This window comes from Canis lupus, chromosome 36 (assembly GCF_048164855.1).
Source record: "Canis lupus baileyi chromosome 36, mCanLup2.hap1, whole genome shotgun sequence".
NCBI lineage: Eukaryota > Metazoa > Chordata > Mammalia > Carnivora > Canidae > Canis > Canis lupus.
The window spans coordinates 11,979,387-12,051,475 of NC_132873.1; the positions used below are offsets into that span (position 1 = coordinate 11,979,387).

Genomic DNA, 72,089 nt, shown 5'->3' on the forward strand with positions numbered 1-72,089 from the left:
GACTACTGAGCATTATTTCAGGTAAACTGGAAAATCTAAAGTGGATATTACCCCTTAGTACTGTTTATTTTTGGTTTCTATATTTTAAGTTTATGTTAGCTGTACATAATTTTAGAATTATTACACATTTAGAATTATTACACATTACACATTATTACACATTTCTATTGAATTACCTTTTATAATTTTGAGAAGTTCTCCTGTATCTTTAATATGATTCTTGCCTTCAATGATATTTATCTGTAAGTAGAATATTTTTTCCTGGTGTATCTTTTTTATTCTTCTACTTTTAGCCTTTATATTTACATTTTTCAGATTGTATTTTGTAAAAAACTTATAGTTAGGTATTATTTTATTATCAATCTTTTAACTGGGATCTTTAGTCCATTTAATGTAATTATGGGCTTATTTAAGTCTAACTATAGAATCTTGTTTTCTTTTTGTCCTATATTATTCTTTTTTTCTTTTTAATTGATCAAATGTTTTATTATTATTATTATTATTATCCTCTTATGAACTCTAGTTAAAATTACTGCATTTTCCTGTTAAAATTTCCTTAGATTACATTTTTGTGCCCTTAATTTATAATCTCTCTGAAATTAGTACTTTTATCACTTATTTAATTATGTGGAAATTTGTAACAGTTTAACTCCTTTAATCCCTCTTGACCTTTGTGCTGTTGTCATATTTTTATTATTACACAGGTGACAAATCCCACAAGATATTTTTATTATTGTTTTTGTTTTGAACAGTCAGTAAGTGTTTATATTCTATGACTGTATTTACCATTTCTGATGTTCTTATAACTTCTTGAAGCTCTGTGCTTCCATCTAGGATCATTTTCCTATGACTTTTACTGTTTATGGAAGGACAGGTCTGTTGATGATGAATCCTCTCCTTCATTTTCTCTGAAAACATCCTTACTTGCTCTTCATTTTTGAAGGACATGTTGCTGGATATAGCATTATTCCACTTCCTTTCCAAGGGAACTCTGTCAGTACCACTGTGGCTTTCAATGTCATTTATCACAATCTCTTCATTCACTCAACTTAAAATCAAACAAATAAAAATAAAGGCAACTTCTCCTTTTAGCCTCCTAACTGAAATCACTCATAAAACAAAACACTATAAAAGGCCTGGTTGTCTTTGATAGAACAAGATTAGAAAATAAATAGGAAAAGAACAAATTTATTATCTCGAAACATGACAATATCACATTTGTGAATAGGATATGTGAAGTTAGGATATAATAAACAAATGGCCTGAAAATTTCTCTGTGAAGTAAGAGGCAAGTTATCTTCTTGAAAATGAGGAAAATAAAAAAAAAAGAAAATAAAAATAGTTGTGCAATAAGAAGTATAACGTTATTAGTTTTGCTCGGAAATAGCATATATGAGAACTGGAGAGACAACAGAACCAAGGACTTGAAAAAGAATTGCTGAGCTCTGCTGAAAACCCATCTGGAGACCAAATAGTTGGCACTAATTCACACAATGGTTTATTTTCTCTAACAGTGTTCAGAAGTCTGGGAACAGCAAATGACAAGATGGATGGTTGCACACATGCAAGATAGATGATCTGAAAATTTTCATGATTGTGAAGTGAAGGAATGGCAGTGTTAAGATACTAGCATAGATGTTGATGAAACAAACTACAAAGGTGTCAAGCAGAGAGATACTCTGAAGTGGTGACAAACTGTGTGTAAGCAGAGGGAAAGAGAATTCATCGTTCTTCATGAATAAGAACAGGCATGACAAACCAAAAAGGGCAAGAGACTTGGTAAGATGATGACACTTTGGATTTTAAGATTTTATGCAAGACTTTGAATGATGAGGTCCACAGTATTGTAGTGGTGGAATTGGGAGTGGCGTAGGGGTAGGAATGCTGATATCAAAGTCAAGGTACTTTGAAACTATTTGTTGGGAAGATTACATGCTGTAGAAATTAAACAAATGATGATGGTTGATTTTACTGTGGAAATAAAGAAGTCCGAGAGCTAGGTTCCAAAGCCCACAGAGAATGAATAAGGTAGTCAAGATGGCAAAGGATGACGTCAATAATGAGAAGTTAATAATGGTGTGTAGAGTTATCATGATCCTTAAAGAGTAATTTTTGCTTTAAGATAAAAAAAAATATTTGGGAGTTAGGAAATTACTAGTACTAACTCTAGGTCATCATGTACCTTGGGCTTGAAAATATAAAAAGCTTTCACCCAATTGGGAAGAGGGAAAGAGGTAATTTTCAGGGGAGATCCAGGTTCCAAATCAATAACTAGGTAGTAGGATTTTTCTGTGAAGAGATTAAGGCTACAGAGTGGTATGGTAAAAGTATGCAGGTTCCAGCAGCCACTGTTAAAAAGGAGAAGTGAACTGTGCTTGAATTTGGGTTGGTGGAAAACCGTAAGAGGGAAGAGAGGCATAATTGAAATGATTATCTTCAAAGTTACTGCTTTGATAAAAATAGTAGGCAGCAGTCTTTGTTGAATATTCAAAAAGATTGACACTGGATTTATGTTTCAAGAAAATTCTCCCTGTAAGGAAGAACTATAGCAACAATTTAATCCAGAAGCATTCCTAAAGAGATAATGTCAGGTTTATGAAATGGCTCTTCAACAAACTATCTCTAAGATCTTTAGAAAGAATATATCTTAGATCTTATGAAGCTCATACTCTAATTCAGTTTGGAACTCATTATTTCTAATAAGTCTGCTTTTTTGGATTTGAAGCATGTTGGTGAAGACAGCCTCTGAGTTTAGTAGTTTAATACTCTGCTAGCAACGTGCAAGAGTGAATGTAATGTCATCTCCACATTAATACACGCTGCTTAATGGAATCATAGTGATTCAAGGTGACTGGAAGTCTTTGAAATGGGTTGAGGAGCTTGTAAATATTCACTCAATCCCTAGAGGAAAGAGAGAACCCTAGGGAATTATCATTGCCCTGCAAAAAGTGTCTAACACCATGCATGAGTCATGTCCAATATGTAATTTCCTTGGAGAAAAAAAAAAGAATGATATATGTTGCATCATTTTATTAATTTTTAAAATGTGATGTATCATGTTAAAAATTGGAGACATGGGACCCCTGGGTGGCTCAGTTGTTGAGCATCTGCCTTCAGCTCAGGGCATGATCCCGGGGTCCTGGAATCGAGTTCCATATTGGGCTCCCAGTGGGAGCCTGCTTATCCCTCTGCCTATGTCTCTGCCTCTCTCTCTGTGTCTTTCATGAATAAATAAATAAAATATTTTTTAAATTTTTTAAAAAAAATTTGGAGGCAAAGATAAAATTCTTACCCTCTTAACCCCTTTTATCGGCATGCCTATCTAATCAATGTATCCCAAAGCAAAAGAATGACAGCACAGTATATATAGTAGTTTTTTTCCCAATATGACTTTGTCATCTAACCCAGAATCAAGTTAAATCAGTAAACAATATCATAACTTCAAACAAGAATAGAACTTTCCTAATCTTTGAAATAATCAGACAATTCCTCCAAAACTGAGGTATGTAATAGGGTACAAAGGCATATTATTTGAATCTATGAATGAAAATAAAAGTAGATCCCAGATATACATTCTAGTGATAAATATAAAGCCCATATTTGATACTAACTAAAAACCAAGAAGAAAAAATTCTTGAGGACTATTTTTGGATTACCAAAGTCCTGGCAGATTAAGAATCATTATTTTTCTTTACACATTGCTTACATATTTTCATCAATCTGCATCTTTAATTATTTGCCCTATTTTCTTAGAACAGTGAAACTATATTTATTATTTTAAGCTGGAAATATAATTTTTAAATAATATGAGGGAAAATGAATACAATCAGATTAGCGATGATGGTTGAGGTAGCAAGCTATGACTAAATATACTGTGGGTTGTTTTAATTATGTCTTGTGTGAAACATGTCTAACTGATTTTTGCTTCATTTAAAAGAGAAAAATACAAACAATATTTGTTATTTAAACAAAATCAAATAACTTTCTCTTTTTCTCTTCTGTTGACAAAACAAAGAATTGTATATATCTCAAAACCTTTCTTAGAATTCAAAGTAAAGGACAGAAGGAGAGTCACATGTTTTAAGCCCAAGAAATAATCTGATCACTAACGGAGAAACAAAACAGGTTGGGAAGAGGAAGAGACTCCAAAATAAAGTAGAACATCAGAAAGAGATCATGAGTTATGACTACTTAATTTATAGCTAAGTGGAATCCTATGGCAATGCAAAGAATTTCCAATAATTATTAGGAAATACTACCGGCATATGGAAATTACTATTTCAGTATTATAACTAGACCTATAAAGATACATTATAAAGAATAAATAACATACTTTCTTGTTTAGAGACTTCTTTTTCAGTGTATATTTAGATAAGAGTTAGGACAATAATATTAAAGGAGTAATACAGTGTAAAAATAGCAAGTATGTACAGAGTAAAGCAAGTGGCTATATATATATGTATAATTCATATACATATATATGAATTAAAGCTTAACATTGCAATATCTTTAAGAAATCATTTTCATTTTCTTTCCATTTAATTAAGTTTCTAGGTTATTACTATTTCTCTGCTAACGGAAAGTTTTCTCACCTTTTAAAAAAATTAACTTGCAACACAGACCAATGGAAAAGGAAGAATGCCTCATACTACCTATGAATTGAGAAATAAAAATAAGGCATGGGGAGGTGAGAGAGAGGATGGGGTAATTGGGTGATGGGCAATTATGGGCCATGTGATGTGAGGAACATTGGGTGTTATATGCAACTGAGGAATTATTAAAAACTACATCAGAAAATAATGATGTACTATATGTTGGCAAATTGAATTCAGATTAAAAAAAAGAAAAATAACTCATGGCATTGAGGATGTGGAGAGGAAAAAGACTGCACAGATATTTGATTTCTAACAATTCATTTCATCTTTCTAAGTCATATTTACTTATAAAATGGAGAGAATAATGCTGACCTTCCAGAGTGAAATGAGGTAACACAGGCAAATTTCTTAGTCAATGGCTGTTGGTCACAGTGCTAACTCTTAACCCTACACCTTGCCTCTCTATGCCCCAATCCTCATCTTCCTTTAGGAAAGTAGGGAAAAAAAAGAGAGAGGTGTCTTCTCCAAAATCCTACAGAGGATCAGTTGAAGACCATCCATAGATTTACAAAGGTGAGAAAGGGAAGACAGCATTACCCTGGAAGCAGCTCAGGGCATAGAACAAATCAGTTCGTGAGTCACTGTAGAGGGTCTAACCAACGACAAAAAGAATTTCTGAAAGATCAACATACGTAGGCAGGGATATGGAAATACCATTCCTGAAAGATGGGGGCCAGGTTATAGAGAATCCAAGCCCCAATAGATGTTCCTCTATTGCAACAAGAGTGGGCCTTGCCCGGCTTGGGCAGACCCTTAGAAAAGATGAATCTTACCATACTTGATCTAGATCTTCCTCCATGCGTGATGTGTTAAGTCCTGACAAATGTGATGCTAAGTTGAAAATATCATCAAGCAAAATGCATTCAATATACTTAACCTACTGAACATCATAGCTTAACCTAGACTACTTTAAATGTGCTTAAAACACTTACATTAACCTACAGCTGGGAAATATCATCTAACACAAAGCCTATTTTGTAATAAAGTGTTGAATATCTCATGCAACTCATCTAATACTATGCTGGAAGTGGAAAAAAGGAATGATTGTATGGGTCCAGAGTGGTTGTAAGTGTATTGTTGTTTACCCTCATGGTTGCATGGCTGCCTGGGAGTTGTGGCTTGCTATCACTGCCCAGCATTTTAAGAGAGTATCGTGGGGGCATATCGCTAGTCTGGGAAAGGATGCAAAATCAAAACTCCAAGTACAATTTCTACTGAATGCGTATTGGTTTTGCACCATCATAAAGTTAAAAATTCAGAAGGTAAACCAGAAATCACCTGTGCCAAGGACTCTCTAGTTCACAATGAGAACAGAGTCTTAAAGGACTCTGCATGAGGTAGAGGGACACTCTGCTGTCATCAGTGGAGGGAGGCATGATTTTCTCCTATTGCATCTCTTGGGAGATCTCAATGATTCTAGATTCCAGCTTTGGGCATTTCAAGCAGCTCACTTTCAACAATGTTCAAATGCCATTAAAAATCTTTTTATTTTTTTAAGACTGTGGAAATTTTCAGTAAAATGGAAACAAATTGCTATAAGTAAACCATTTGTCACAGTCTGATTACTTTGCAGCCACTCTGGGAACACCAATTTGTCATGCTAGATCAAGATAACCACAGCCTGACTAGAGGAAATGGCTTTTTGCCTACTAGTTGTGATTTTTTTTTAAACGTTCACCCAGAGAGACGTGCTCCACAGAGTCTTCATGTTCCACTCCAGCTGTGTGACCGAGGAGGAAAGCTAAGGCATTAGGCACAAATTGCACCATCTAAAAGGCATTAAAAGGCAAAATAATTAACTATTGTTAAATGTAAAAATCAGAGTTGGAAGTAAATATACATTTAGAGTAATACTTCATTGTATATGTTTCAGTTATCTAAGTGGAAAAAAAAAGTTTAAAAATTATTACTCATTTGGAAAAAGAAGGATGGAGAAAAATCAAATAAATGTTTTCAGCTACATTAATTCCTCAGCAGAAAGTAGCCACTTAAGAGATGCTTGGTGATTTGTTAGTTGCTTGCTATGAAAGAGACCACTAATTTGTCCTCTTATTGTCACTGGATTTTAAAGCTGAGGTTTTAAAAATTAGATTGCTTAATCATCTGATCTGAGACAGTTTAAGTCTAATTTGGGCTCAAAGAGAAGACAATTATTCAATATTCTTTCCATTTTTTTCTTAGAATATAATAAAAATGACATTAGGTGAGTGAGATCTACAACTTACTGAGATGGCACAGGTCAGGAGCTCTTATCACATCAGGTCCTACAGTGAATTTTGTAAATTAAGAATGCTTTTGGATTCCTTTTTGCATCTCTGATAATCCTCACCATGACAACAGTCACTTTTTCCCAAGAATAATGCTAATTCACCAATGGTGTTATTGATCAGTTAAGTTTAGAATAGTAAATGCACTCATTGCTTTATTAAGCTCATAAAAGATGAAACAAGTCAGTAAAGATAGTCATGTCTTTTGCAAAATGCCATTTGTCCAGTGATCCTTTAACATGGATATCCAGTAGGATATCACTACTGCATTTTGCCCGCAAGTGTACCTTTCAATATATATTTTGAAAGCAATTTTTTAATAGACACAAATTGAATGAGCGGTTTTTAAGTAAATATTAATTTTTAATTCATTTATTCTCATTCCAAAATTTTTTCATAATGCTTTCCTTACAATTTCGTGCAAGCACATGCCTGTTTGACATGGGGTGTTATTTTCAAATTGTTTAATCTTGCACTATTAAGCACACTCAGATATTATCATATTCTAAGCAAACATACATCTTATCCCATCAAATCTTAACGATAAATCTTTCTGCGAATCATTGCAGAAGTTAATTTTGAAACCCAAATGTCTTCCAAATCTTATCAGTTTATTTACCTCTTGGTCTTGAGTTTGGGACTCTGTAGGATTCCAGTGGATGGAGACTGGTAATGGAAGGAGATGAAGAAATTATTTCACATGAAAGTCACCAATGTTTGCTTTGTAAACCCTCCTCTCTATTGTCTACTGCATCATTTTACATATCATGGAAATATTGTCCTTTGTGCAAACATTTTCTATTTTCTATAGCTAGAGACTCTTTGTTATCATGACTATTGCTCTAGAAAAAAATCTATCATTTGATATAATTTACATGATTGTCTATCTTCAAATAACTGCAATATCAAGCTATGTAATATCTATATGTATATCTACTAATCTATCACTATCATCTATATAGTTTCAGTTGAAAATATTTTTAAGAATAGCATCTGCAAAATGGTCATATAAGAGAACCCACAGGGTTTGTGTGGGTTTGTGTGTGTGTGTGTGTGTGTGTGTGTGTGTGTGATTTTATTTTTAAAAAGTTTTTAAGGCAGTTTTAGGTTCACAACAAAATTGAGAAGAAGGTGACCTTCTTCCATATTATCAGAGACCTTCCATATCTCCTCTGCCACCACACATGCTTGCTTTCCTCATTATCAACATCGCTCACCAGAATGGTACTTGTGTTATCAAGGACGAATAGATACTGACACATCATAACCACCCTAAATCCATAGCTTATATTGTGGTTCACTCTTGGTGTTGTGAGTTCTGTACATTTGGAAAAATGTGTGATGACATATATCCTTCGTTATAATATGATTTAGACTATTTTTATTATTTAAAAATCCTCTGTGCTTTGGCTATTCATTCTCCCACCCAAACTCCTTTTTGCACCATGTCCATAGTTTTGCCTTTTCAAGAAATGTCACACAGTTAGACATACAGCATGTAACATCTTCAGATGGGCTTCTTTCACTTAGTAATATGCATTTAAGCTTCCTCCATGTCTTTTCACGGCTTGATACTCATTTCTTTTTAGTGCTGAATAACATTCCATTCTCTAGATGTACCACAGTTTATATATTTATTCACCTACTGAAAGACATCTCAGTTGCTTCTAAGTTTTGACAATTATGAGTGAAATTGTTAAAAACATCGATGTGCAGACTTTTGTGTGGACAACAAGCTTTTAATTCCTTTGGATAAATACCAAGGAGCATAATGGATGGTAAAATTATGTTTAGTTTTGTAAGAAACTAAACTGTTAGTGTCTGCCTAAACCGCTTAACTGTCTAAATAACTGCCAAACTGTCTTCCAAAGTAGCTATACCACTTTTGCATTCCTGCCAGCAACGTATGAGACTTCTTGTTGCTCCACATCCTCATCAGCATTTGATGTTATTAGAGTTCTGAATTTTGGCCATTCCAATAGGTATGAATTGCTTTAATTTGCATTTCCCTTATAATATATAATGAGGAGCATATGTTCGCTTGTTTGCTTCTTAAGTGAGGTGTCTATTAAGGTTTTTGGCTAATTTTTAAAAGATTGAGTTGTCTGTTTACTTACTGTGAAGTGTTAAGAGTTATTTACGTGTTTAGATAAGAGTCCTTTATCTAATGTGCCTTTTGCAAATACTTGCTCCCAGTTTGCATCCAGTTTTCTAATTCTCTTGATATTGTCTTTCATATGGCAGAAATTTTTAATTATGATGAAGTCTACCTTATCAATTATTTCTTTTCTGGACTGTGTCTTTGGTGTTGTATCTAAAAACCATCACCATACCTAAGGTCATCCAGGTTTTTCTCCTATGTTATCTTATAAGTGTTTTAAAGTTTGCATTTTACATTTATATCTGTAGTCTGTTTTGGATTAACTTTTTTGAAAAGGATAAATTCTGTGTCTAATTTTATTTTGCATGTGGATGTCTAGTTGTTCGAGCATTTTTTGATAAAAAGACTATTTTGACCTCATTGTATGCCTTTGCTCCTTGTCCAAGATCAGTTGACTTTGTTCACGAATTTCTATTTCTGTCCTCACTTTTTGTTCCATTGATCTTTTTTTTCTGTTCTTTCACCGATACCACACTGCCTTGATTACTGAAACTTTATAGAGCAAGTCTTGAAGTCAGGAAGTGTCAGTCCTTCAACTTCAACTTCAATATTGTGTTAGCTATTCTGGATATTTTGCTTCTCCACATATACATTATTATTTTTTTAATTTTTTAATTTATTTTTTAAAGAATTTATTTATTTATTTATTTATTTATTTATTTATTTATTTATGAGACACATTGAGAGAGAGAGAGAGAGAGAGAGGCAGGAACATAGGCAGAGAGAGAAGCAGGCTCCATGCAGGGAGCTCGATGTGGGACTCGATCCTGGGACTCCAGGATCATGCCCTGGGTCGAGGGCAGGTGCTCAACCGCTGAGCCACTCAGGCATCCCTATTTTGTTTTTTAGATTTTATTTTTAAGTAATCTCTAAACTCAATGTGGGACTTGAATTCACAACCCCAAAGTTAAGAGTCACATGCTCTACCAACTGAACCAGCCAGGCACACCTACCTATATACTTTAAAAGCAGTTTGTCAATACTCATAAAATAATTTGCTGGGATTTAATTTGAATAGCATTGAATTTAGAGATTAAACTGGAAAGAGCTGACATCTTGACAATTACCAAGTGTTCCTATCCATCAACATAAAGTATCTCTCTATTTAATTCTTTGATTTCATTCATTGGAGTTTTGTTGTTTTCCTCATATAGATCTTACACATATTTTGTTAGATTTATACCTAATATTTCATTTTTGAGAGTGCTAATGGTATTGTGTTTTTAAAGTCTAATTCCACTTGTTCATTGTTGGTGTATCAGGAAGTGATTGACATTTATTTAATAATATTTTATCCTTGTAACCTGCAACCTTGCTATAACTGCTTACTGTTCCTGGAGTTTTGGGTTGATTCTTCTGAATTTTTCACATAGACAATCATGTCATTGGCCAACAAAGACAGTTCTATATCTTCCTTCCCAATTTGCATACCTTTTATTTCCTTTTCTTGCCTTATTGCATTAACAAAGACTTTCTGTAAGATGTTGAAAAGAGAGATGAGAAGGGCTATCTTGGTCTTGAACCTAATTTAGTAGAATAGCTTATTGTTTCCCATTATTAAGTACCATGTTAACTGGAGGCTTTTAAAAATCCTCTTTATGAAGTTAAAAAACCTCATAAGGTTTTTGAAAGTTAAAAGGTAATGAATATAAAATACTTACTACTCTGTACTTAGTATGTAATAATCCTCAATAAATGTTAGATATGATGATGATGATGATGATGATGATATAGTACCTGACACTGTAATAGGCACTTTAGATATGAATTCATACTGTTTATTAAAGTTCAATAAAGAACTTTACCATATCAGCAGAATCAGATGTATTCTTCACTTGGTCTTTCTAGGAATCAGTGATCAGTAGGCTTTCATAGGTTTTTGCAAATTCTCTAGAAGCTCTTGGACATAGTCTCTCTGCATACTGGACATCTTTCCAGCAAATGTGCTAAACTGCTTGCTGTCTTTTTTACCTTAACAAAGAGTTGACTAGAAAGACTAAATTTATCTTTTTTCTGGGAACTACTCCAACATACTTGTACTTGTTAATACTCATTGATCTGTGTAGCCTTATATATCTAGAGTGCAGGCTTAGGAGATTAGGTAAAAACAGTAGGGGCAGACTTTCCAGATCATCCCAATACAATAGAACCTGTGTGCAGGAGGCTCCTTAGGTAAACTCTTCAAGCATGGTCTTTTCTTTCTCTCCCAACCTCAATAAACAACAACAAAACAAAAACAAAAAAATGTGTCTTCTAAGCACATACCACAGAAGGAAACCAAGGTCAGCTCGTCACTGTTTTAGTCACTGAGGGATGTACCAGAGGCCTTGTTAATGAAGATACTTTTTTTAGCAGTGAAAGAAGGATATACATGAAAATTGCTGTCAGGCAGAATATTTTGATAATAATAATAATTAATAATAATAGTAATAATAGTAATAATAACTACTAGGATGTTTATAAGTTTAGAAAATATGTTTGGAAGATAGTCATAATGATTCACTTAGAATACTATGGGCATTTTAAAGCGCATTTGTGAATTTTTAGTTTAGCATTAGGAAAAACCAAACTCCAAATTCTCTGATGTCTTCCACAGTTTGAATACCAGACTGGAAAATGGCACTTATTCATTTTTCTATTCTTATGTCATTTAAAATATTTTATTTTCTTTGATATCCTATCTTAGCATTTTTAATTTTTTAGCAATCTGATATTATTTGGATAATACACTTAAATAAAAACAAAGCACAGAAAATATATGTATATTTTAGAAATAATATTACTTCAGCACTTTGAAAATTAAATTGTGCCTTGTTGTCCTTGAAGGAGAAAACATTGAATCTTCCAAATTAATGAAGCTACTGTTAGGTAGGAACATCCAAAAAGAAAAGACATATATCAAAAAAATATAAGAAATTTCTCAGACTATATTTCTATCAAGCATTAGCCATTCTCCTAAAAAAAATTTCTGTGATAGGTTTTAGTCTCTCAAAATTGCTGACATATATTCAACGTTTTGAAAGTTTTTATTTTAAGTTAAATATCAACTTCAAAAAAAAAAAACCCTTTTGGTTGTTGAAAGTCAGATAGAAAGCCATAATGGAGGAAAAAAAGCTAATGGTGAGACAAGTATAATTCAAATTATATTCTAATGTAAGAAAACTGAATTGTATCCCACACAATATATGTTGGCTTTCATTGTTGTGATTAAAATACAGCAGCTAGAAAAGGTTTCACTTTTCATTTTAATAATAGATCTATTTGGTCATAGACATGATATATTTTGACTACAAATGGCTTACCAAATGTAATTTAAGGACTGTATTCAAAATGCCAATGATTAATCTACGAAGTTTACTACAAAAAGGTTTTTAACTTGGGGCTGTTTTACTGCATTACTATGTGATCATTCCTTTAAAACTAACCAAAAGATTAAAATATCTGACCCCTGGTTTAACTTCTATCTTCCTGGGAATAAGGAAACAATTATACATGAGAATGTAGATAATTATTTTTGTCTTTTATAATGCCAAATTTGGGATCAATTTCCCAGACTTTTCACTTTTTCAGGAATTCACAGTTATACTTGATTGAAGCCCAAGAACTTTGCTACATCTGAGATCATATGAAACATTTCCCATTTTGAGCACTGCACAGGCTGGCAAAAATGATGAACTATTCTGAAATAGTATTTGACTTAGTCTACTACATTTGGTTCTGCACAATATTGATCAGTGTACTTGCTGGGTTAGCAACAAAACCTAGCATCATTATTCAGCACTATTTAAATGTAGCCAAAGGAGCTCTTTTTATTTCTTTTCTGTTTTCTCTTTTCTCTCCTGATAAATTGCACTGGGCTCTTTTTAAATTAGACAGGACACTAGGTGGGGCATTGGGGAACATCCATCTGCATTTTTGAACTACATCTCTTGGATCACAGGTACCTTTTGGAAAGAAAATAAACAATGAATGTGATTCTTTCACTTTACCTGTTGAAAGCTGAATTTGCAGAATATAACTGTAAGATTTTCTTTTCAAAGTTACAGCCTTCTATCTCACTCCAAGCACTCCTGATATTAATTTAATAGACTCAGCCTCTGAATGCTCTTGTTTTAAGATAAGATCTACTCTGTTCACCTGGAGTCTGATTGCCAACCATGCAGAAATAATTACTGTTAAGCCTATTCAAATCTTTCCTGTAAAACACTATCTTCTGTAATATTTTCCTTAATTAACTTAATACTACCACTGCCCTCTGCTTCTTCCACAACCAAAATAACTGCAATTTAAGAATGTGTCTCCAACAAAAGGTAATCTGTTGCCAATCTCTTTTGCAAAGGTTATTTTAGACTAAACAAGATTTAAAAATATGTTCTGTCTCAAGGTAAAGGTTTTTTTAAGCTTAAAATCTGAACATGTCTATTGATATTTTGGCCTTTGACCAAAATCAATCATCACATTTTTTGTAACTTGCAATTGGTCTGTAAACTCAATTTTTAAAGTCCTGCATTTGTATTGAATACCTCTTGTGTGCTGCCTCACATCCTCTCAGTTCACATTTTTTCGCCTGGACTGCTGTGGCTACCTGCTTGGTGTGGGTGTAAGTAGAATATTCCTCTTTTCAATTGTACAAAGACTCTCAAGCATCCCACCTGGATCTTTTCCTGTGTGTGATCTTCTCCTTGCAGGACCTTGCCCAGAGCTCACACAGGTACCACGTGAAGTGGGATGGAATTTACAATCCTTCACTCATAGGACAGGAGCCCATAGTTTGATCCCTTCTGTGGATGATCCTATAATGTGCCTGGGAAGGTCTTGGAAGGATTAAACTGATAACCAATTTGACACCCTTAGACAACAAAAAGAGGCTAAGTATTTCCTGACTATGCCTTAGTCCTTCTTCCTGTACATATTGGTGTCTTGGGCAGATCAAATATTTTTATCTTTAGAATCCTCATGCCTTGGCTAGCTATAAAATAGCATATAAGTGAACTAAACAGGCTTGTAGGTCTTCCCCATTTTGTCAGTAGCTATGCTATTTATAAGTGATGAAACTAGCACATTTGCTTTAATTACTTCACAGAATTTCATTGTATCTACATGTGCAATATCTATATATGCCAACATGAATAAATCTTGAAAATATAAAATTGAATGAGAACTAAAATGTAAAAAGATACAGAGAGAGAGAGAGAAAGATGTTATTTATGTAAAAACATGAAACACCGAGAGCTCAACACCACATGCTGTCATAGGTACAAATATATATAGTCAAGATATAAAGTAAAGACATATTCAGAATGAATATCTTCCATCTTTAGGTTATTGGTTACCTGTTCCTGAGCATATGGGGACCATTTGAGGATGGGGCAAGAGGATGCTATCAATGTAATTACAGCATCATAAAATAAATAAAACCAAAAAGCCTGAGAAAGAACTATATCTGAAACAAATATGACTAAATACTGTTAAATTTGAGTAGGTGTTTCATGTATATTATATATTTTCTTTTTAAATTTAGTACATGTTTAAAGAATTTAATATTGAGTTATTTTAGGAAATATTAAACTAAATGAAATACTGTGATAAAATATTATAGGCATAAGGCTACAATTTTTTTTAATTCACTTTCACTATTGGACCTCACAGTTATACTTACCATGGATACCATTAGAAAACTATCAATTGAGATGCATTGTATCTCTTCAAAAATCTACTTCTCCAATTTTGTTCTTTGTCCCATTTGTCTCTCGTTTGTACTTCGGTGGAATGGAAAACCAGTTCACAGTAGCTTCTATGATAAGAACCCACTAAAATCCAGTTTCTCCTCTTATTTTCCAAATCCTTGTTCAAGCTCTTTAGATCTTAGAAAGTGATCATGGTGTTCGAACAAGAATCTGGCCTGCCCTTTGGAAGAAAATTCCTCTTGTCTCCTCCTTTCTTATTCATCTTCCTATGCTGGCTGTATTTTCAAAGTTGCCTTGGTGGGTTGTTTGCTTGTGTTCAACTGAACATCAGTGTGGCCCTGGACTTAAAGCCATTTATCTTATATCTGATATGATTTACTTGTCAACTTTTATTATCCTACCAAATAATAAATAAGATTCCCTCATTAACCTTTTACTTTCAGATCTTTTAAAATCTAAGTCATAATATTAAGTCTCCATTTACTTGTTCTATTTTTTTAAACATCACCAACCTGTTAAGGCATTCTAAATTCTATATTGTAATTGCAAAATTTGTTATTTGTAGTTAGCCTTTTTTTAAGTAACAACAATTGTGTTATACTGTAATAAGGAGGAAATAAAGTATATGTTTGTTTCCACAGAAGTGTTTGCTAGCCACTAGGGTCCTTTGGCTACTTTCATTGAGATGGAAGACAGCTACTAAGTTTCTGAAGTAAAGCATCTGATTCAGAAGAGGCTTACTCAGAGGATGTTTACTTTCCACAGCATCTTAGAAAAAAGTTGGAGGATACACAAAATATTGGCACTGAGGAAAAGGCCATGGATACTTATAGAGAAATACTTTGTGTTTGATGCTTATATGCGTGGTGTGCAACATGTAGCATGCATGCATGTGCATATGTGCAACTCCATTTTCTATTATATGAAAGATGAAATGGAATCATTTTTAAAAGGATTTTTATGCAAATCATAACTGCATCCATAGAGGTATCACCAAATTTTGTATATAACCTTCGATGCTAAAAAATATTTAATGACATAATATATATTGGACTGGAACAAAGGTTGCTCATAGAGCAAAGGTTAAAGGAAGTGTATCCCCATGTGAAACAAACAACAGATTCTGGTTTGATCATTTTGGGGAATAGGGAATTCAATCTTATATGAAATAACAAAAAAAAATGAAATATCCCCTGTGAGCCTTGGCATAAGGCAGTACTTGCAGCAACAGTGCCAAAAATAATAACAAGCCTGAACTTTATGTAAGTTCAGAATACACAGTTACCTGTACATCTACTCTGCTGAAGTAGTACTTCATATTTTTTAACTTTTAACAATACCATAGAACTTAAAAAAACAATGTGTAAAAAACCCTAAGATTTACTCTATGTGATGAGTGTGTGTGTGTGTGTGTGTGTGTGTTGAGTGGAAGGCAAGAAATGGGTGTGGCAGACAGGGAAAGGGAATAGTTTGACAAACATTGTCCGTACTTTAAAACAATTCTTAAATTTAAAAAAAAAAAAAAAAGCTAGTTGTGTGACCTTGGGTAAATTACTTAGGCTCTTTGCACTTCATTTTTTCTTCTAAATAAAAATAAGAATGGCATTTACTCACAAGGTTGTGAAGGTGATGCCAGCTGCTGTTAGCAAGACAGACGTGGTTGTTGCCAATGAACCTGAACAGTGGAGGCCTTGAGAAGATAAATATGTTGCTGCACTGGGGTGGAGGTAGGTTGGAGAGGGGAAATACAAAATCAAGAAAGTCTTCTCTGAGGATAATAAAATGGAGAAATAAATAAGGTAAATGCAAAGAACCATGCTACAATCAATTTCCAAAATACTGGAGTCTGATCCTCAGAATCCCAAATAAGAAAAGAATTTTACTGATCTTTTTCTTTTCTTAATTCTAGAATAATGACATTTTTTCACTTATGAGGTGACACTTAGCTTCCAGGTGTCATCTACTTCCACAGATGACAGAGGTGTGGTTTTCCTGGCTTTACCACTTACTAGCTAAGCAAATTTGCACAAGTTACTTAAACTTTCTGTGTCACTACTTCGTTTTCTCAAAGATAACAGTCATAATTAAAACCCTTTGCATAGAGTTAAATGAAATAATTTATATAAAGTTATTTGCATGGTCCCTGGCCACCACTTCATAAAGGCTCAGCAAATTTTAGCTGTAATGATTACCTTTCTATCTTGTCAATACCAAGACAGATTTCAATCCCTAAAATCTTTCCATTCACATTGTCCTGAGATCCTCTCTCAAAGCTCTTAGCTAAGAGATAGACATTTTCCAGATTGACATGGAATTAACTCTAGACTCAACAAACAGCAGGAAAATCTTATTTGTTTCATTGAAAAGAATGAATGGTGGGATTTTAAATTGTTAAGTGTATAATTAGAAATGTTAATTGGCCAGAAATACCACTTGAGGCCCTATTATAACAACTCTACCAATTGTGCCATAATAGGAAACTCTTAATTATCTGAAAATTACCACCTTATCTGCCCCACCTCATTTGCACAGATGGGCCTCTCACAGCAACATTTTACACTGTGATCACCACCCTTAGCCACCAGTGATCGAATTGAGGCCACCTAGTCCATTCTGAACCTATGTAATACTCCCTCCCAGCAATTTGGAATTAAATATAAATTGTTTTGTTTTGTTTTCTTTTCTTTTTGGTGTCATAAGTCATCCACATTCTTATTGTAAGTTTCCTGTTTCTGCTTAAGTTGGTCTGTGTTATTTTCTGTAACTCCTGTTTAAAATAAAAAATAAATTAAAAATAAAAAAAATAAAATAAAATAAAATAAATCATAAAAAAATAAAATAAAATAAAATAAAATATTCTAATTAACATCCATATATATTATACATTTTATCTCAAATTCAATCCAAACCTAAGATTATGTCAACAAATAGATGGATGATTAAGGTTTTATTAATATTATCTTAAAAAATCAACATTTACACTATAATTATCTAAACACAAAACAGTGAATGATTAACAATAATTATCTTCATCTTTAAGATAGGAAAATAAAAATATCAAATGTCCTTGAAACCAAGTATATGATTTTCTCACTAGACTGTCAGTTACTCATGTCTGGCAGTTATAGGCATCATGGCCAGTTCACATCCTTGGAGAGTATAAAACATTCATTTTTATTGGTGATCACACATATATAGGCCACATGTATAAGACAAAGCTCGTGAAAATAGGTGAGAACAAAGGAATCTGCTAGACATGCCTAGCAAAACGAGAATGACATTTATAAAAAACCTAAGTCTAAAGTCTTGCGCAGAATAAATACATAATTCCAAGATATCTAACGCTTTTCTCAGACCTGACCTTTTTGTTAAGATAGAGAACTACTAACTATTATGATTGCTTAAAGGACTTACATTTAAGTGAGAAGTGTTGCTAAAATGTTAAATCTTACAACTGGCATACAAAGACAGAGAAAGAAGTGAACTGTGGAAAGTGCGTCACTACCTTTAGTAGTTTTGATATTAATCTGATGGGGAAAAAAAACACATGGGAAATGAAATCAACCCTATAACATACACAAAAGGGAGCATTAGAAATAACAAAATTAGTATAAGTAACTCTACTTACTTGATCTTACAAATTTGGTTTTCTTACAATGAAAGTACTTATATTTGTATATTAATAAAAACAATTTTCATCGTAGATTATTATCAGCTAAGTACATTTAGAACTTACACCCAAATCTTGTCCATTTATTTCAACATCTTTTTTTCTTCCATAGTTGGTGAAAGTAATTGAAATTCATTTTCACTAACCCAGAGGAGGACAATATTAATATTAATTTTCATTCTGAATACCGTTTAAAAAGAGATTTTTCTCATTATTAAAAAAGAAAAAACTGCTTAGCATATCTAAATGAAGGATATACAGTTTATAACAGAGTACAATAGCAATCATAGAAAGCTACAAAACGGTATTATTCTCGTCAGACTTCCATCAAATCAGCCATAGAAAGTGAAATATGAAATCTAAGCAAAAACGTTCAGACAGTCATGCATAGATGCATATTGTAAATACTTCTATTCAGCTTATTAGAGGCTTCCATGTTGTGTCTCTGTAATTTGTAGTTGTTTCATCAGCAGAGACCATTGTCTTTAAGCTACAGCATGCATTGCTTTTAAGAGTTAAATGGATCGGAGAGCATGAAAAAGCTATGAAAGCAAGCTGACTAATTTGTGATAATATTGAATTGAATAAAGGGCTGATTTCATCAAAAGCAGATGGAAGGATATTTCTGGTTTTTCAAATGTTAATGAATAAATACCATTTAATTTCATAAATTTTCAAAGTATTCTGAAGATAATTATTTCATAAAAATTTCTCATTTCCACTGCATGCATGCAGCTGCACTGAAGACCATGGGAGACGCGTGTGTGCAATTCCGGGCAGGCAGTAATAAGTCATTATCATAATTCAGAGGTGACTTCTATATACTATGAAAGTTAACACAGAAGAAGGCTACTGATGAGAGCATTTCTCTGAAATCCATGTCCATGGATAACTGAACAAGATGAGAATTTATGCCAACAAAACTTGGCCTGTTTTGCCAAAGAAATTTGTCCCCCTGAAGCAACACCCTAACTTTCCCTGTTCTAGAATTAACCAATTCATGTTATCTGATTTTGGGATATGCATCCTGTGTCAGGAAATCTTCTCCATGTGACCTCCTGGCTCCTAAATATAGAAACAACTTGGGAAAGGAGTATCAGAATATCAACAACTTGTGAGAACTTGTAAGAAGCCACAGAATGCACTTGTTCAGATGATGCATTTAATCTTAGCTGATAAAAAATAAAGGGTCTCTCCTTTTTCCTCTCTCATTTAGTTCCCAAGTCTCTGCTTGGTCCTTCATTATTTTAATTCTACTATGTTTATGTGAAACATCCTTTTGCATTCAATGTATGTTGGATGACTAGCTTTTTATGCATTCATAGACTAAACAGTTGGAATGGACATGAAAAATCAATCAGATGTGAGACTAAGAACCAAAGAAGCCCAATGACTTTTCCAATATCATGTGACTAGCTTATGATAGAGGCCAGATAAAACATACATGCCTGAATTCTTTGGACTACATTTGTTCTTATAGAGAGAGATCTAAGACTATGTGAATTAGAATATACTGGGGTGATACTGAAAATATGAATTCATAGTTCCCATCTTATAACTATTGAATTGAAATATCTCAGATACAGCCTACAATTTGTGCTATTAAGAAGATCCCAGTGATTCTCATGTGTTAAAATTTTGAGTAACTATGATGCACCATAGTAACCCTTTTAGATTGCATGGAATAATACTGAATTTTTTGGGAGGGGATCTTAGAATATCATAATTCTAGTTTTTGTCAGTGCAGTTTGGCATGAACAGATCTAAAGTTATAAAAAATGAGACAGGGTAAATTCAAGGAACAGATATATGTGTAAGAAAAGAAAACAGCAAAGGGTGTCTAGAAGATATAAAATATGAGAATTATAATGCATTTGGTGAGGCATCAGAGGCACATATTTCAGAAAAATATTTTTTAGCGGAAGAATGAAGTTTCAACTAAGAGGATAGAGGCTATCACATGTAGTGAGAGCTGATATTAATGATGTTTTAATAGTGATGATGATTTTGATATTATCTATCGTGAAATCAAGAAGATAGGAAGAAGAGGCTAGGACAGGACCAGAGGAATAAGTTACAATTGACCCTGAGACATGTTGCATCTAGTCAGAAGGACAGAGAGTTGGGAGTTGGGTGTGATCACCATGAGCTTCTGTTGATGATGGAAGACATTGGTTATTGAAATGCATTATCATCACGAGTCCTTCACAGATCTACCACGACATCATAAGCCCTTGTTAGCCTATGGCATGGGTGCCTGATGAGCTAAGAATTGTTAGTTACATCTTTATTATCTTTGTCCTTTTGTGTCAACGTTTTAATACAAAATTTAGCTTTCAAGACTCAAGCTTCAATTTAAACATCCTCAGGAACTGGAGGGGCAAGCCTCTATTCACCTTCCAGAAGAAGGGAACCTCAACAGTCTTGTTTATATTTGGAAATACGAACAGAGGATGTCTTAGATCTTTGCTATTCAGTGTCTACAGACCAGCAGCAGGAACGTCGGCATCAACCATGAACTTGTTAAAACTGCAGAATCTCAGTCCTCATCAGATCTTAACTGAGTTAAAAATCTGAATTTTGGGGATTCCTGGGCGGCTCAGCAGTTGAACATCTGCCTTTGTCTCAGGGTGTGATTGGGCTCTCTGCAAGGAGCTTGCTTCACCCTCTTTCTGTGTCTCTGCATCTCTCTCACTGTGTCTCTCAAGAATAAATACATAAGATCTTTAATTTTTTTAAATCTGCATTTTTAACAACAACTTCAAGTGACCCATAAGCATGTTAAAATTTGAGAAGCTGTTAATCTGGGGTAGATGAAGATGGACCTCGACTCCAATCTTGTCCATTCCAGTATATATTACTCAAGAGTCTCAGATTAATTTTTAAAAATTTTAAAACACCTTTTATACCATATCTCTAATTTTTTTAATTCAAATAAAACACTTCAAAAGTGTTTTATTAATAAGCCTTTTATTTTTTAAGGCATTTGAAGTCCTCTCAGTTTAATTTCATCTGATGTATATATTCTCCTACTCATTTTCTCTTTACCAAAGCTTCAGTAAATTTACACTGATTGTTGTTACCCAGATATATTGGCACTTTCTGGTTCCCTTTGCTCTACTCCTGATGTTATCTAAAACTGAAATGTTCATGTCCCTTCTCTGCTCATGTTAATGTAACTTGCAATATCTCATTTTTCTACCACATCTTCCATGACATCTTCTTTACTATTGCCAAATGCAACTTTTAATAACCTCACATCGCCTTGTTCATATCTCTTCCATGATTTGTATCATGCCCTTTTTAACACATTTATTAATAACTGTACATTTAGATGAGCCATGTCACCGCTCTGAAGCTCTGTTGACACATAAAAGAGAGATCCTCACATAACTATTTAGCAGGCTTAATGTGAAATAATTTATGGAAAATCTCTAAAAATAGGAAGCATTATGCAAGTGTAAGATGCTCACAGTTTCTAGTCTCTTCTCTGAAACACAAGATCTTTGAAGAAAGAGATCATGCCTGTGTTCTATATTCTCTATAGATCATGCACAGTGAAAACACACAAGAAATTTCAAACAAATAAATGCATATTTAAGTGTAATTCTATTTTGATGAAATGTTATGTGTGGAAAACTGTATGCAATTAAATTACTTTATTTTCTTTCCAAGGACCTATGTGCTTATGTATTTTCTTAGAAGCTTCAGTTTTTACGTTCTGTTTTCTTTTATTTCCTTAACCATTGTCTTTGCAAATACAACCCCAACCACCTAAATTAGTAGGCTTCACTGGTGTGGTTAAAACTCCTATTCCATTTCTAATAAGGTTTCCTCAGTGTTGGAAGGCCTATTTGGCTCCACAATTCCCAGCTTTTCAGCTGGAAACAATGGTTAGAAATGCAGATTCTTGATTCAGACTGCATTAGATTGGAATCTCAATTACACCACATAGTAGCTGTGTCAATCCTAGAAGAGGAGTTTATTCTTTCTGATTCCTTATCTTAAAAAGAGGGTTAATAATAGAATTCAATGCATGACATTATTGAGAAATCAAACAGTTAACTCATGAAAATTGTGTATAACAATATTAGTCATAAAGTAAGTTCAACTAATGTTAGCTTGATTATTCTCTGAAGAAGCTCTGAAATGTAGAAAGAACTGCACCAATTTTAGAAATTTTTATTATTGTTTAACCCAGAATAGATCTCTTTTTTTATAAATAAAGAAATTCCTCTTGAGTTGTTTATGAGTTGAACTTTAAAGAAATTTAAAATTCCTTTCAACTAACAAGTATCATATAAATTATGCATTTTATATTATATCAACAAATAGAGTAAATCATTCTAATTTCAGGAAAAAAAATGTTTTCATGGGCACCGAAAGTCAATTTGTCATACAATTATCAATTGGATGGTGCTGTTATCAATGTAGAGACTGCTTGTGGCTTCTACTGATTAAAGTAGAGAATTGATTATGATTTTGGTTGATTTGTATATTCATAAGAGAGAGTGTTGGAGAAAATATAAGATAAATCATTTTCTTCTCAAATTACATCAGTATTTCCAAATACATGTGTATATTAGAATAAGATTGTATTTAGTCTTCATAATAAACTAGCACAGAAACATTAGAATTAGCTATGTTTATCAAGAATTTGGAATTTATTCAAAATCAAAACATTATATTATAGCTCTATAGTTTTGATACATGCACGCACTATCATCCTCCTATTTTAACCCATTGAGAGAAATAATTTGGAATATAACAAAATAAAGAAATATAAGGCAGAGATATGACCTCTAAGGTTCAGACAAATTAAGGTATATAACAGATGGAATTTTTATTAGACTATTTACAAATGTTTACTAAAAAAAATTCTAGCAGAAAAAGATAGTTACTGTTTGAAATAAGATTTCTGAATTCGGAGAGATGAGTCTTGAGAAAGCCGTGACTGTTTTGAGACAATAAAATGAAATTTCTAAGGAAAAAAAGTTGAGCAAGTGAGCAGTCCCCAAGCATAACTTTGTTCTGGGACAACTCCATCAAAGGCAGTATGTATTCAAGTTTTGCAACTATGCTTCTAGCATTTGAAGTTTTGCTGTCGTGGCAAAGCAGTGGTTTTGTTTCATTTTGTTTTGTCTTTTTTCTCCACATATTGTACTCAAGTGCTGATTTAAAAATTAAAAAAAAAAAAGAAAGAAGAAGAAAAACTAGGCATTCAACTACTACATTCTGAGGAAGTTCATGGTGTAATAGGTGAGAAATCAAGAATCATTAAAGGAAGAAATAGTTTTGTACATCTCCCAGAACTCAAGGTTGATCTTTTTATAAATAACTCCCACCAGACTTACCAGAAATATGACATTTGCAGCATTGTATGATAGCATTCAACTTTCACTTTTTAGTGACAAAAATTTGAAGTAATTATCTTGGCTTGAGTTCTTAGTAAAATATAGAGGCTTTCTGTGAAGTCAGAGTGCTAGAATTGCCTTTGTTACTTCCATTCAAGAATGATATTAGAGATCAAGGAACAAACTTCCACTTAAGATGGAATTAAATAAAAGGCATTCACTGTCGTCAACACAAAGCAACCACAAATAATTTTAGGGCTCAATTTCCTTAAAAGATGAAATAATTTTAGGTTAATATAAAAAGTTCTCCTATAATGATTTCACTTTCAATTTCTCTATGGGGAAGCATTCATCGACTCCAACTGGTTTCCCAACAGAAAAATATGCTAGAAAAACAGAAAAGTGACATATTATGTCAAAGCAGGAGGAAGTAGGCTTTAACAATAGGTTAAGGTAATGCATATCCTGGACCCACCCACCTACTTACTGTTACAATTTTTAGTTCGAGTTTCTCAGAAGGCAGAGTTGCATGTACACTGGCAGTACAATATGATGACATACACAATGTTAATACACCATGTCGTATAAATTTGAATATTTAAATTTTAATTCCTTTTTATAAAATGCAATATAGATATATTTTAAAATAGCTTCGACTTCCTGGGTACATATAACTCTTATCATAAATATCCTTAGTTATTTTATGCTTTTCTTATAAGAATAATAGCCAATGTTACTTAGAGTATTTATAATGATTTTTGAATTCTAACATGGCTTTATGGGTAACAACTAAGGATTGCACTAAAGAGATTAGAGATAGTTTCAGCAAAACTATCATTAGCTTTTGACTTTCAATATGCAAAATATTTTCAGTGGATCAAAGTGAAGTGTTGTTTTTGTACTCATATGGAAGCAATCATTAACACACATTTCCAGATTGCATAGCTTTTGGTGGTTCCTGTGTGTTTGCAAGGGTGATTGAGAATTACTTAAGCACGCCACCTTTTCCCCTTCTTTATTCTATCTCTTCTTTTTCTTTTCCTTGACTCATCCTACCTAAGCACCTCATCTTAAAGATACGGAATATAAGATATCCTAGATGGTTCCAGTGGAACCTTACACTATATGTTTGTTCTACATCTTGCCTGGAAATGTACCTGCACCTGCTAACATGATAGATCTCATTCACACAGCTGTATTCCCTACCTATGCAGACAGCCTTCAACTCAACCACTACGTGCCTGAGAAGAAAGACCAAGAAGACATGAGGGCAGTGATCCTTTTTTGGGGTTGGGGGGGGAGTCAGGATTGAACAAGGACATTTCAAGCTTTTAAAAGAAAGAAGAAAAAGAAGACTACATAAATGTAAGAGTTTGAAGAAGAATAGAAAATTGAGGATTCTGAGTATTGTAAAGTTGACAGTCTGAGAAGAGAGTTTATAGTGAGCTCAAAATGTTTGTTTATTTAGCAAGAAGCTGGAGGGCAGGAGGTAGGTTTTACTCCAGGGTCTATTTGTTGGTTGAATAATGGATATGAAGAAATGAATGAATATATGATTTCAGTCCAGATGGAATAAGAGAAAAATGTCATTCTTAAATGCTAATTCAGGGGAATACTACTGCTATTACTACCAATTATGGTAACAATGATACGCTATCATCTTAACTTTACAGATGAGGACGCTAAGTGTGGTAGCACCCAAGTAACTTTCTCAAATCCTAATTTTGGCGACAAGGCCCCAGACTCATTTAGACAGTCCCTAATTCAACCCATCATGGTTTGTCACATGGACATCATCTGCCACCGTGTTTGAACGAGAGAAGCAGCTGCCACTATGCTCATTTCATGCTACATCTCCTCTTGTAGAAGAGATGGGTTAAATCACTAGTGACACTCTTGGTGCCCAGATTCATACTCTCTGGTGCTCATGGGTAGATGTTGCTAACACAGAAATGTAAAGGAGACCCTCCTGGACCATTCTCCACATTGCGAGGGATCAAATAGCACATTAACAGAGTCCTGGGTTGGTCTTTCTTGTTCATGTCTCTGCTGTTTGTCATGGGATGGTAGTTGTTACACTGATGTGAGAAGAGACATGACTTTGGAGGGGACTGAGATTTGGTTCAGTTTTGTAAAATAGCTAAGAGTTTGGGCTCCAGAGGCATTTTGGTTCAAATCCTGGGTCTAGTTCTCATTTGCTATATGACCTTGAGCAACTTATATTGGCTTTCAAGCCTACATTTCATCTTCTATGAGATGGGGACAATGATGCCTACCTCATGGGGATTGTTGTGAGACTTAAATAATTTAAATGAAAGGAAAAAATGAAAAGCATTAGCTGTGATAGTTATTACAATCAGGCAATGTTTTTTAACATGTAAGTTTTGCTCCAAATTCATTCATCTGATCTGGGTTTAAGACCTCCCTGATTTGTTGTAATGAGGCTAAGAGTCAATAAAATCTCTTAAGATTCTGCAGCAAATCATATTGGTCTGTCTTCTTGGGAATAGCCATAACCCCAGAGGTTTCAGGGTGGTGAGAAAGTTCCATTATCAGTTTTAAGTAGCCATACCTTTAAATTCCATTCCACTTGCACTTTGGTTGCTCTGCCATTTAAAAACAAAACAAAACAAAGCCTAAACACCAGAGTCAATTGGCCGTGTCTTCCACAATTCCCTTTATTTTTCCCTATGAACTCTTTCTAACATTTATTGACATCAAGGGATTCTATTATGGGTTGTTTCTGATTTAAGTTAATGCATATCCTGGACCCCACCTACTTACTGTTACAATCTTTTTAGTTTGAGTTTCTCAGAAGGCAGAGTTATATGTGAACACTGGCAGGGACAATATGATGGCATACACAATGTTAATACACTATGTCATACAAGCTCGAATATTTAAATTTTAATTCCTTTTTATAAAATGCAATATAGATATATTTTAAAATAGCTTCAACTATTTAAAATACCCAGCTAAGCTTAAGTCAAACACTGTAGACACCCTTAACCAGATATTCTTATGTAATTTTCCTTGTGAAATTTAAGTAATCATAACCCAGAGTCAAAAGATCTGAGTCTGCGTATGTGTGTACTCCTCAAAAAAATTAACAAAAATGAAATGAAAATGAAATATGGCATATCACAATAAATTGCTATTGGGTAACCTGTGTTACTTCAACTTGCTGAGCCTCCTTATACATAAAATAAAATTGTTGGACTACACAATTTCTATGATCTTTAAGTTCTACAATTTAAACACCAAATATGTCATGTTATTACATCACCATGCTACCAAAGTTTAAACCATATATTTTACTTTATGTCCTTAGAAGAATTCCCAGATATTTATTGAATACCTACAACATGTTAGGCAATGTACTAACCAATTTTACCAACATTATTTACTGAATATTCATATCTCAGTAAAGTACATCTTATCACTTGTATCTTATAGATGAAAACATGAGGTTCATAGACATTCAATCCCTTGCCAACATCACAAACCGAAGAAGCATCGCAGTTTGACTCCACACCAATGCTCTAGGATTCAGTAACCTGATAGAATCCAAGTCAAGTAAGACAGAGTAAACTGGCATTCTTAACAAGGAAATGTTCCTATCTCTGTCCAGTTATTCTAATATAATTTTGGAATAGCTAGGATATCTTTCTGAAGCCCTATCTCAGAAAAGAGATGTTAATAGACTATTATATGTTAATATGATATGTGTTAATATAATATGTGTTAAATACACATTAACACATATAATATGTAATATATTAGAAGACTATTAGGACAAAGTTAGTTTTCATGAAATTCCTTTAATACAATATTCCTTAATCCCCTCAGGCAACAGTCTCGTAGAACTGTGGTATCTTTGGATATACCCCATAATATTCTAGTATAAGGTATCTCTAATAACTGAACTCCTAGAGAAGGAAAATCAAAAAGTGTTCATTCATCCAGTCAGACACTGAATCTATAATCAATTCAAACACAGTCCTCAACTTGAATGAAGAGCGGGTCTGTATGAAGTTGGAATGGGAGAGCAATTCACGTGGTCTATCAAGTGAAAGCAGCTTCACAGAGCAGTAAATCAGCCATCATCACCAACAAAAGGCTAAGCTGGGAATAGTAAAACATCAAAATCGAATATAGATTTTTACCAGATTATAGATGACCTTGAATGCCAGCCTGAGGAGTTTGGCCAATTTCTGCGAAAAGATAAATGTGCAAATCACCCTTAGTGTTATTTCTAAATTCAATTCAAAATGAGAAAAATCAATGGTGATTAGTATAATCAAGCATCAATCCTCTAGTGCTATTTTTGAAAGAAGTTAGATAATTCTTCTACTTTGTCAATTTCTACTTTTGAAAATGAAATTTGCCATCCTCTCTCCCTTCACATACTCAGCATGATTAGGCAGTCACTCTGTTGATTTACCCTAGATAATTAGATCCAACATAGATTGAGAATTAAGTCAGCAGCATTCTAATACTTTCTCTGTCATTGCCTCCATGGCTCTTTTGCAACTGCTCCAGCCTCCTGGTGTCATCTCCACAGGAACACTTTCCAGAGGAATGTATATCGTGACATTGGTGATAAGGGAGAGCAAATGTTATCATTCATATAGAAAGCTTTTATTGGAGATGGGTGGATCTGAGTCTTTTATTAGTCATAATCCAAAACTGATTATGGAGTTTTGCATTTTCAAATGCAGGACATTAGCAGAGCTGTTAGGGCAAATAATTAAAATTGAAATTCCAACAACACGGCCTTTATCCACACCTCTATATTCCCAGGTCAGCCTTGTACTATGACACCCTTCCATCTCTTTGATTTTAAAGTTAATTTATAAGCTCAGTACAATAAATTATGAGCTCTCAATCTGAAAAACAGTGAAGAAAGCAGGTTAGAACCAACAAATTCTTAGGAGTTTTCCTCATTGTAGATAGTAAAGGAGATTCATTTCTTCTTCTTCTTCTTCTTCTTCTTCTTCTTCTTCTTCTTCTTCTTCTTCTTCTTCTTCTTCTTCTTATTCTTCTTCTCTTTTTAAGTTTATTTTTGATAGACTTTAAAGCCATCTGAGTTTCTACTAGGAAGAAGAAACTCTCTGTTTCCATCCCCACCTGGCAAAAAGTGGAATACCACTAGCACACACTTGGAGAGCAATGTGCCTCTATGTAAGAATGAACAATTTAGAATAACTTAATGGAGTTGAGAGGGCTGTCCTAACAAATATAAATTACTTGGATCTTACTCTATGATATAGGAAGTTGGCCTAACTTACAAATTTTAGTACAGTTTATTTGTTATTTATTCGTTCATCTATTCATTCATTTATTAAGTAGTGTGAATTTTGGATTGGATGAACCCATGTTGAAATTATAGCTTTGCCACTCAGGAAAAATAAATTTATTGGCTTAATCAACACAACAATAACAAGAGGTATGCCTGAGAAATATACAATAGTTTATAAGTTCTTCTAAACTGGATCTGTTGGGGAAAACAAATAAGTTGAAAAATAAAATTATAATACAATGAGGTAAGTACTTTAGATGTAATGGGACCGCATAAGGTGGATACCTAGCCAAACTGGGACAAAAAAATGTAACTTGGACTGCAAATTCTAACATATGCCCCTAAGGATAAGAAGAGATTAGCCAGGTGAAGGGGGCCAAGAGGTAGGGGTGTTGGAAGGAGAAACTGTATCCAATCCAAACCAAGAGAGCAGGGATGCTGTAGTCCAGAGTAGAGAGAGGAAAGATGGCACACAAGGCACTAAAATAGCTGCATCTGGCAGAAACTTAGAAAGCAAGGGAGCATGCCATAGTAATCCCAGGACCTGTTTTCAGAACTACACTAAAGCTTTTAAGTTTCATAATAGGACTAATAAGGACAGAGTGCTCTCACAGGAAGAACTTGCATATCATTGTTCATAGTAGCCTTTTGTGATCCTTTGCATTTTTGTGGTATCTGTTGTAATGTCTTCTCTTTCATTTATAATTTTATTTGAGTCATCTCTCTTTCTTAATTTGTGCTCTAGCTAAAGATTTGTGAACTTTGTGTATATTTAAAAAAGAAAAACACAACTCTTTATTTCACTGATTCCTGGTCATGTATTTCTGTTCTATTCTTTATTATTTCCTTCTTTCTGCTAACATTGGATTTAGTGTTTTTTTTTCTAATTTCTTGAAGTGTGAAGTCAGATTTTATATTTGAGATCTTTCCTCTTTCTTAATAGGCATTTATCATTATAAATCTTTTAGTGCAACTTTTGCCACACACTGGAAGTTTTGTATATTGTGTTTTTCTTTTTATTTGTCTTAAGATACTTTCTGATTCCTCTTTTGATTTCTTCTTTGATCCATTAATTGTTCAGGAGTGTGTTGTCTAAGTTTCTAAGTATTAGTGAGTTTTATAGTTTCCTTCTGTTATTTATTTTTACTTTCATACTATTAGAGTCTGAAAAAATACTTGACCTTAAATTTGTTAAGACTTTTTTTTGTGGCCCAACATATGATCTATCATGGAGAATGTTCCATGTGTGCTTCAGAAGAATGTGTGTTCTGGAGCTGTTGGATAGGATGTCCTCTATCTGCGTAAGTTAAAGAGGTTACTATTAACAATTAACAATGAGATAATCTAGAAGTAATAAATTCCTAGAAATACACAATCTCTGAAGATTAGATTTGAAGAAATAAAAAATCTGAACAAACCGATAATAACTAAGAAGATTGAAACTGTAATCAAAAACTCCCAACAAAGAAAAGTCCAGGATCAGATAACTGAACCGGTGAATTCTGCCCCAAACATTTTAAAACTCTTTTAAAAACAAATTGAAGAAAGAACACTCCCAAATTCGTCTTAGCAAGTCAGAATTACCTTATGATCAAAGCCAGATAAGAACATTGCAAAAAAAGAAAGCTATATTCCAACATCTCTATGAATATAAATGCAAAAATTATCAATAAAATACTACCAAACTGAATTAACAGCACATTAAAAAAAATAATACACCACAGAAAAGTAGTTTATTCATGTGATGCAGGGATGGTTCAGCATTTGTAATTCAATAAATGTGCTATACCACATTAATAGAATAATTTTAAAAATGATCATTACAGTAAATGCAGAAAAAGTGATACGTTCAATATCCTTTCATGACAAAGGCTCTCACTAAATTGGATATAGAAGAAATGTGAACATAATTCAACCTAATAAGAACCCATATATATGATAAGCTCAAAGCTAACACCATACTTAATGGTGAAAGGCTGAGAGCTTTTGCACTAAGATTAGGAACAAGACAAGGGTGTCTACTTTCATCACTCCTGCTCAACACCATACTGAAAGCCTCAGCTAGAGCAATTAGACAAGATAAGTAAATAAAAGGCATTCCAATCAGAAAGGAAGAAGTAACATTGTTTCTGCATATAACATAATTATACGTATAAAAAATTCTAGACACTCCACCAAAAACATTTAGAACTAATAAAAAAAATTCTAGGGGAGCCTGGGTGGCACAGTTGGTTAGGCATCAGACTCTTGGTTTTGGCTCAGGTCCTGATCTCAGGGTTGGAGGATGGAGCCCTAGGTCGGGTTCTGGGTTGGGTTCTGTTCTTGCAGTTGGCAGTAGGGAAGCTTGCTTGAGATTCTCTCCTTCTCCCTCTCCCTTTCCCCCTCTCCACTCTGCACTCTCTCCCTCAAATAAATAAATATTGTTTAAAAAATTCTATAAAATTTCAGGATATAAAGTCACCATACTTACCAAATGATAAATCTGCATTTTTCCCCAGAAGTAAAACAACAAAATTTTTCTTATTTAAGGGGAATATTTTTGACTATCATAATTTACATAATTTTTGTGCTACTATAAAAGTTAGATCTTTATTTTAGTTCAAATTGTATTGAATACACCAAGAAAGGACTTAACAGCTTTAAGCATTTATGTTATTTCAATCTCCTAGCAATCACTAAAGTTGTAGCTAGCCAAAAACTCCTACTTATTTGTTTGTTTGTTTCCATCCTTTCACAGAGTTAATAGACTGTTAGGTTTTCATTCATTTTTTCAATTTTAATTTACTATGGCAATCTGGTCATCTACTATTTGCATCATCACTGGTCATTACTTCTGCACCATTTCTCATTTTTTTCTTTTACTGCTTGTATTGTGGTAAAATAAATGAAACATAAAATTTATTATTTTGTCTATTTTAAAGTATACAATTGAGTGCCATTAACTGCATTCATAATTATATACAGGCATTATCAACATCCATTTCAAAATTTTTATCACTCTAAACAAACTCTTCAATTATTAAGTAAAACTCCCCATATACGCCCTCTTTGCCTTCTGGCAACCTCTAAATCTACTTTCTGACTATAAATTTGCCTATACTAGATATTTGACAAATTATGAGCAAGAAAAGAAAAAATAGATAAATTGAACTTCATTAAAATAAAAAACAAATCCTTCTGTGCATCAAAGGACATTATCAACAGATTGAAAAGACAGTCCACAGAATGAGAAAAAGTATTTGGAAATCATATATTTTAACATCCAAATGTATAAAGAATTCCTACAACTCTACAACAAAAACATAAATCATGCAATTAATTTTTTTTAAAAAATCATGCAATTTCTCCAAACTATACAAATAGTGAATAAAGATATCAAAAGAAATTGAAGCAGCCATTAGGGAAATAAAAATCAAAACCACAAGGAGACACTACTATACATATACTAAGATAGCTATAACGAACAAAAACTAAAAATAACAAGTGATCGTGAGGATACGGAGAAATTGGAACCCGAGTTCATCACTGATAGAAATGTAAAATTGTATAGTGACTGTGGAAAACAGTGTGGTGGTTCCTCAAAATGTTTAACATAGAAGTACCATATGGCTCAGCAATCCCACTCTAATATATATCCAAAAAAACTAAAAATCAGGCCTCAAATATATAGCTTGTACAGTGTTCACTGAAGCATTATTGACAATAGCTAAAAGAACAACACAAGTGTCCATCAATAGATGAATGGATCATCAAAATGTGGTATCTACATACAATAAAATTATTCAGCCATAAGAAGACATAAATCTCTGACAGATGCAAGATGGATAAACCTCAGAAATATTATGCTATTGACATAATCCAGACACAAAAAGACAAATATTCTGTAATTCCTGCACCATTTTTCCTCCTCTTCAGCACCATAGACATCATTCAGTGAGTCTGTCTTCAGCCATATTTGTCTCAGAGAGTCTGGCCTTGTTACTGTTCATCCTTTAAATTTGTCAGGATTGTGCATGGATCAGCTTTATACTATTTCCACCATATCCTCATGACATAAAACAGTGTTTCTAACAGAGAATACTAGATTTTGTGGGTTTTTAAAATATTTATTTGGGAGTGAGAGCACAAGCAGGGGGAGTGAGAGAGGGAGAGGGAGAAACAGGCTCTCCACTCAGCAGGGAGCCAAATGCCACAGGATCCCAGGACCTTGGGATTATGACCTGAGCGAAAGGCAGATACTTAACCGACTGAACTACCCAGGTATCTGAGAACACTAGATTTTGAATGATAATATATATCCAAACTTACAACTGTTAAAACACACAAACATACACATGGCTTAGATTATAACAAAAATACCATAGACCAGGTAGCTTAAAAAAAACACACTTTTTTATTTCTTATTGGTGTTCAGTTTGCCAACATACAGAATAACACCCAGTGCTCATCCTGTCAAGTGCCCCCCTCAGTGTCCATCACCCATTCACCCCTAACTCTCTCCCTCCTCCCCTTCCACCACCCCTAGTTCATTTCCCAGAGTTAGGAGTCTTTATGGTCTGTCTCCCTTTCTGATATTTCCTACCCATTTCTTCTCCCTTCCCTTCTATTCCCTTTCACTATTATTTATATTCCCCAAATGAATGAGAACATATAATGTTTGTCCTTCTCCGATTGACTTACTTCACTCAGCATAATACCCTCCAGTTCCATCCACGTTGAAGCAAATGGTGGGTATTTGTCATTTCTAATGGCTGAGGAATATTCCATTGTATACATAAACCACATCTTCTTTATCCATTCATCTTTCGATGGACACCGAGGCTCCTTCCACTGTTTGGCTATTGTGGACATTGCTGCTAGAAACATCGGGGTGCAGGTGTCCTGGCGTTTCATTGCATCTGTATCTTTGGGGTAAATCCCCAACAGTGTTTTATCTCTTAAAATTCTGGAGGCTGAAAATTGCCAAGGTGCCAGCAGATTCATTGTCTGGTGAGAGCCCACTTACTGGTCCACAGATGGCCATCTTCTTGCTGTGTTCTCACATGACGGATGAGGTGAGAGAGCTCACTAGGGTCTCTTTTATAAGGCCACTAATCTTAAACTTATGAGGGTTTCATCCTCCTGACCAATCACTTCCTGAAGGTCCCTTCTCGTGATACTATCACACCAGGATTAGGATTTCAACATATGAATTTTGGAGAGAACACAAACATTCAGTCCATTAAAACACGTGTATTGAAGTACTGCATATATCAGACTCTAACAAAATGGAGTTTCTGTGATGATAGTTAATTTTAGGGAAAAGGTAGGGACCACTCATGGTGGTATTAATTTATAAAAGGCGTTACTTCAAGTGGAACTAAAAAAGTGGGAAGCTAGCCAAATTACCTAAGAGCTTTAACTATATATAAATATAACCTCATTGTGAATATTCATATTCATTTTATATTTTATATGTTTTGCTTGATAAAAATGCAATATTAAAATATATCCCAGAAAAAGATAAAAGATTGCAGAGTTTTAAATTTTTTTCTTAAATTCCTTTTACTAAACAAAAATTAAGTATTAGCTATTGGGAAATAATGGAGAATAAAATAGATATTCTATAATAAATAGCTTCCTTTGTGTATAAATTATTTTATGGAGTTTTTTTACATTTAACACAAACATAAAAATATTAAGTTTAAAATAATGTCTTATAGTTATATTAAAAGTAATTAAGCCTGTGCATAACAAAAGCCAGGTTACATTGCATTTTACCAACAAGAAAATTCTAGAATCCAGTTTTTCTGATTTTTTTTTCTGACTAAAAATCTTCAGTCTCAGAACCACAGCTGATGCCAAAGATAAATAGAATTAATTCTAAAGCAGCCCAATAGGCAATGTAAAAACCATTTCTGCTGAACATGTTCTTTCTACTTTGGGAATCCAAAGCCTAATCTTGTTACATTTGAATGTGTAACCCCTGTCCTGTCACATTCTGATAAGCATCTTTTAGTACTAGAAGAGCAATTTTCTCTTTAGCTTTACAAACTCCTGCCTTTATTATAAATAGCAAATGATTTATTGTCAACTTGCAAAGTTTATTTTTGAATTAACATTTATTTTCATCTGTGTGAGTATTTTTAGGTGTTGGAAAGACATTGAAATTTGAAGTGGTTTTGATTTGCACATGTGGTCTTGCTCCTCTTTGTCTCACTCACTCTTCTAACAATAACTCCTTTTTTATACGTTGTCCTTCAAAGCATCCTGATTTAGACTTTTCATTGAGATTTATTTAGAGATATTTGGTTTTTAAAGAAGTAGAAAAGTGATAGGGCAGACCATATAGACACAGTATATATTTATTCTCTATCAATTAGATATTTCACTTATCTTTTCATCTATTCTCTACTATTTTGTAATATCTCTGCTGTAATATCTCTTCTGTAACATCTCTGTATTATTATATAATCATGTATGTTAAGTTCTCAAACAGTAAATAAAGAATTTGAATATAGATAAAAGTAAATATTTCAGTTGCAATTAAAGTACAAATCTTACCCATGTGGTTCTCTAAATCCATAGTTCTCTAAATCACAGTTTTAAAATTCTTGCATTCCACACCATCCTAATTTCTGAAAAATAAGGTGCTCAATAAATTTGAGTTGAACAGATGCCATTCAAGATGTGTGGTATTAACCCAATCATTGTTCATTTTAGGGAAGAACTTTTGTACCCATCATGTTCCCATAAAAACTTCTAGAATTACATTCTTGTTCTCTGCCTCTTCACTTACTCTTTCCCAGAAGACAATGAGGGACACTTACCTCTTTATGACTTTAGAAGAAGGAATTGGGCATGTTAGTTTGAGTTACTTTCCCCTCCCCCAAATATTTTCTTCTTGCAGTAGTAGGTTGCTTTGAATTACAAACTCCTCCTTTTAAGTTAGGAGCTTGTCCCTACCTAACTGCATCAATGACTGGAAGGAGGGAGGGTAAATCTGTTAATTCACAGGGAATGCCCGGTTTCTATCTTTCTATTTCTTAGATGTATCTCTCATTTGGTTTCTGAATCCAGGTAGACAATAGGGATGCTATCCTCAACCTTCTAAAATTCTAATGGTTTATAGAATATAAAATAGCTAGCAACACTTCCCATATATTTGATGATGTCTGAGAATCTGCTCTCAGGTTCTCTTCTACAATGAAAAATATCTAGCCTGGTTTTTCCTTAGCAACTCTTGAAGGAGCTGGCACAACCAGGAAAAACTTTTGATGCAATTAACCAGAAAAATAGATAGAGCACCTATTATACTGTATGCAACAGAATCTGAGGGGCCTCGTTAAACACCGATTGCTGAGTCCCCACCTCCAGAATTTTGGGTTCAGAAGGTTGGCCATAGGACTGAGAATTTACATTTTTAACAAGTTGTCAGGTGTGCTGATGCTGCTGGTCCAGAGAGCACATGTTGAAATCCACTGTGACAGGCCAGTGATTCTCACACCTGGTAACACTTAGACTCACTTGAGGGTCTTCTTTAAAAATATTGATGCTTGGACTCTTCCTCTCAGGTACGTTGGTTTGATTGGAAAGAGGCTCAGTTTTCCATATCAGCTTTTAAAAAGATCTCCCAGGTGAGTGAACTGTGCAGTAAGGGTTTTAAACCATAGCCATGTACCAAACTTAACAAATCTATGACTTATAGTCATTAAAGGCAATATAGGATTTCCTTAGGTCATGCATCAAAGTGTTCTTGCAGTGATGAATTATCCTACCTAATTTGTGCCATACATATTTATCCCATCAAGTAAATTGATTCATTTTACTGCTAGGGTCCTTCCTATTCTTTTGGGCTACAATTGGGAATGCCATATTGAGAAGGGTGTGCGGTGACAAATGATTGGTAAATTGGCCTTATTATTAGCTATTCGGTACATATAACTCAAGAAGTATCATGTAATTAAACTTGGTGCTGCATGTGAAGAAAGATGCGTGTGATGAGCATGCATCAGAACTAAAACACCATGGTATGTGAGACAAAAAAAGGTAAAATAAAATATGACATTTTACAACCAATTGCAAAGTATACCTTCTTATTTATAATTTATCAAATACTATTAAAGCATAGAACCATAAAGGGAAAAAAAAACAAGACTCTTCAGAATAAAATCTAGATATCAACCCATGTAAAAATAAAACATTAACAGGCCATTTTTTTTTGCCAAAACAAAGAGAAACAGACTTTTTAGATAAAAATATACAAGCTTATCTGTGCCATCTTAAAATAAAAAACACACAGTGCTTGAATGAATATTACGTTCCATCCAATATTGAAATAGCTTAAATTTAATTTAAATAAATTAATGCTTCAGTCTATAAGACAAGATTTTATGTCTTTTTTCATGGCATGATAGGAGAGAAAAATAAGCAGTTATTTTAAGTACGGTATTAAGAACAGTAAAACAACAATAGTTGCATATTCCTAAAACTTATTCATAGTTTTGTGTTATGACAAAAAGGGCAAACTTCCTGACTAAATGGAAAAGATCCTGCAAACTATACTTGGCTCTATTTAAAATTCCAGTGACCCTTGTGCTCAAGAATTTGGGGGTCTCTAAATACTCAAATAACAGCCTAAAGAAATAGATTCTGACATGTGCTATGTATTGTTTTCTAGGAAATGATTACAAAATCCTAATTGATATGGGGCACAAGTGATCAACCAAGATAAGCTTCTAGGTTGAAAGCCAAGTCCAATGAGACTCCTCATGCTCAATGGACAGACATATTCTTTGGAAGGAAGTTCTCTAGTCTTGAAACTTTCCTTATATTTTTGAAGTCCTATCTGTATTCTGTATTAGAGCTTGCATGAAATTTTCAAATTAAAAAAAAAAAAAGATGTCCTTTCCATGTTCATAGGTCTCCTGTAAAGAATTCAATGTTACATTTGTATTTCTATCCTATTGACCCAGGCCACTTTTTATTCAAGGAGGCCCCAAAGTTTTGTCTTCTCAACTGGTAATTCTCAACTAAAGTTTCTTCAAACATAAAGCCCTTTTTCTCAGCCAATTCCAAAGGACTATTTCATTTAAATATCAACTCTTACAGATATGATTCCATTGAGCTGCTTTTATCATCATTTAAGCAGTACTACATCCATTACCATCTTCCAGGAAAATGCTCTCTCATAGGCATCAAACCTGAGAAATATAAACTAATGAAAATATTCCAAGCTAAATAAAACTACTAATAAGGAATATCCAGCTTTGCACAAACTAACCAAGGCTAAGAGCTTAAGAAAAGTAATTTAATTTTAGGATGTCAAAAAATGTGTTTGGGTCAATAATGCTAGTTGTCCTCAGTTGGATGTGATCTCTCTTAGCTATAAATAATCAACACTTGGTTTGAACCACCTCTTTGTAATTATATGACTTTAGATTACATAAATTTCTGAGACTCAATTTTTTAGCATATCAAATGAGGCTAAAAATACTAATGACTAGTGTGGTGATTGAAATAATGAATATAAAGTACTTAGTACAATATCTGGATTGTCTATTAAATGTATATGAATACTTTGTGTGTATACATATATTCTGAAAATATTTTTTTAATTAAAAAAACTTTTAAAGATTTATTTATTTATTCATGAGAGACACAGAGAGAGACGTAGAGACACAGGCAGAGGGAGAAGTAGCTCCCTGCTGGGAGCCCAATGCAGGACGTGATCCCAATTTGGGATCACGTCCTGAGCCCAAAACATACACTCAACCACTGAGCCACCCAGGCATCCCTAAATTTTTTTTAAAATTCTATTTAAATTCAATTTGCCAACATATAGTATAATACCCAGTGCTCATCTCATCATGTCTGAAAATACTTTAAAAATAAATGCATAGCAATAGTAATAATAGAAACCATTTTTATAAGGCTGACTACCATTTCAAATAGGTTACATGAATTAGTATATTCAAATTTCATAGCAATCTCATGAAGTAGAGCCTATTCTCTCTCTCTCTCTCTCTCTCTCTCTCTTTTTAACAGATGAGGAAACAGATGCAAGGAGAAGTAACTTACCAGAAGTCAACCAAGTATATTGTTGAGCTGAGATTTAACCTAGGTAAGCTGATTTTAGAGACTGTTCTTTGAGCCCGTTGGTCAATACTTCAATTTCACAGAATGTTTGTATCATACATGTCTTGCTATGACCTAGAAAACTTCTTTGGGTTACTAATAACTTTAGCATTAACTTAGAAATTAAATGTATATGAATTGATATACATATCAATATGTATATGTATATAGAAATTGGATGTGAGAAGGCTGTTACATATTTCAATGTGCCACACTCAATCCTGGCCCATTCATTCTTTCTTCCATGAATATATTGAATTTGCTAATTTGTACACAGCTTAAAAATAAATGGACTATTATAGGATAAAGAATTAATTCCTAGGGGATTCAGCATGATGATCAGATATTCTGAAGCCATCTAGGACTCTTTCCTCTCTACCAGTTACTGATACTTCTAACTTATCCTGAGTATAAAGAATCACAAGATTTGTATTAAAAGTAAGATTTCCATGTTCCTTCCTTACAGATTTTTATTCAGTAGAACACTGAAATCTGAATTTTTGACAATCAATCCGGATATTTCTTATGAGCAGGCAAGTTTAGGAAAATCTGATCCAATCTATTAGAAAATGACAAAAACTGAACTTAACCAGATGACAAGTTTAATAGGTAAATCCTAATCTAACATTTACAAATAAAATGACAATATTATTTCTAAGGTAAGAGCTTTGAGTAAATGCCAAAACCGTCCTCATTGTTTTAAAGCAATTGTTAATGCTATTCAAATTACTGTAGGAGTCACGTCTTCAAAGTATGACAGGTCAAATCTTGTTTTCAAAATTAGGTGCATTGAACTGATCTAGAGGAGAACTCCCTAAGAATTTTGTAGACTGAATTCTTCAAAGGAATCTGTTCATGCCCCCTATGATTTCAGTACTCAACATTTGACACATTCAGGTTTTAGTTGTTAGTGCTCCCCTATATGAAGTTATTCATTTTTTCAGTTCAATTTGCATGCCTAATCCGGAGGCAGTAGACATCGCCACATGCACACTGGTGCATATAGTCCTTCTGCTTTTGGAGAAGGCACAAGGAGGACTTTGGGGTGACAGTCCAGTCCCCAAGATCATAACCATATTCAGTTATCCCTCAAGATGAGTGACAGGCTTGACCCTCTAAGACAGGATGGTTGTAGTGGAGGAAAGGGGAAGTACCAGATATTGGGGGAAAGAAGTAAAATTGAGACAAACTATTATTGGTAACCTTCTCCCAGGCCTCAGAGAAGAAGTGATAGGCTGTGAGGTAAATAGTCTGGATTCGATAATGTGGAGTTTGGATGTGTCTGGTATCTATACCCTAAGAAAATATGTTCAAAGAAAGTGCTTTTATAAAAAAGCAATAGCACAGAATAGTTGCCACTAAGAAGGCCAGTTCCTTGATGGAAAGTTGTAGAGGTGCGATGGACTAAGAATCATTTGCTCTCATGCTTTTTTTTTTCATGCTAAAAATAATAACTAACACAATAAATATATTTTTTCATTTGTTTCTTGCAAAAACCTCTAAGAGGAGCTTCTTGTTTTCTACAGCATTAAACTGAGTTTGAGAAGCCAAATATTTTGCCCAAGGTCACATGTGGATAGCAGTAGATGGGAGATGGCCAAGCTGCAGGTGACTCCAGAGATCTTAGTAACACTCAACTGCGACTAGAACTGTTTTTCCCATCTTAAGCACTCAGTTCCTTGGTCATCCCAAAATAGTATTTATATGAAGAACTTAAGGATATCTCTTTTCTTATTAGGAGATTTATCCCCCAGTCACTCTGACTGACTCTGGCTTTGATCTTTCATCTTATTTCTAGTTGCTAAGCCTCTTGAGACCAAATCTCCACATTTCAACACACTTCTCCTAAGCAGAGATTCCCATTCATAACTGCCTCAGTCTTTGGGTTGAACTGATTTCTTTTTTTTTTTTTTTTCACTTTCTTAGTTGAATCTTTTGCTCATTTATTTTAACCTTTTTCGCATTACAATAAATGTCTTTACAACTCTAAATTTCCCTCTAACTACAGCTTTAGCTGTGTTTCACAAAATTATCATATAGGGTTCGCATTATTCACCTTTAAATAGATCTTAATTTTCCTTGAAATACAAGGATTATTCAATGAGATATTATTTAGTTTTCACATGTTGGATTTTTATTATTAAGCCATTTTTAATTCCTAATTTTATTCTATTATAAGCAAAAATATAGTATATGTGATATGACTATTTTATATTTTTTTGCTTTTTTAATAACTGTTCCTATATATATATATATACACACATTATGATTTATTTTTGCCATCTTAGTTCATATTTCCACATGTTGTACTTTTTTAATAACTGTTCCTTGATTATTTATGATTTATTTTTGCCATCTTAGTTCATATTTCCACATGTTGTGCTTTTTGTCTCCCCCTGCCCTGACAAGCAGAGACAGAGTTTTCTTCTTTGGTTTAAAGTTCTATATTATTTTTGGTTTTATTATGAAGAAACAAAACTTGAGGCCCATACTCATGATTTTTATTCTTATTGATTTTTTGAACATATCTGCCACTTTGACACCTCTAATCATTCAACTTTTCTTTTACATTTTCCATCTTTTTCTTCTTCTCTGTTGGTTTCTGGAAGAATTCTTATATCCGATATTTATATATTCTTCAGTTAGTGTAAATCTTACTATTTATCCCTCTGTTTCCTTAGATGGACCCAGGAACGACAGGACCACTGTTTATCATGCATATTTGCTTCCAATTCCCAGGCAATTACCCTCAGCAAGTTTTCATTTATTTTATTTTTTTCTCATTTCAAAAGAACATTTGTGGAAGAAGGCAGTCACCTTGGATTTGTAACCCATCAGGCCCAGCTTGAAGAGGAGGGAGGGGAGAAACGAATGTCGGAAGGCAGCATCTCCACATGCATTTTCTTCACCATCTCGTGGATGGTCTCTTATTTCCCTGATATTATCATATAGAGGCCCTAGTAGAGGTTGTTTCTGCCAATTTCTGAGGTAAAGGGAAAGGCAGTGGATGCTACAGCACAAAATAAAACTCTTCTTGCACTCCTGCCTCTGGTTACTCTTAGCTTAGGCCTCAAACTTTGCTTCTCACAAATGTGGCAGATCAAGATAGCCTTTGTTCTCTCCACGTTATCTTATTTATTTTTTTAAAGATTATTTATTTATTTATTCATAGAGACACAGAGATAGTGAGAGAGAGGCAGAGACACAGGCAGAGGGAGAAGCAGGCTCCATGCAGGGAGCCTGACCAGGGTGTCCAGGATCACGCCCTAGGCTGCAGGCGGTGCTAAACCGCTGCACCACGGGGGTTCCCACGTTACCTTATTTTTTAAAAGATTGATTGATTGATTTATTGATTGACTTTTAGAGAGAAGTGGGGAGGGGCAGAGGGAGAGGGAGTCTTAAGCAGACTCTGAGCTGAGCCGGAGTCCGATGAGGGGCTCCATCTGACAACCCTGAAATCACTACCTGAGCCAAGAGTCAGATGCTTAGTCAACTGTGCCACCCAGGTGACCCTATCTTATCATTTGCATTTTACCTTATTTTATTTTATTAATAAAATCCAAGTTTCTTTTTACTACTATAATTTAGAGTTGATATTGTAGGATGAAGTCAGCAGTTGGGCTACTTTACCATTTTAAGAATTCTTAAGATTCTGTATTAGCAACTGCCATGGTTTCCCAAGCATTTTGGGACTTTAGATAAACTGGGCCCTGTCTTGTTCTTGCTTGCCAGGCCCAACTTACACATATGCAAAATCATATGTACCCATCATGGGACTAGAATTCCACCTTCAAAACCTAGATGTGTGTTTAGGTTTCTATTGTTGACTAATGACCTTGTCCTTCTGTCTGTTTGGATATGTGAATATAGGAGGTGCACTCGTTTTAATCCAGTCAAGAAGACTGACCTTTCATATGAGGAATTGGGTGTATAGGTACACACTGAGATAGCAACTGCTGGAAGCAGCTACCACAGCTGGAGCTGGAAGAACAAACGAATAAGGTTGGGCTTGTCAGCACACACAATCTTGGAGTGGGACTCTCTGGAGTTTATACTGAGACCCCTGAAAAGAGCACATCAGCCAACAGGGCTGATACTTCTGAGGGGTACACTGAAATACAATGAGAGTTTAGAAAAAAATCTGAAACTAGACCAGGTGTTGCAGCCAAAGTGATGTTAACAGGGCGAGCAGACAGGAGAGAGCAACTTCTTTTTCTCTCCTCCACCCTTCTAATGTTCCTCTAACGTTCCCTATAGCAGAACTTAACAAGGGGCCCACTGGGTGGGAGAAGTGTGGTTCTCACATTTCCAGTTCCAGGATACAAGGAATGTAGGAGGGTGGGTTTGGAGCTGAACCGCCATAGTTTTATTATCAACTGCTCTTGGATCATCTGCCTACTTGTTGGACAACACTTACACTTACCCCTATGGGCCTCTTCCACTCAGTAATCTCCAACTTATGTCCTTGTATGCAGTATAGTGAGCACTAGTAATATCCCAGGTTGAACACCTGGTAGAAAAGGAGTTGACTCTGAGGATCCTACTGAAAAGACCTGTAAAGCTGTAACTGCCAGAGGCTTCTGAGGCCAGAAACTGTCATCAACTATTTTCTTTGCTTACAAGAGCAGCTGCCAGAAAACCACGATTGTAAGACTCTGATTAAAGCTGGCAGTAGCAGGTATTTTTGCCTGAATAAGGGACTTTTATTTCTTCCTATCTCTGAGAGAAAGTGGGAACAGAGCTCATTGCTCATTTTATATTTAGGTGCATGGGTATAAATATCATACATAGACTAGAAGACTTGATGCCCAAAGAGATTAGATAGCTTGCCTCAGGTCACATAGCTCATTAATGCCAGAGCCATATCACACTCTTGGCTTCCTCCTGTGTTTTTTTTTTTTTTCTGTTATATTACATTATCAATTCAGTCTCACTTTAATTATAGATCTAGAAGATACACACCTTCATTTATATATACAGTTATATATGCAACTCTAATTTCCAGAAATTTGGTTGAGTATGTCAGGAGATATAAGGTTGAAAAGGGCACATCTCTTCCCTGCAGTTTGTAATCTAAAAGGAAAGATAAGGCATGAACATACATAGCTATAATCCAGATATAAAGAGACATTCTCTCCCAAAGCAAGGTAAGTAAGTGGAAGTAGAGATTACTAATACTTGGGAAAAAATAGAATCTATCAAAAACTCTCAAAATGGCCACTCTAAATAGTCAAAGAATACTAAATTTCACTTAATGCAGGAACTTTCGACACTTTAATTAAAAACATTATGAATTATAATTATGAAAATATCAATCCTCCTCTTACATCAAGTGTAAGTTACCTGAATTTTCTTATTTAAATGATTTTTAAATGCCATTTTCAATAAAAATAAGCAAAGACAATATAGTGAACAGAACTACTATGTAGGGATCCCTGGGTGGCGCAGCGGTTTAGCGCCTGCCTTTGGCCCAGGGCGCGATCCTGGAGACCCAGGATCGAATCCCACGTCGGGCTCCCAGTGCATGGAGCCTGCTTCTCTCTCTGCCTGTGTCTCTGCCTCTCTCTCTCTCTCTCTCTCTCTCACTGTGTGCCTATCATAAATAAAAAATAAAATAAAAATTAAAAAAAAAAAAAAAAAAAAAAAAAAAAAAAAGAACTACTATGTAGCCATAAGGAAGAGATCTCAGTTTAAAAAAAAAAATGGGAGGAAGTCTTCATCCACTAGAAATATTAGAAAATTTCATTCTTGTGTATTTTGTGTTAAAATAGCTATTAATTGAAAGGATAATTTATTGCTCAAATGTTAGAAGAGTACAAATCAACTCCAAAGAGTTGAGTAGAAATAAACTCCAAATAGTAAGCAATTGCAGCTATTTACCATAAAGGTAACACAAATATGAATTTTGAGAAAATGAGGTAAGATTTTTTTATGTCAATCATTAGGTTATTTTGCTGGTAACATTAAATATTATAAACTTCGGTGATGAGACTGAAGACATAATTTGGATATATGAAGAAGACAATTTAATAATCAATAGCAATAAAAGAAAATTAGGAATAAAGTCCTGAGCAGTGACACATCTTTTAGATTTTGTTTATTTAGTGAACTGGTAACTGTTGTTCCCAGAATGCTAATATTCTTATAAAAATCCTGAAATGTCCTCATATTTTCTCCACTGCCTTTAGGCAGGAGCATACTTAAAATCATTCAAGAAAAATGCCAACATACTCTGGACACTTACTGAAACAGTTTATAATCAGGAAGTTCTTTTATCTAAACAATCTCTCAGAAATTTAAGCTTATTTTCTTTAGTATAAAAGCAAATTGATAATTCACCTGTATCTTTATTACTCATCCATATGAAAACATAGTTTGGATTCTCCTTTAAATTATCTCTGAATTTCTCAACCTTGGCACTACTGATATTTTGGGTTGGACACTTTTCTGTTGTGGGAGGGAAGCTGTCCTATGCATTGTAGGTTGTTAAGTAGCATCCCTGGCCTCTACCCACTAGATGTCAGTAGCATCCACTCCTCCAGTTGTGACCACCAAAGATGCCTCCAAACACTACCAGATGTGCCCTAGAGACAAAATCCCTGTGGTAGAGAATTACTAGTTTATCTTTTCCAAGCTTGTTTAACTCAAAATATCTTTTAGATTGGTACATCATTATACTAATTAAATATATTTAAGGCAAACATGGGACATTAAGGTTGAAGAATTTATGGGATAAAAGAGTTGTAGGATTGGAAAGATGCCAGTAACTTGAAGAATATAGGACAATAAAGCATTTCACCATCAGTAATCTCCATTCGTATACTTGGTAGACATTTAGTATGTATTTGTCAAGTAAAATAACCATTAAAGAAGGACCAGTTTGAGAGTTTTCTGGGACATGGAAATAAGACCACTGGGAGGATGATGAGAGAAATGTAGTTAGAGAGAATATATGTGTCAGTATAAAACTCTGAAATGGACATTGCAGAAAGTTTGGGGCCCAGAAAGATTTTATTGGTATTCAAAGATTTTAGAAGTGGTAGTCAATCTTATGGCAGTCTAACTCATCAGCAGAGAAATAAGGGCTCTATGAGTGATCCAGGTAGGGCTTCTTGGGACCCTGTGAGTCCTGAGAATAACAAGAGCCTTGAGCACCTTTGGGTTTTGGCTGGGAAAAACATGCAAGGCCCAAAGTGAAATTCTTAATGTATTATAGAGAAGAGGAATATGAAGGGCCAAGTTTGGGGTCAGAAGACCCTGAACACTGAAAGTGTACAGACAGACTGGGAAAAGTGGCTGAGCAAGCCTGCAGAAACTTCTCTGGTGGTCAGAATCTCAATCTCATCTATTACTACACTGTCATTAGATCATGGGCCATCACATATGCATTTCCAAATGTATCAGTCATCTACTTGAAATATAATGAGCTTGATTATAAATATTAATTTAAACAATCTACATCAGGACACTTAGGTGGCTCAGTGGTTGAGCATCTGCTGCCTTTGGCTCAGGGCATGATCCTGGAGTCCCAGAATTGAGTCTCACATTGGGCTCCTTGCATGGAACCTGCTTTTCCCTCTGGTTGTGTCTCTGCATCTTACTCTTTGTGTATCTCATGAATAAATAAATAAAATCTTTTTAAAAAATAAAATAAAATAATCCATGTGTATGTCATTTATCAATACATTTTGAACATCTAGAGGAAATGTAACTCATCTTTCATCTCTCTATTCTTTTTTTAGATGTTTTAAGTATTACTTTTTTATTTTTAAATGAACTTAATAAATTGTATATTCTAGGAGAAAAGTTGGCTACTGGAAAAACTAAGTATACTTTGTATCGCCCCAGAGGAACTGTGTTTACATCATGATATACAACTGCATTTTTTAAAATAATATTGTGCTTCATTTGAACCTGTTAATGACACTATACACAGTTGACTATCTAGTGTTTATATTTATCTGTTTTTGTTATTAGATTAGGAAAAGCAAATGCTATATGTAGCCATTCCTTTTTCCCTTGTACTTGACAGATATTGCTAAGTGCTCTTACTGTTGAGGCTAGACACAACTATAGAATCTCACTAAACATGACACTCCAGGCAGACATAAATAATTTTTAGAGCAGAAATTAGTCTCTGTGGTGGTCAGTTTGGCTAGGTGATAGTAATCAGTTATTTAATCAAACATTAATTTAGATATTGTGATAAAGGCTATTTTGATTCCCATTTGCAATCTTTATCTAAAGGACATGATTTTGGGTAATCTGGATGGCCATAATTCAATCTGATGAAGGATATGATGAATAGAATTGAGATTTTCCTGAAGAAGAGGAAATTCTGCTTGTTGACTCCAGTTCCTGCTCTTGCTGAAGTTGCTAGTCTGCTTTTCTTAATGGTCTGTCCTATAGGTTTCAGATATCCTGGCCAACTTCCACTATCACTTAATCCAATACCCTAAAATAATTCTCTCAGTCTATCTATCTATCTATCTATCTATCTATCTATCTATCTATCTATATCTATCTATCTGTCATCATCATCATCACCATCATCACCATCACCATCACCATCATCACTGTCATCCTTCTCCTACAAAGCTGTTTCACGGACATATGTACTTTCATTATCATGACTATGGGATACTTTTGAGAAAGCATCAGAAAACACCATGAATTCATTCTGATATATCTGCTTTAAAAAAGGAAACAAAGGCAATCAACATTAAGAAATATAATACCCAGAAAATTCATACTTTGTCTCTGCTGCATTTAAGTCTTGTATCCAAATCCAAGAACCTTCTTTTAAAAGGATAATAGTTAAAGTGGATTGTGTTCCGTGAAAAGCAAACTGGTTGATGAGAAATAAACCATACCATATAAAAGAACTACTAGAACTACTTGGGTTGTTATCTTAGGATTGAGGATACAAAAGTGACAGGACTATATTCATGGTGACCAGGCAACTAGCATGACAGAAATATGTGGAAGTGACTCCCACTTGCTAATGAATTCGTGACTAGTGGTTTGTACAGTTGAACTTTTGTTCTATGTTAGATCTGAGTGCATATCACAGCATTTTACCCCCTCTCAGAAGAAATGCTCCCATGTTACAGTCTTCTGTGTGAACGTCAAGTTTTTATCTAAGGCATGGGATGTGCTAGTACCAGCAAGAGAATGTATCTGGAGTTCCACAGCCAGAGGCATGGCCACACTACTGAAGATAATCAGAGGGTCCTGTCTTGTACAAATGGTTCTATGATATTATGTTAATTCACTCTAAGCCACCATGACAACAGTAGTAGAAAATATTTATCAAACATTTACTATTACTCACTGATCTACCATTTTCCCCAAACTAAATCATTATGCAGGTTGAGTTGAGTCTCCCTAAAATTCATATGTTGAAGTTCTAACTCCCACTACCTCGTAATGCAACCTGATTTAAAAATAAGGTTCTTGTTGATGTTCAAATGAAAGTGAGGTCATTATGCTGTGCCCTAATCTAATCTGACTGATATCTTTATGGAAAGGGGAACATTGAACACAGAGCAGTCACAACAGGGAGAATATCACATGAACCAGAAGATGGAGAGTAGGGTGCTTTGTGTTTATAAGACCAAGAACACCAAAGATTGCCAGCAAACCACCAGAAGCTGGGAGAAAAGCTTGGAATAGATTTTCCCTCATAGTCAAGTGATAGAAACAACCCCACTGAAACCTTGATCTCAGTCTTCTAGTTTGAAAAACTGTAAGAGATTATATTTGTTAAGCCAGCGAATTTGTGGTATTTAGCTATGGAAGTCCTAGCCCGGGAACACAGACATCCTACTCTGCTTGGATTTCAGTCAGAGTCACTCCCAACTATAAACAATAGCATAAACAAGGAATCAGACACTTTCTTAACATGTATTTGTTAAATAACAAGGTAAAGTAGCATAGGCTATGTATGCAGTGTCACTTTACAGCCTTTACATATTACTGTTTTCCTCCTACAGCCCAAATGGGACACCAGGACTTGCTGGCTATCCTGGGCTATGATGTAGAAACAAAATTAGATGTATTTCTGATTGAACACAGAAAGCAAACTAAGAACCAACAAATAAGAGCTTCACAGAAGCAAGTTTTGGCAAACTAAAAGAAAAATCTTCCTATCAACAAAGGCCGCTCAAAATTGGAATGAGAGTTCTTGTGTGGCTATGGGTCCCAGTCATAAGACCTATCTGACGCTAGGAAGGAACTAGTCCTCTGTAGATAACTGATCCCTTTAATTCTTATGAAGTAGCTCACATTCTATCTTGCTGTGTAGGAAAAAACAGGTCAAAGGTGAAAATTAGTTTCTGATATGAACAGGACTGACTAGACTAGATTAAAGAAGTTATGAAGGGGCACCCGAGTCTCAGAGAAATGTATCAGGGAAGATACGGTTATAAGCTCAAATGAAATTCAAAGAAAACTATTACAGCAACAGGCTCTGAGAAAGACATATAAGGAGAGGCTTAACAATTACCTGATACTCAGAAAGAAAGAGCTAGCAAGAAAGATATAATGGCGAGTCTTTCATTTCTTGGTGTTAAAAGGGATACAAAGTGAAGAATGTCACAGTTGTGGAGATCTGATAAAAACAGAGATAGCCATTACTTCCCAAGTCATAAAAAGAAGGCACCCTACTTCCCAGAACTATAGACACTTTACCCCCAACCCCAAACATACAGAAACTGATAGCTGCTGATGCAGTGTATGTCTAAAGAACATAGATATAACTGCTATTTAAGATCATTTTTTTTCTTCCAGAAATAAAAAAAAGACAGGGAATGCAGCTGTGTGGTTTAAGTGGCTAAAATAAGATATGAAATCATTTGCTCTGGTTATTTCTAAACTAGAGCAGTGTTAGAGGTGCTCTCTAAAGACCTTATCTATATGTTTATGTAGAAGAAATGAAAACTGAAAACATGGTGCCCAGAGCAAAACAAATTTTGTTTAGTTTTGGAATGAAACCGACCTGAGACCATCCGTTATTTTCATATGTCTACTTTGTAATTTTGGCTACAGATCAGACATTTTCACATTAAAATTTTACCATGTTTTATAAAGTAATGCCTCATCCCAAATTTTATGCCATATTAGGAGCCAAAAAAGGACTCCCAGGTCTCCTGACTTCTAATCTAAGCTCATTTCTACTCTGAATTGTTGACAGTGAATTACTGAGAAAACATGGACAGGTAAAATTTCATTCCCAAATTGAGAGAGACAAAAGTTTGGAAATGTTTGTCTTCTGAGAGATAATTTTCATCCCTCCTGTTCTATTATTTACTTGTTTACATTCACAAAGCTTGGTCAGCTTCCTTTGTGCTATAAGGCAGTACTGGAGTTGTCTGCCTTGTATCTAAGATGGGAAGAAAATTAGAGGAAGCAATAACTTTCATTTCTTCAGAAGAAATGAAATAAGAGAACATAAGAATAAGAGAATAAATGTATATTAATAATAATAAAACCAAGCATTCATGAATTTAACACACAGATTCTAAGATTTGCTAAAATCTTAGAAAACTAAATCAACCCAAGATCCTTAAAGCTTACCTAATTCTTGACTACATCATTTCCTCTGGTCCTTCATAAAAATATTTTTGTGGTAACAGATCTAAAAACAGTTAAATAACTTACCTTCCCCCTTTCATCCATTCAGGACTCTACTTCTTTCCTTAATTTTTTACCTCTACTAGAAAGCTGAATTGCAGACATTAAAGTCTTATTATATGTGATAATATATACTCATGCAATACTCCTGCAGTACTCATGTATTTATTTCATTTACAAGTAGAAACACAGTAAAACATATTTTTAATTGCTACTTCTAAAACCGATTCAAAAGTAAAGATACTAAACATAATAAAAAATCCCTGTAGGTTTTCAGTTCTTCAAAATTATTATCTTGAGGATTTTTTAGGTACAAAAATGAAATTTTATTATTAAAAAAATGTATTTTTTCCTTCTCAACTTAGATTCAGCTAAACCACTGGAAGTATATTGAGTTCTTAGAGAGAATTGAAGGTAAATAGAAATTCTCCATTTTACCTAGAAATCAACCTTTGAGCCTGTTTAGGATTCCTTGATAGTCAGTGAGCAGCTACATTTTACTTTGTTTTGGTTTTTGGTACCATGCATTTTGAAGAAGCAAATATGGACAGAGGATACTAACAACACTCTTCAAGATATGACCAATTCTGTGTTTTCCTTATTCTTAAAAAAAACGATTTTTAGTTTCCCTAAGAATGTTATTTCTTTATATTTATCTCCTTTTAGCTTTTTTTTTTTTTTTTTTTTTTTTTTTTATTGAGCCCAACATGAGGCTTGAACTTATGACCCCAAGATCAAGAATCAAGACCTGAGCTGATATCAAAAGTTGGGCACTTGAATGACTGAGCCACCCAGGCACTCCTTTAGCTTTTTACACTTGCCTTTCTTACCTTTTCTGAAATATATTAGAATTTCATAAGCATCAGCAGGCTAGGACATGTGGTAGTTTTTTGTTATTTGACTCATAGTATATACTCTCAAATTTTCCTCCAAGAAAACAAAATACAAATCCCAATAATTTGAATATAATTATTGAATTAAAATTTAAGTTTTTAGAGGGTAAATGTGAATGTTTTATTATTTTTTATTTCATGATAACGTGCTAAAATATAAAAGAAAATTCATTCCTTTTCTAAAGGAATTGATTCCTTTATCATTTAGTTTCAGCTATCTTTAGCAATAAACCTAGAGTAATCTATAAATAATTATTAAAGATCTCAATTATTAGCATTTGTGTTTGTTTTATTTTAAATTAACTTTTAAATTAAATAAACTTTCCATTTTAATCTAACATATATTTAAATGTATATTGACTTAATGGTTAATATCCTACAGAGCTAATTTCATATAAATATGATAGCTACCAAAAAATATGATAGCTACCATTTATTGAATGCTTAATTTGTACAGTTGCTGTGGTAAGCACTTTAAAATAATTATTCTAATTTTACTGATGAAGAAATAGATTTTCTGTTAGAGAGTTTAATTGGATTTTCCAGAGTCACATACTGCTGGTTGAAGATTGAGAATTTGAACTCATGTCTGAAATTCCAGCTTTTGTGTTTTTTTTTTTTTTTTTTTTTATGATAGCCACAGAGAGAGAGAGAGAGAGAGGCAGAGACACAGGCAGAGGGAGAAGCAGGCTCCATGCACCGGGAGCCCGATGTGGGATTCGATCTCAGGTCTTCAGGATCGCGCCCTGGGCCAAAGGCAGGCGCTAAACCGCTGCGCCACCCAGGGATCCCTTTTGTGTTTTTCTTAAATTGTGCTAGAAACATTGAAGAATTCTAATTTGATTAAGAAATAAAAGTACAAATACATTTACAACAGGCATCTTTCCTCAGAAAGAATCAACATTCTAATCTTTGTTTCACTTCAATGCGTACTTATTGTTTTCTCTTAGGAACCACTGAGCTGGGAACCCTAAATAATATGGAAATTGGAATGACATGGCCTAAGTTCTAAGGCAACTTTCATAAGAGTGAGTTCATATTATGTTTAGAGCAATATCATTATCTATATGAATTACATTTTCTCACCTTAAAAGAAGCATTTAAAATGGTAGTGAGTGGGGTGCCTGGGTGGCTCAGTTGTTTGGGGGTCTAACTCTTGATCTCACTTCAGGTCTCAATCTCAGGGTCTGAGTTCAAGCCTCTTGTTGAGCTCCATGCTGGATGCAGAGCCTACTTTAAAAAATGGTAGTGGGGTCGTGTTGTATGCATAGGGATAGATAGGAATAGTTCTCAATCTTCCGTGTGCCCCAACACATCTAAGAATAGGGTATTCATTCTAGTAACATTAGATCATAACAGTGGTATTTCCTGGTCTGCAAAGGGAGATGCTATTTCCTCCTTCTCCGCTACTCTCCACCTGCCAGTTATATTTCTAGGCAAAAAGTGATCAAGGCAGCAGAGTCCCTATTCACTTATTACTTATAATCAAATAGCTATGAAAATCTTTAAGGGAGGAAATTTTGCCATGAGATTCAGCTAGTCTTTTCCTCCATAGACAGTTGAAATTCACTGCTGTGGAGTTTGTGCTTCTTGTTGATGACTAGAGTCACAATAAGCAGTATTGATAGGTTTTGAGAAAACAAACATGTTCACTTGTTCCCATACAGAACGAATAATGGGATAAAAAAAGGGGAAAACAAAAACCCATGAAACTGGAAGTATTGCTGTAATGCTCGTTACGACAAGATTAACTATAAAAAGAGTTAATCTTAGAATAGCAGAGAGAAAGAAAATAGCTTCTCAAAGAATTTAGGTTAAAATAAGCCAGCACTGATCTTCTTGGTAGAACCCTTATTCTATTTTCCAGAAAAATGTTCCTCAGATGGCCCATGTTGCCAGGTCTTTATTTCTCTTAGTGTTATTTCTGGGCTCCCTGATAATTTGGAGACTTTGAATATCTTTATCTAGGGAGATCAAGCTACTTTTCTTTTTTGACTTCTACTATTAAGGCCCAAGAAAGTTAAAATAAACTCACTATACATTACAACCTTTTTCTGTTTACTGACTGAACCCTAAGAAAAATTTTAAAAGATTTTGAGTCAATGCATAAAATCTCTTCTTCACGTTTAAGTCTCTACATTTTAATGAATTGGCCCAGAAAACTATAACTAGCAAACTTTTTTTATTTCTGTGTGTATGAGAGAGACAGAGAGACAGACACGCAGACCTCGAAGAAACAATGAGAGGACAGAGAGAGAAAGGAAGGCAGAGAGACAGAGAGAGATCTCAGGATATGAAGATTAGGAGGAAGGAGAAGACAAGAAAATTAGGGATAGCACTGAAAATGTATTGGCTATGGTCATGTTATCTTGCTTTAAAGTCAGCTGGGACAGCCTTAAATATCAACATCTATAAATTCTTTTTAAAATAAGCCATTTCTTAAGAGATAATCCTGAAATGACTTCATTTGTAAGGCTGTGGAAAATCATGGTCTTGAACGACTTTTCTCAGAAGAACCCACTCTCTGTCTCCTTTAATGCCAAACTTATCAGACACCCTTACTATCATGTGTGAATGTTAATATACAGTCTTGTAAAAGCCTCTATTACCCAGAAAATTCTACTGGAAGAAGATACATAGTACTGTCAAATGATGACACTCATAAAGCAAGAATAATTTATTTCTATAATGCATGTTTTTTTCTAGTGAACTCAGCCTATAGATAATGCATATTATTAATCCCATGTTATACAGGAAACCTTAAAGAACTCAGATTTATTTTAGGGCCATAGAGAGATTTTGGCAGTGTTAGAAAATAACTGAGAATTTATGCTTCTTTATTTTCTTTCTATATTTCTCAGAACCCCCAAAGACAAAGATGTTATTCTAAAAGTCCAAGAACAGAAATCATTCATCCAAAATCAAAAAACCAGGGATGCCTGGGTGGCTCAGCAGTTGAGCATCTGCCTTTGGCTCAGGTTGTGATCCCGGAGTCCTTGGATCGAGTCCCACACCCGGCTCCCCACATGGAGCCTACTTCTCCCTCTGCCTGTGTCTCTGCCTCTCTCTCTCTCTCTCTTTCTCTCTCTGCATCTCTCAAGAATAAATAAATACAGTCTTTAAAAACAAACAAACAAACAAACAAAAAACCATACAGTGTGTCTGGCACATGGATAAAATTCCATTATTCAGAACTCTGTAATCTTTCAGGTTTAGTATAATTGCAAGTTTGTTATGACTTGGTGTGCAGAAAACCATTGATCAGAACTTTTTGCTTTAGCTGTATTATATAATAACAATGACTTCTTTCTGTTCACTCTGTGAATGTTTCAGGGTCCATTGAGAGTGACAGGTGTTTCCCAAATGCATTGTGTGGAACATGAAAGCTGCAGCCAGCTTTTACCCAACTTCTTATAAATCTAATTATTAAACTAGGGTGGGAGGGGCAGCTAAGAGAAAAGAGTGGTTGTGAACTCCTCATCATTTTCTGCAAATGATAATTTTTGTGCAGAATTGTGTTCCAATTAACTCAGCAGCTAGGAAACTCAGGAAACTGTCATCCTTCCTTTTTCAAGAAATACATGAATATTTAGCAAAATGCCCTAGTTAGGTAATAAAAGCATTTTTCAAAAGAATATTAAAGATAAAAATTTTCAGCATATAAATTCTATACATGTTTTTTGTTTGTTTTCATGTATATACCTAAGTATTTTACTTTCTTTTGGAATGATTGTGTAAAAGAAAAATTATTCTGATACTTGTTAAAGGAAGATTCTATTCAAAACTATTGTAATAAGGGTCAACTCTATTGCGATAAGGAAGAAAGACTGATCTTAACTCCAAATGCGGGAATTTATAGCCAGTGAGCAGACTGAAGGGGTCAGTGGACAGAAAATGATTAAGGGGAGACACCAATGGTAGGGGGATTTTTGCTAATCTGACCTAACAGGATTTTTACTAACGTCAAGACAAGGACATACACATCAAGAGTGAGGGATGTTGAAACTGATCAGATATCCATGGTTGCCATACCTCAAGGGCAGGAGGATTCTTGCTAAACTGACTTTTCAGGACTCTTTGCTGCAGGCAGGCCAACATTGAGGCCTAGGCAGAAAGAGCACTCAGAGGAGCCTCGATAAGGTTAGGTCAAGAGGAGCACCTTTCTCAACTATGAATGGTATTGGGTTTTTAATTTTTGTTTTTATGTATTTATTGTTAGTATATAGAAATGTGATCAATTTTCATGTATTGAATTTATATTCTGCAGCTCTGCTGCACTCCCTTATTAGTTCTAAAAACATTTTTTAAAGATTTCATTTATTTATTTGAGAGAGAGAAAGCACATGACTGGAGAAGAGCAGAGGGGGAGGGAGAAAGTATCTGAAGCAGACTCCTTTCTGAGCTCAGAGCACTACCTGGGCTGGATCCTAAGACCACGAGATCATGACCTGAGTGGAAACCAAGAATCTGATGATTAACCAAGTAAGTCATCTAGGCAACCTATGCTTTTTTTTTTTTTAATTTTTAAAAGTTTTTAAATTTTTTACTTTTAAATTAATTAATTAATTTTTGCTTTGAGAGAGAGCATGCACTCGTGCAAGCAGGGGGCACAGAAGAAGAGGGAGAGAATCTCCAACACACTTCTCACTGAGTGCAGAGCCTAACACGGGGCTCGATCTCACAATCCTGAGATCATAACCTGAGCCAAAATCAAGACTCACATCCTTAACTGACTAAGTCACTTAGGTGCCCTTCTTGGGAGCTTTTTAAATACCATTTCAATTTAAACATTTAGCCATTTGAGTTATTCAGGCTTTTTTTCATTTTGGTTGTATTTTAATAGTGTGTAGTTTTCAAGGAATTAATCTATTTTGTCTAAATTTTTGAATTTATGAGTGTAAATTTGTTTATTGTCTTCCCTAATTATTCTTTTATTGGCTGTAGCATCTATGGTCATAACTCCTGTTTCATTCCTACTATTGATTATTTATGTCTTCTTTCATTTTATTTTTGCCAGTCTTGTTAAAGGATTATTATCTTATTGATTTTTTTTCTTAAAAATAGATTTTTGGTTTCACTGATTTTCTATTTTGAATTTCATTGATTTCTGTTCCTAGATTTTTGGTTTCACTGATTTTCTATTTTGAATTTCATTGATTTCTGTTCCTATATTTATTATATCCTTTCTTCTTCCCCATGCTTTGGGTTGATTTAATATTCTTTTTCTAAGTAAGAACTTACATTATTAATTTGAGATATTTCCTCTTTTCAAATGTAAGTATCCCAACATTATTTTGGCTGTATCCCACATATCTCGATGTATTTTATTGACCTTTTCATTCACTTTTACATGTATTTTATTTCCTTGGAGGCATCTTCTTTGACCCTTGAACTATTTAGAAGTGTGCTTTTTACATATCTTAGTATTTAGAGATTTTCCTTTTATCTTTCTATTAGTGAGTTCTAGTTTGATTTCGTTATAGTCAAAGAACATATTCTATGATATTTCATTTCTTTAAAATTTTTGAGAGTTTGTATTATTGCCATGATATAGTCTATTTTGGTGACTATTCCATGGACACTTGGAAAAATGTGTATCCTGCTGTTATTGGCTGGAGTATTCTATATATGTCAATCAGATTCTGTTAGTTGATTGTGCTATTCAGATCCTTTTTTTTAAAGATTTTATTTATTTATCCATGAGAGACACAGAGAGAGAGGCAGAGACACAGGCAGAGGGAGAAGCAAGCTCCCTGGAGGAAGCCCTATTTGGAACTCAATCCCAGGACTGCAGAATCATGCCCTGAACCAAAGGCAGATAGATGCTCAACCTCTGAGCCACCCAGGTGTCCCTCAGATCTTCTTTTTATTGCTAAGCTTTGATCTAGAAGTTCTATGATTTTTTAAGAGGGGATGTCAAAGTTTACAACTAAAATTGTGAACTTCTTTATTTCTCTTTTCAGCTCAATCAATTTTTGTTTCTTATATTTTGAGAATTTGTTACTTGGTGGATATGCATTTAAGGTCATTATATCTTACTGGTCCTTTTACCATTATATAACTTTGTCTCTAGACATTTTCTTTGCTGTGAAGTCTATTTTATCTGTTTTGATAAAGCCACACATGTTTGGTTTCTGTTTTTAATAAATTTGCATAGTATATCATTTCCATCCTTTTGCTTTCAATCTCCATGTGTCAGTGAAATGCACTTGAGTTTATCTTAAATAGCAGACACAATCTTCATTATTCACAATTCTGTGTTTCAAATTCATCTACTTGCTAAAATTTATTTGTAACCTGTAGTATTTGCACAGCCATTTGTGGACATGTGCAGAGTGCAAAAAACTTGTCACTCAACATACACATTCCCAACTGGAGTAGAATAAAGTATTGCTCTATCTTCTTGTTTGGGCGCTCCTACTGTAAATGACTATCTTTTTTTATGCTTTATTTAGTGCTACATTTTTTTTTTTTGTATTTTTGTGCTTCCTGTTGGTGATTTTGCTGTTTATAATGGCCAAGCACAGTGCTGAAGTGATAGTGTTCCTAAGTACAAAAAGGTTGTGACATGCCTTACAGAGAAATTACATGTTAGGAATGCCTGGGTGGTTCAGCCTGTTAAGCATTCAATTCTTGATTTTGGCTTAGGTCATGATCTCAGGGTTCTGGATGGAGCTCACATAAAGCTCGGCATTCAGCAGGGAGTCTGCTTCAGGATTCTCTCTTCTGCTCCTTCCACTTGCTCACTCTCTCTAAAATAAATAAATCTTAAAAAAAAAAGAAATTATGTGTTAGATAAGCTTCATTCAGGCATGAGTTGTAAAGGTAATGACCATGAATTAAATGCTAAAGGATCAACATAACGTATTAAATAAGATGTCTTTAAACAGAAATACAGATAAAACAAGATTATGTCTAATTAGTTAATAATAAAAATTTTGACCCTAGGTTCACAGGAACCTAACTGTGTATTTTCCCTAGAAGCAATGGCTTAGTATTTACAGTAATTTTATAGAACATAACTGCTGTGAGTAATGAGAATTGACTGTAGTTGGTTTGTGTTTTTAAAATCAATTCTGCCTTTCAATTGGTGTATTTACACTATTTACATTTAAGGGAATTATTGATATGTTAGAGCTTTCAGAAGTCTCCTTTTATTACTTTTTTTGTGTTACTTCTAGGATTTATAACTGTACTTAGTGGGAACAGAAAATAAATAAATCTATACCATTTTGTCCAGACCAGAAGTTTATAACATAATATCTTAAATACTTTTTAGGGTATAAGAAGAATCACACAACTTCAGTATATTTTTAACTGAATATAATCTATAATTAAGAAAATAGACAAAGTATCAATGCAATGGAAAAATGCTATGGCATTGAGTAATTGGAAACTAAGTTTTATATATATTTTATATTTTATACATATATATTATATATATTTATCATAGTGGTACTCAAAAATGATCAAATTTGACCACATATTATAAGATATTAGGATCACTTACCGTGCTCTGTAAAAAGAGAACTTTTATAAAATAAATAAGCTCAGTAAATTATATTTTTAATTAAAATAAAAAACCTCCAAAAGAAAAGCACAGGGCTAAAGCACTTGCTTTAAAATGGATTCATAGGATCTATAAAACCATATCCTCCTGAGTTGACTTTATTTATGAATCAGCCTTTTTGTCTATAAATTATTTTTTAGGTATCCAAAATTCTACCCACAGTTTTGAAGCTGGTTTCAAAATTTGATACTAAGGGTGCACTCCAGAAAGGTTTTAGATTCCTCAGATCAGGGTCTCAGAGTTGACTAAACTCAGGAGTCTTACTGAGGTGGATAAAACTGTAATTCTAAAGTGGGTAACATGAGGCAATGCTTTGTGGTGATACAATAGCTCTGTTTCTTTACTGTGCCAGTGTTAACATAAGTCTAACCATGTGATAAAATGACATAAAACCAAATTCACATACTGTAAGAATGCTAATCTCTTTGTTTTGATAGTGATTATAATTAAGTAGGATATGACCATTAGGGTAAACAGAGAGAAAAGTACATGGAACCTCTCTATTCTCTTTTCAAACTCCTGTGGATCTATAATGATTTCAGAATAAAAAGCTGTAAAATGCTGTAGCTTTATTTTAATTTATTAAGGGTGGTAACCCATCGTTATTACTATTGTTTTCAAACCTCTGTTAGACAGTTTATGTACTCCTTGAAATGAACATTAGAATTATTTTGTGAAGTCCTAGAAATGAAAACAGATTTTATTGGCATCATATTACATTGACAGGTTATCTGAAGGGTAGAATTGATACCTTATAATATTGCCTTCCCATCCTAGTAGTTACCAGGTGGAAGGGACCATTCTCATGACCTCCTGGACATTGTGACTTCAGTGCTGCAAGCACAAAAGTCTAGTAAAGGATATATGTGCAATTCAGTTCACTACGGAAAATGACATTTTCCTTTCATCAAGAAAGGAATCCATGGAGTCAGATAAGTCCAGAAAGTGTTAATAATAAACCGTAATTAATGTGTCAGAAAAGCTAAAGCTTCTTTATGGAATTGATATTTGGTGAGATGAAATGTCCTGGCTCTCCTGTGGAGATTTAATAAAATTCCCTTTATTAATAATATTATCACAAATATAAAATATTTGATAGAAATAAATGGATAGGATTTGTAATCTCTTTAAAGTCGTAGTTGTTGCTGTGTCCTTTCTCTAGCTCCATAATTCTCCATGCTCTAATTTTTAGACTAGTGTTTTAGTTACTTAAATGTTTTGTGCCTTCTAGAAAAGTCAAGCATGGGATCTGGAAAGTATGAGAAATACCTATTGAGCACAATTTTAAGCAATTATCAAATTCCCCTTGATTAAAACTGTCCAGTCGCTAGAGACTTAAATCCATTCTTTTTACCATGGTCTGAAACATCCTATAAAATCTGGCCCCTGTCTACCTCACTGATCTCACCTCATTCTGATCTTCCTTTCATTAGACAAATATTTGTTGATTACCAGCTGCATGCCAGTTTCTTGTCTAGGGGTTGAGCCCCAAGTGAAAAGACAGGCACCATGACGTACCATCTCTCATGGGGTAAACTTTCTAGTAGGACAGTTAGATCTGTCAAATCAATGAATGTTTGCTTGTCTATGCACTCATACGTATACAAGTTATTGAAGAAAAAATTACTTGCTTTATTCCTGATTGTCAGTTTTTATCTACAGTCATTTGAATAAAGGAATTTGAGGAGATAATCTGAGTACCGCTGTTAGAATGAACCAGGTACAAACATCTTCAGACTTTAACTACAATCAAAGTGTAAGAAAGTCTCTGATTGGTGTGACACTTTGTCATGTGCCCACCACTTGGCTGGAAGATATTGGAACATCTATGTTACCAAGATCATTTCAAAGGTGGGAAGGATATCTTCCCACAAGAAAATCAGGGCGCCATTTCAGGTGTGGTAGCTGTCCTGAAAATTAAAATACTAGACATATTTCTACTTTTATTCTCCTGTGATGATGGCATGCCTTATGGCATCAACTTCACAAGTGGAGAAGATGAAAACTTGGAAGCTCAACTAACCCAAGGCTAAAGAGGTAGTAAATGACATGGCTAAGACTTGAACCTATTTAACTCCAGAATAGTATTTGTGTCATACTATAAGGAGTATATGAATCACTCGAGATAATATAGAAAATGTTTGTATATTTGAATGTGATTTATTTGAGGAAGTGGTCTCTATATTTAATTAGAGTCCTACAAGGCCTTTAACAAAAAAATAAAATAATAATCATAATAAAAGTTAAGAACTGGGCAGCCCGGGTGGCTCAGTGGTTTAGCGCCGCCTTCAGCCCAGGGCCTGATCCTGGAGACCCAGAATTGAGTCCCACGTCGGGGTCTCTCCATGGAGCCTGCTTCTCCCCCTGCCTGTGTCTCTGCATCTCTCTCTCTATCTCTCTCTCTCTCAGGAATAAATAAAATCTTTAAAAAAAATAAAAATAAAAGTTAAGAACTACTGCATGCATACTGCATCTACCAAAAGAAAGTAAATAAATATGAGTCCTATACCACTATGCAGCTCACATCTTTCTCCTTCATTTTTGAGAAGCCAAGAGATTTTAAAACTAAGTCATGAATAGAATAATACATTCTACCATTTACTACTAGTATGGGATGATTTACATTTATGCTTTCCAGGAAGCATCCCATAGGAGTGTATCTATAAGAAAAGGGCCGCTTTGTTTGAGAGGCAATGACAAGTGTCTACTTACTTCTACGGTTCTTTGAATCATCTCCACGTGAAATCACAAAGGATTCACATTTAACCTCTACTCCTTTTAGTATTCACACAGGTGGGAGAAGAAGGTTGCCAATTTGTCCACTACTGCAAGCCAGCTTGTTTCCTAGCTTCTGTAGTTGCCTCCAGGGAGAGCTAAATGCGAGAGGAGATTAGCCTTAAAGTCTCTACGTAAGTAATTAGATGGGAAGAGGGAATGAAGACTTATCCTTCAATAAACTTGGACTACTTTAGGAAATAGAAGTTAAGTCAGAGATTCCCCAAGAAACCCAAACAAAGCATTTCTTCTCAGCTCTAAATGTAAAATTATAACAGATGTGAAAGTGCTTTAGAAAAGTAGTTAAAACTAGAAAAATGTGAAGGTTTATGGTCCCTCTGCCCTCTCCCCAAAATGCTACATTACAGTTTTGTGTGCAGAAAACTGGTAGTAATAAAATGCAATATTGAATAAGAGCATATAAGTAGGGGATGATTAAAGAGTGATGAGTATTACAATTAAAAATTAGCATACTTTGGTAGGATTACCTAAATTTATTTTTTCAGTGATTTTTGTTTTGGATACATAAGAATGATATTTTTCCCTCTGGAGGACAGAGATTAATATAGGTTAATTCTATTTGCATCTGGCTGAGTGTTAAGACTATTCCTATGGGTTCAAGAATCAAGCAAAGATGAATTCACACAAAGCCCTTCTTTGTTGGCTCAATACTCATTTCTGACTTCTTACCCCTAGATAATAGTAAAACTCAATTCTCTGAGAAAAAAAAATAAAAGAATAACAAAAAACTACTGTTCCAGCTTCAGATTTCTTTCTTCTTCAATTTTGGCATCTGTTGGATGACTCAGGAAAACAGGATTTCTCCGTGTATTCACTTGTGATTTCCTAAGTGAATATATTATCAGATTGAGCAATCTGCATATATAAGTCTCAAAACTGTGTTATATGCCCAAAGGAGTATAAGAGGGACCAAAATTAATACAAAAAATGGAATTACTTCTCTTCTTGCATGTATCAAATTACATACGTATAACCAACCACTACTTTTTTATTATCCTTCCCAATGCCACTTCTTACTTTGTAGATTAACTGAGCCACTTTTTCTTTAGGGAAGCTTTGTTTGTTTGTTTGTTCCCCTTATGAGCTAGAAAAGGACTAAAAGAGGGTGTAATATGGTAGGGAAGGGAAGGATGGGTAATGCTGTGATTACTATATTTTCACAATGTGTACATATCCTATTGAAAATCTATTAAAAATAAACCCTACTACAAGAGAGGGTTCAGTCAATCTAGCATGGCAAGTGAAATATCCTATAGTAGTGATTGTCAGACTGTGGGTCCCAGAACATAAGGGACCTTATAACTTTACTGTAAAAAGAAATGATCGATAAATCATCTTAAGACTGTAAACTTGAGCAGCTCACTGGAAATCTATTAGAAATGCACATTTTTAGCTGCCACCCCAGAATCACTGAGGTTCAGACCCAGTATTTTTGTTTTAGTAAACCCTCCAGATGATTCCAATGTCCACTAATGTTTAAGAATATCTTCCCTATTCAGGAGCCATTTTACCTTTCCCTTAAGATATCTGTATATTTTTAATATGGTTAATTTACTTTCATGAGTCTTTTAATTTTTAATATGACAACTTTCAGTCAAATCAATATTCAGCTTTCATCTTATTTTGATCATGTTCACATTGTTCTCTTCTAGACTGTGTTCTATGGTTATATTTCCTTCCTTTTTTTAATTTCCTGGAGATAATTATTGCTGTTTTATTTGCTTAATTTCCGGTGTTCCATCAGCAATTCTTCCCAAGCCATCTAAAAGAATTACTAAGCCCCTAAGAAAACTATTCTAAACACTATCTTGTGCTTGGCCATGTACATCCACACATGTTCCCACCTTCCCAATGAGGGTTTCCTCCAGGTGCCCCTGTGTTCCTACTGGGATTATTGTTATCTGAGCCTTAAACAGAGCTCAGTCTTGGGGTTTTTTGTTTTGTTTTGTTTTCTCCTGTGGATCTTGTCTCTCCTGTCCCTACAGTTTCTTTTTTTTTTTATCTTGATTAACTCCTGTCTCCTCTTTCTTCCCTGATAAAAAATGAATGCAAGATAAAAGATGGATGCAAGTTAAACATTTTGAAGCTTTTTTATGGGAAAGGCTTTATTCTATTCTTACACTTGATAGTTGACGATTCTTTTGTTGCACATTCTTTTAAAAGAAAATCATTAAAAAATGGCATGAAAACTTTGTGTTTATAGAAGAACTTATTCATTGGTGGGTGCTGCTGTAAGAAAAGCTGATCCAGCAGAAACTCAGTTTATTATTAGAGAACCCTCCAAAATCACTGGCTACCTGTCTTTTCTTGTGGGCTCTTCAGGTTCCTCTCATAAGATTCTTTCAATTTCTTATACAAGGAGAGAGAAGGGGGTGGTGATTTCATGCCTGATCACCAACTAGTTATTGGAACCAAGCAGAAGTAGGGAAAGGGGGCCTTTTGAGGCAAACACTTCCACTTTATCACTACTGCACCTCTCCCAGCCTTCCAGCGCATCCAGATTCCCCAACTCAAATGTGCACTTTGAGTTGATTTGAAATACTTTATACTTGAGTTTCCTAATGGAGTTAATTAATGCAATAGCTAAGTAATGCAAAGCATCAAAAATAGATGCATGAGATATTAAGAAGAGAGGATTGATAGACCATGATGAGGAATGGAGGATAAAGAAATCAGAGAGAGATACCAGCTTTCTGATTTGAACAACTGTTTCTCAGTAGACAATGTTAGAATTTACTGAACTGGACAATAAGAAAGAGTGGGTTTGGTGTGTTCAATGTAATTATACACTCCATTTATACTATGTTGATTTTGTTACTATGTTGTGGTGCCTTAGGTTGTTCAAGTGAAGATGTCTAACAGTGGTTGCCTGTGAAGTGATTTGGGCTGGAAATAAAGATATTGGGTATACTAATAAATGGGAACTCGATTTTATATATGGAAGCAACTAAAACAAGTTATGATATAGAGCAAAAGAGTGGAGGATGAAATCATGGAAAACATTAATATTTAAGGGGACTTGATGAAAATCCTATAAAATAAAGAACATGTCAGTTTGAATTTTCCAAGAAGCAGACTGAATTAGATGTACAAGAGATTTACTGGGGAAAACATCCGCAAAGGATAAAAAGTGGAGTGAGAAGGAATAGAAGGGGGGATATTTCACACCATGATGAAGATCTGACATCTGTGAAAGTGGGGAGAGAGATAAGGAAGGATTGGGTAGGAAGAGTCTCATACTGCAATGCATTTCTCAAATAAGTTTGAGCAGACCCAGGGGAAGTCCCTGAATGAGGTTATCCTTTGGATGAGTACTGTTAAGGCAGAAATGGGTGGGCACTAGTATCTCTGCCATGATCAGCCATGAACTGCGAGCAACCCAAGGCAGTGTGGACTTGATGCAGATGCTAGAGTCATGAATCCAACGGTGCAGTGGCTAGGGCCATCAGTCATCTAAGCATCTTGAAAGCAGGGTTTCTTGAAGAAGATCTAAAAGGCAGATCTTAGAAATAGGAAACTACAAAGAATGGTGGTACCAAAGCCACAAAGAGAAAGTTGTAGGAATTATGCTTATAACTTTACTGTAAAAAGAAATGATCGATAAATCATCTTAAGACTGTAAACTTGAGCCAGAGACTCTTCCCTGTGAAATCTGTGGTTAATAGTTATGTGCAGAAATGAGCATAATTGGAGACAACATTAATACTGGGGAACACATAGTTCTGAAGAAGATGATGGATTGGCTTTAAAGTTTAGAACCATCTATAATGTTCAAATGTGCACTTTGAGTTGATTTGAAATATTTCATACTTGAGTTTCCTAATGGAGTTAATTAATCACAGCTGATTTCATTGCAAGCACAGCACCAACCAGAAACAATGTAGCCACAGCGCAAGTGGAAATCAAGTCATATCACTCCTACGTATTTAGTGATGAGGAAGGGATTTTTTTTCCTAAACTTTCACTCTTACTTTATTAATATGTTGTATTTCAATATACTTAGAAACTCAGTTATAACTATCAACTTCTTTTAACCACAACTGCTCAATTCCTATATGATCTTATTCGGGGGATTTTTAAATTATCACATTTTTTTCTATTATTATGGACTTATTCCTTACAAAAATGGGTCCACATCTTATAATCCCTACCTAGATCACATAACTGTCAAACAGTGGTCCAAAAGCAGAGATCCACTTTCAGAAGTACTTCTTATTATGTTCATCATTTATACACAACAGCATGGATATGGAGTTCAGGGAGGACAAAGAGAGAGTGGGAAAAATCCGTGTTTATTGTATGCCACTTCTGCACCTGCAAAGCTGATGGATGACCTCCTTGATGACCTTCCCTATTACCTGAGAGTTTGGGGAAACAGATTGTGGGTAGATGGGGGGGAATCAGAAAGAAAACCACAAGGCCTTAGATGGCTAAGTCCTTGAATGGGAAAAGAAAGAAGATAAGGGAGAGTAACACGATCACTTCCATGAGGGTAGGTGCCATGTTTATTTTTGTTATTTGTTTTATTGCCAGCACAGTGCTGGGCTATTGACAGAAATCAACAAATTTGCAATTCTAATGTCCAAAATTAAATGGTTTTTGTTCTCAAACAGATTCATGTTTTAAATCTAATTTCTGCAGCTAGCTCAGACTATAAAGTACAAGACAACACTCCTTTCTTTAGTTTGTCCCACGGAGTTAGCCCTGTTCTGAACACAGTCTCGGTGTTTAGGAACTATTTGATGGAATTGAATTGTTGCAGTTTTATAGTTAACCTCTGATATGTTTAGCATCCAGAATGTGGCCACTGTTTATATCTTCTTTTGTTTCTGGGTGATCAAAATCCAGTGCTGATCTTGAGAAGCAAGTGTCTTCTGCATTCTCCCCATGTCTAACAGTTTTGACACTTTTCTTCACAACTATGAGGCAAAGGGGGTAGGCCTGGGATTAAGTTATTAAAATCCAAACTGCCTCATTATGTACCTGACTGGATATACCAGCCAGCCAGGCCTAACAAATTCTTCTATATGAAATAACTATAATGTTGAAAGACATTCAAGAACTGGACAAAAGTGGGTCCCCACACCCACCATAATCAGAATTCTGCTTGGCATCTGCTCTTCTGAGTTTACAAAGATTTCTTAAAAACACCAATTTAACAGAGTCATATTTATTATTTGGAACTTCTAGAATGTGTTAATTTAAAAAAAAAACTACAAGAATATATGCTTAGCATACAAAACAGAGAATACTTTTAAACATATATCACAGGGGTACCTGGGTGGCTCAGTCAGTTAAGGATCCAACTCTTGATCTCAGCTCAAGTCTTGATCTCAGGGTCATGAGTTCAAGCCCCAGGATGGGCTTCACACTGGCCATGGAACTTACTTAAAAATTAAAAAAATAAAAGAAGATAACCCAACTCCCCAGTGATCTCCATTTTCATTTTTCTAGAAACCAAAAAAGTGTGTGTATGTGTGTGTGTATAGAAATGTTATATGGCATATAAATGAATACATTATATATACATATATACATATGCATATAAATATACAGTCAACCCTCGAACAATGCAGGGGTTGTGAGCGCTGACCCCCTGAAAATTTGCATATCACTTTTGACTCCTCAAAAACAACTACTAATAGTCCACTATTGACAGGAAGCCTTGCTGACAGCAGAAATAATCAATTAACACATATTTTCTGTTATATAAATTATATACTATATTCTTACAATAAAGTTAACTAGAGAAAAGAAAACGTTATTAAGAAAGTCATAAGAAAGAGAAAATACATTTATAGTACTGTACTCAATTTATCAAAAAAAAAAAAGTATAAGTGGACCCACGCGATTCAAACCTGTGTTGTTCCAGGGTCAACTGTATACATACATACACATACACGTCATAAAAGTATGATAAACTTCTAAATACAAGGCACAGTTTCAAATGTTTAAAAACATGATTAAGCATGTATTGTATTTAGCTTGTTTTTATTTTTGATACTTATGCAGATTCAAAATATCGAAGTTGAAAATTATTTTTGTTACAATTGTGAAACATATAAAGTTAGAGCGCTTTTAGGGACATAAGTGATGATGAAAACAATTGAAGTCATTAAGCTTCAGTGAGCTTATTAAAGTGTTTACAGATCAAGGTGATTTTGTTTTGAGCTGAATTCAGGTATATCTCTAGAGGTGGCATCAGTAATCCATCTGAATTTTCCAGTACTGCTAACACTGAAAAAAAAGTAAGAAAAAGGTAATTAAAATTATAATTAAACCAACGCTGAGAAATAACTTGAGACAGAAGTTTGTAAGTTTACACAAAAGTTTTCTTTTTGGAAAGGCTTTCAGATTTTCAAAGATAAAATAATATTGGCTGGATATTGTGCATTCTTCATGATGATTGAATATTCCCTGTTTACTTCCTGTAGACACTTCCACAGGCATCAAAATTGAACATTCAAGTTTGAGTTATTTCTAGACTTCCACATTATATTAAATGACAAAATAAGCTGAACAGCAGCATTAGCTGTACAATCCCTTTTATGTATCAAAAAATGTTATTACTAGTAATGTAGACTAGTATATAGACCTATAATTCTGTATACAAGAATATGTGAGGAATAAAATATTAACACTTAGGTAAGAGTAGTTAATCCTGGAGTAGATGTTTGTGGGAGGTGATAGAAAGCTTTCCAATTTCATGTTCTCCCTTTTAGTACTCTGAATTGTTTTGATCATGTATTCCACTGCTTTTATTTTAAGAAGTCAACAAGGACTCTAGGCTCTTTTTGGTTTTCATCTTTACAACTTTTCATTTAATATAAAGGAGAATAGTTTCTAGCACTGTTCAAAAAGAATTTTTCCTTTTAAAAAATATTCTAATTTCTTTCCTAATTTTTTTCAAATTGTTATTATTTCTCCCTTAAACTGGCTGTAACACAGTTTCATAGGCAGGGAGTTTGAAAGACTTCTCATGAGGGAAAATAGAAGTAAGATTTGTGAAGGACGGCCCAAAAAAGAGAGGGCATCGACAGATTTAGGGAGATGGAAAAAAGGTACAAGGAGCAAAGAACACTTCTGGGATAATGCAGCGTGTTTCTTCCCCTCACAACACCAGAAATGACTAAAGATATGCAACAATTAAGTTTGCTTCTCCGAGGAAAAAGAAGGTTGAAGGTGCATCATGCAATTTTCTCAGATGTGTGGCAATTGAGCTCTCTAGTGGAGACCCAAGAAGAAAATGTGTCTCGTTATACACAATGGATTAAATACACAGATGTCTACTCTGTCTCAAGATACCATTATGCTAAGTAAGTGGAGGGAAAGAGGTAGAAATCCTTCAGAATGAGGCGATAAGAGCAGACAGGAGATAGAAACTAAATTTTTTTAATCCAAGAAAGTGGATGGAAGTTTGCAGAGAAGGAAGGTGAATGAGTGACTGCCAGGAGGACTACAATGAGAAGGAAGCCTATTCATGATGCAGAATTCCAGAAAGTCTCAAGAACTAGAGACACCATTTAATACTGACATCCCATGTGAGGTGTGGGGTTGAAAATGGGAGGCTGTTTGCATAAAGATAACTTTAGGCCCTCCTCATCCAGGTGACTGCATGAGCATTTCACTGTACCAATACCCAGCTCCCATGCCCAGAGATTCTGATTGAAGTTCATCTGGATGGACCCAAGTGTGTATTTTTTAAAGTTCTTGAGGTGATTATGAGAGGCAGGGGTGAGCTGGGACTGAGAACCACAGCTCACATACAAACTGAACATTGTTCAGAAAAGGAAACACCATGATTTATTGACTTTACCCAAGATTTCCCATCTAATAGAATTGATCCATAATGAGAAATGATTCATTCCCTCTGTTTTCTTTACATTGGCTGTCCTGCCTCCAGTCCTGCCTGCTGGAGGTGATGTCACCTACCCTCAGCTTCTCCTGGCACTGAGTTTCCAGATAGTGCAACCAGAATCCCAGCTAAAGGAAATTTTTAGGTCAGAAATTATTTCTATATTAAGAAAAAGAGATCATCATCATGCACTATTGAATTACAATCCTGAATATTTTTTTTTCCTCTCGTTTATACCTGCTCTGTGCTTCATGAGAAAAATAGACAAGTACAAATGGAAGAAAGAATGCTGGTGGTCAAGGCGTTAGATGCCCTTCGGTGTTGATTTTAACACCCAGATCACGGCATTTAAAATTGAGGATGCAAGGTTTCATGCCATGCATTGTCATGTTGCTATGTTTTCATACCATGAGAGCAATTTTGATATAAATCAATATTGCTCTGAAAATAGAGTGCTGTCCCTCAGAATGAAGGCAAATGAGGATTTAGAACCCTTGCAGGTTGTACTGTCAGTACTAATTTGAGTGCTAAGGTTCCATTTGCAAACCTAAGTAAACAGGAATGTAGACAGCTTGAACAAGATGAAATTGTGATATTGCCCAAAGGAACATGCTGATCAGGGAAAGCTCAGCATGAATTTGAATCAAAAGCATCTGCAACAACTTTAACTCTGCTTCATGCTGTCAGGCCTGGACTGTGACAAGGGAGGCTTAACCCATAACACCTGGGATGGAGGGGCAGCGAGCCATACACTAGCCATTGTGATAGCCTCTCCAGATTTTTGCAGCACATGGGGGCTTGTGCTAGACAATGACTACATCCAATTCTTCTGCAGCTGTCGATCACAGTAGGTACTGGCAAATTCCGGTTCCTGAACTCATCAGCAGCAATAAATATTTATTGCATGCATAGTGAGCACATGGGAGCAAGACTGAATTTGCACTAAATTTGAGTATTAAAAAGTCTTCCAATTTAGCCAATATACATAAAGACACATGACAGAATTTGTTCCTAAAGAAATGATAAATAACTGCTTATATTATAAAATATCTGGGCCTAGTAGTTACACCCACGGTCTTCTGTGATGGAAGGAAAACCTATGGAAGCCACAGAAAGATTTCCTCTTTACATGAGGATTTTGGCCCTGTACACACCCAGCAGTATTATCTCAGCCAGAGCTCTCTGCCTGAGTAGACACCCTAACTCAGGTGGCAAAGCGCTGTTGTTTGGACTCATAAAGTTTCAGTTTTATAGAAACCACCTGAAAATGGTTACTGAGGTGGGCCAGAGAATCAGAGGGAACAGATGTGACTTCCTACATGGGCAAGATCTGGCTTCAGGGGCCATCGGACGGTGTTTCAACAAGCATTAATCCAAGAGAAGTAATCAAGTTGAAGAGTGAGATACATGCTAAGCATCTCAGTTCCCTGTGGGTGATGGAAATGAAGCCATGTCTCTCTCTCTTTCTCTCTCTCTCTCTCTCTCTCTCTCTCACACACACACACACACACACACACAGGCGAGAATTAAATAAAAATCCTCCTCTCTCCAAAGGAATCCCAAATCTCTTTTCTCTTACATCCTCTGGACCAAGAGCCATGTGGAATACAAAGTAATTGTTCCCACTAACTAAAAACGACCTTTCACTGTTAGATTTGAGTCCCTAAGAAGAAAGAGAGTTTGCCTTGCTAAATATTTTTTTCATCATATCTTGGTGGCAAGTTGAAAACACTAACAAAGGAACATCTTTCTGAGTGCAAATGGGATTGAAAGGAATGAATGAAAATTAGTCCTAGAATAATAAGATTGTGATTTTTAATTATCCAAATATCTTAATTTGGTGTGGTGGGAGTGGCAGGGGTTTGTGTGTGTGTGTGTGTGTGTGTGTGTATATTCGTTTTTACGCGTGTAAGTTTTCTTTGTGTCTACTGTACAAAAATGGCCAAATTAGAAGTCCTGAAAAGCAGGGCAGTAGCCAGTAACACTTAATGGAAAACACACCCTTCTAGGCAGATAAATTAGAGAAAAGGTCTTTATTCTCCAGACTAAAGACAGCTCAGCGACAGGGCTCATGAGCTGGTGATTTCAACCCTCCCCCTATCTCCACTCCCATTGCCGGGTGCTGTAGT

General features: G+C 34.7%; 2 long non-coding RNA genes across 2 annotated transcripts; both read left to right on the forward strand.

Moving 5' to 3' along the window:
• The first annotated feature begins 8,763 nt into the window (after positions 1-8,763).
• Positions 8,764-39,875, forward strand: LOC140625551 (uncharacterized). The gene is made up of 4 exons (XR_012024905.1): positions 8,764-8,904; positions 36,650-36,712; positions 39,123-39,198; positions 39,679-39,875. It is a non-coding gene; the product is annotated as an uncharacterized lncRNA (long non-coding RNA).
• Positions 39,876-40,735: 860 nt separating this feature from the next.
• On the forward strand, positions 40,736-43,893 carry LOC140625462 (uncharacterized). The gene is made up of 2 exons (XR_012024798.1): positions 40,736-40,820; positions 43,083-43,893. It is a non-coding gene; the product is annotated as an uncharacterized lncRNA (long non-coding RNA).
• The last annotated feature ends 28,196 nt before the right edge of the window (positions 43,894-72,089 follow it).